This window comes from Centroberyx gerrardi, chromosome 9, assembly GCF_048128805.1.
Source record: "Centroberyx gerrardi isolate f3 chromosome 9, fCenGer3.hap1.cur.20231027, whole genome shotgun sequence".
Taxonomy (NCBI): Eukaryota; Metazoa; Chordata; class Actinopteri; order Beryciformes; family Berycidae; genus Centroberyx; species Centroberyx gerrardi.
In genome coordinates, this window is record NC_136005.1 from 22,542,938 (window position 1) to 22,614,783 (window position 71,846).

At 44.0% G+C, this 71,846-nt stretch overlaps 3 protein-coding genes across 6 annotated transcripts in view; 1 reads left to right on the forward strand and 2 right to left on the reverse strand.

Annotated features, from left to right (window-relative positions):
• Positions 1-14,460, reverse strand: part of myo1f (myosin IF) — a 21,108-nt gene extending 6,648 nt beyond the window's left edge. Inside the window, exons 1-21 of the mRNA XM_071913421.2 lie at positions 14,274-14,460; positions 10,404-10,532; positions 9,261-9,350; positions 8,687-8,781; positions 8,404-8,491; positions 8,131-8,220; positions 6,757-6,888; positions 6,122-6,256; positions 5,522-5,654; positions 4,746-4,942; positions 4,448-4,528; positions 4,242-4,328; positions 3,478-3,564; positions 2,952-3,119; positions 2,655-2,740; positions 2,463-2,544; positions 2,250-2,356; positions 2,000-2,098; positions 1,640-1,784; positions 1,418-1,532; positions 1,156-1,325 (exon numbers count right to left, since the gene is read on the reverse strand). Of these exons, the coding sequence (XP_071769522.1) occupies positions 1,156-1,325; positions 1,418-1,532; positions 1,640-1,784; positions 2,000-2,098; positions 2,250-2,356; positions 2,463-2,544; positions 2,655-2,740; positions 2,952-3,119; positions 3,478-3,564; positions 4,242-4,328; positions 4,448-4,528; positions 4,746-4,942; positions 5,522-5,654; positions 6,122-6,256; positions 6,757-6,888; positions 8,131-8,220; positions 8,404-8,491; positions 8,687-8,781; positions 9,261-9,350; positions 10,404-10,532; positions 14,274-14,276 (2,319 nt within the window). The 5' untranslated portion in view covers positions 14,277-14,460. The remainder of the gene's footprint in view (positions 1-1,155; positions 1,326-1,417; positions 1,533-1,639; positions 1,785-1,999; positions 2,099-2,249; positions 2,357-2,462; positions 2,545-2,654; positions 2,741-2,951; positions 3,120-3,477; positions 3,565-4,241; positions 4,329-4,447; positions 4,529-4,745; positions 4,943-5,521; positions 5,655-6,121; positions 6,257-6,756; positions 6,889-8,130; positions 8,221-8,403; positions 8,492-8,686; positions 8,782-9,260; positions 9,351-10,403; positions 10,533-14,273) is intronic.
• A 3,950-nt stretch (positions 14,461-18,410) lies between these two features.
• On the reverse strand, positions 18,411-56,320 carry adamts10 (ADAM metallopeptidase with thrombospondin type 1 motif, 10). Its single transcript, XM_071913461.1, has 25 exons — positions 56,215-56,320; positions 51,793-51,932; positions 51,475-51,684; positions 48,553-48,721; positions 47,883-48,085; positions 46,483-46,566; positions 44,211-44,356; positions 42,312-42,355; positions 41,290-41,395; positions 38,765-38,911; positions 38,120-38,261; positions 36,968-37,075; positions 36,150-36,295; positions 35,161-35,224; positions 34,862-34,964; positions 30,247-30,380; positions 27,326-27,449; positions 23,862-23,942; positions 23,270-23,433; positions 22,933-23,059; positions 21,822-21,951; positions 20,855-21,059; positions 19,863-20,039; positions 18,947-19,112; positions 18,411-18,520 (listed from the first exon to the last, which is right to left on the reverse strand). Exons 1-25 carry the CDS (start codon positions 56,318-56,320, stop codon positions 18,411-18,413), a joined length of 3,336 nt encoding a protein of 1,111 aa, XP_071769562.1.
• A 7,825-nt stretch (positions 56,321-64,145) lies between these two features.
• The window catches only part of zap70 (zeta chain of T cell receptor associated protein kinase 70), a 16,272-nt gene continuing 8,571 nt past the window's right edge, over positions 64,146-71,846 (forward strand). The window contains exons 1-2 of one of the 4 annotated variants that reach the window (XM_071913412.2): positions 64,146-64,256; positions 71,621-71,846. The exon at positions 71,621-71,846 is cut by the window's right edge and continues 281 nt beyond it. In XM_071913412.2, the coding sequence (XP_071769513.2) occupies positions 71,723-71,846 (124 nt within the window). In that variant the 5' untranslated portion in view covers positions 64,146-64,256; positions 71,621-71,722. Of the gene's footprint in view, positions 64,257-71,135; positions 71,239-71,284; positions 71,301-71,376; positions 71,471-71,620 lie in introns of those variants that run through there. The other 3 variants (XM_071913413.2, XM_078285504.1, XM_071913414.2) reach the window with 3 other exon arrangements.

Genomic DNA, 71,846 nt, shown 5'->3' on the forward strand with positions numbered 1-71,846 from the left:
AGGGATTTGGGACAATATGGCGTAAGAGGAAGAGCCTCAGACTTCGTCTAGTTCACTTTATAACCCGAAATTTGTCAATAATTTTAAATAGGGAGGAAAGAGAGCATTCAGGATCTGAGACAAACAAAAGAATGTCATCCGCATACAGCATCAGTTTATGACATTTGTCACCAATTTGAATACCTGGAAATGTAGGCTCTCTACGGATAGCCACTGCTAACGGTTCTAGTGCAACTGCAAAAAGCAGAGGGGAGAGAGGGTCCCCCTGTCTGGTGCCTCTTCCCAGTTCAAATGAAGGAGAGATGATGCCATTGGTAAGCACAGATGTCTTGGGATGGGTGTATATGAGACTAATCCAGTCTATGAACTTCTTGCTAAAACCAAAACATTCCAGGGTGGAGAGCAGATATTTCCACTCCACCCTGTCGAACGCTTTTTCGGCGTCCAACGAGATGGCAGCCATAGGAGAGGTATTATCCTGAGTGGCCCACATAATATCGACAAGTCTTCTAATGTTGTCTGCCGACGAGCGGGAGCGTATAAAGCCGACCTGGTCAGGATGGATCAAGGAGGTTATAACCCTGTCCAGATGGTTAGCTAAAATTTTAGATAATATCTTACTGTCACAGGAGGTCAAACTAATGGGTCTAAAATTTTTACAATCTAAAGGGTTCTTCCCTTCTTTCAGAATAAGGGTAATAATGGCCTCAGATAGAGGGAGGAAGTTTTCCCTTCTCTAGGGCTTCATTATAGGTGTCTAGGAGTAATGGTGCTAGTTCCTCAGCGTAAGCCTTGTAAAACTCGGCCGTGAAGCCGTCTAAACCTGACGCTTTACTTGAAGGTAGGTGCTTGATAACATCAGTTATCTCAATAGTAATGGGTGAGTCAAGACGTTCGAGCTGGTCCTCTGACATCTATAAGTCTATTTTAATGGGAACAGATGCATGATAAATCTGCGGTCTCACATCGTCACACAGTGTACAACCAAGCCAACTTCCCCTTGTCTCAAATTACATTAAGCAACTTAACAGAACTTTTTTCTTCATTCCTTTGAAGGACAATAACAGTGTTTTTTAGGGACGCATATTTCTCTTTACTTGATGGGAGTTACAGTAATCTTTTTTCCATTCAAATTAAACAGGAGATGAACCTCACCTTGAACCTGCGGTCAAACTTGTTGACGGAGTCAGCAAAGTCGACCCGCTCCCTCTTGGCCAGGAACTGCCGCAGCTCGGGCCGCTGCTCCAGACCGAGGTAGTCTCCAACGAAGTTCCTGTTGATGCTGTTCTTCCTCCGCTCCTTGGAGTTGTACAGGATGTCTGACGCTGAGCGTGGCAAGGATGGACACACATTATGAATCATGAAATAGATGTGACTCGAATAATGCGATTAGGGAAGAACAGGGTCGACAACTTACCCTCCTCTCTCATCTGCTCATACTTCCTCCTGGCGATGTATTTCCTCCAGGCCTTCTGGATGGTCCTGGCGAAAGTGTCAAACTTCCTCTCCCTCATCTCCTCCAGCAGGAACAGCTGTGGAGCACACAGACATTATTTTCAGTTGTGAATGATACCTCATATTGTTTTTTTACAGGATTTCATCAGTTTGCTATCCATCAAGTAAATGAACCGCTCTGTACCGATTCAGGGTTCTTGACGAAGACCTTGGTGCGTCCCATCTGATACTGGTCGTTGTCCATGTTGACGGACCTGAGGAGATGAAGGACCCCCTGCTGCTCCGGACCCCTCCAGTACGGCCATGTCTCAGCGGTCAGAATGGCATACCTGGACACAACACACACACACACACGCACACACACACCAGGAGGCACAAAGGCGTTCAGAACAGAGTGCTGCGTTCCTCTCTCAGGACGATCTTAGAGCAAACCACGCACACAAACACACAGAAATGGATGCATTCACATGTACACACACAACAATCACGTACTACACACACACACACACACACACACACACACACACACACATGTTTTACTTACCTCTGCAGGAACTTAGGGAAGGGTCTGCGATAGGCAAAGCCGGCCCTTCGTACACGAATGTTTTCCCGCAGCCCAAGGTATTCGACCTGATGCTTAACCCTGGAAACAGTTGGAATTGCCATCAGTGGTGTTTACTGTGTGGGTGTGAATATGTGGGTGTGAATATGTGGATGTGAATATGTGGGTGTGAATATGATGAAGAGGATGTTTGTGTGTGTGTGTGTGTGTGTGTGTGTGTGAGGATGCTAACCTGCTCTCCTCCCAGTCTTTGGGTCTCTTGGTCTCATTGGGCTTGATACAGCGGATATAGTGAGGAGTGCACTTCATCAAGGTGTTCACTAGGTCATTAGCTTGTTTCTGTGGGAAGAGTGTACAGTCCAAGCATTGTTACAAGGAAAAACCTCTTTCCTTCTTCTGTATTGTACAGACTGAGTCAGACAAACTGACTTGTTTCAGTTCTCACCTTGATCTTGGAGCTGGCTGTGGTCGGCCTGCTTTTCTTATCTGTGTTGAGGTTTTCAGGGAACAAGCTGCGGATGAAGTTACTGTAAAGACGAATTGAGAACAACGGTCAAAGCTCTTTTCACTGCATTTCCCATGGTTTTAACTGTACTACACATACTGTAAGTGGAAATGTTAGGTACGGGACACTCACTGTTCGCTGCTCTGCATGAGCTCAATGAGGTCAGGGAAAAGCACATCCCGGTTTCTCTCACAGAAGCCATTGATATCGTATGACACCTGAGACGACACCAACCATTATAACTGCTGCATGAATTTTTATCAACCATTATTAAGAAGGAAAAGAAAATAACCTTGTGAGGTTATTTGCCACAGAGCTTCAAATTCAAGTGTTAGTGGTTTAATGTGATTTTACAGCCGTCATTCATGCCAACAAGCACTACAGCTTCCTCTTGGTGTGAACTAATTTTTTCAAGTCCGTGGCTCCCACCTTGCCAGCGTAGTGGTGTATGACGAAGCCGGAGTTCCAGCTGTTGAAATGCTCATGCGTTCCCACAGCAGCCTGCAGCTTCTGCAGCAGGGTGCCATCTGCACCCTCTCCCTTGGCATGCATGGTGGCACACACGTCATCCAGCACGCTCATTATACCAGGAGGGTTCTGCAGGGAGAGGACGGCATGGATGAATCTTAGTGTAATATTGGGAACTGATGCTACGTATTTGAGTGTGGGAGATAAAAACAACTTGTATCACCAATTTGTCATTTGATTTTGTAAGAAATCTGTAACTCACACCTGTCACTGTTCCCCACATATAGAATATGTTACAGTAAATGATGAAAACCTATTGAAAATGCATTGTTTGATGCTATGTAGATAAAAGACTTCTGCAGCACAATATGTCATTTCAAGGAATGGAAGAAGCCATCAAGGCCAAGCACCACACTGACACAACTACTGATCTCTCTTATCTGTTTTTTTTGGTTTCTTGACTGAGATGATGCAACTTTGAGCTCACCAGTTTATTTTCAATGAGGTCACACACAATCTTGTTGTTGAAGTACTCGATGGCCGTCCACTTGATGCCCTCCTGAACATACTCTTCCTGGGAGAAAATTAGGAGAGACAGAAAGAAATGAGCCTACATGAAAACTGAAGCAAACGTGTTTGGATGATATTTGCAGCCCTACTCAGAGAGAATGGAACAGCAGCGCACTCTGCTGCTGATTCTACATAATGCAATGACCTCCTGTAACCAAATTCAATTCAATTTATTGTCATTATACCAGTCCAGTATAACAAAAAGTCTTGTTCGCCAGTCTCTCTGGTGCAACATAAAAACATAAAAATAATAATAATTAAAAAAAACATATTGCAGACACTGACACAGTAAGAGACACACTTTCAAGACAGTTTTTAGACATAAAATACAAAAACAAAATAAGTAAATAAGAATATGAATAGAAAAGAATTACAATTTAAGTCATGTATAAAGAGTGCAAGTCATCATTGGTAGCATTAAGTCATGGGTAATATTACATAGTCATCATGAAAAGTACTGCACAGTGCCATTAAAAATTCCCATTATTGCGCAATCCATGTCCATAGTCAGGCTTAGTAATCAGTGTGTGGGGTGGGTGGGGGTGGGGGTCACTAGCTTTACAGCTCTTGGGAAAAAGCTCTGCTTGCTTGGATTGGCAGTGAGGATTCAGAGAGGATTAAGACTTCAGATCGAGAGAAGTGTCAGAAGTTAAGACAGCAATTTAAATGGACTGTAGCTACCTGCTCGGCCTTGAGAGTCAGCTCGATAAAGATCTGCTGCAGCTTCTCGTTGACAAAGTTGATGCAGAACTGCTCAAAGCCATTTCTCTGCCGGGGAGAAGACAAGCCAGTCAGTCCAAGTCCAATTAAGCCATGCATTGAACATCTGTTACTATGGCGGTTGTCTATAAATATTAAGTAACTGTCACAGTTGTAAGAGGTCGAACCTGGAATATCTCAAAGCCATAAATGTCAAGTACTCCGATACTGTAATCTTCATGCGGTTTCTGGATGGCTTTATTTATGGCCTAGAGGAGAGAGAGAGAGAGAGAGAGAGATAGAGATAGAGCAGATTGATCTCCAGTTGTATAGGTATTTCAGTTGGATAGTTTGACCAAGAGACAGAGGAGGATATCATTTCACATTTCGTTTCATCTAAACCTGTTGGCACTGTGTAATTCAGACAAAGGAAAAACAGGCCTAAGAATGATCATCTATCTCTAGTGACAGCAGAGTTGCGCAGACCTCCACCAGGTAGTCAAAGAGTCGTGCGTAGAGGGCTTTGGCCAGGGCGTCACGCGTGTAGGTGGCCTGCTCCTGGTTCAGGGTCACGTTGATGGACTCAGACTTCCCTGCCCACTTTGAGTCCATCTTCCGGCTGGTCAGCTTTTCCTGCAGACGGTTGGGGTCGATGCCCAGCAGATAGGCAGGGAAAGCGAGCACTAGGGTGTCACAAGAGCAAACGAAGGCACAATTCAGTTTCAGTTTCAGATCAACAGCAGAAATGTCAAATGAGTCAAAATGTGGCTGAAAATGAGGTAAGGTGCAGATATACATCTTCTAACGTCTGGGAGCTAGAATGAAAGTGTATAGATCGCTTGAAAATTGATCTAGATTCAGCTGTAAACATTTTAATCTCCATTCCACTTCCCTTAGACCTGGTTCAAATTTGGGTAGTGAAGAAAATTCTGCAGTAGCCAGAACTGAAAAATACAAGACATGGGCTAGTGGGCTGGTAAAATTTCTACCCTGGATGTAAACATCAATTATCTGATAGGCAGGGAATCAGTAGGCAAGCAGTAAAGCAGAGGATAAACAGGAACGTATTCAAATTCTATCAATTAGCATGGCATCTATCATGGGACCGGTTTTGTCATGGTGAGTTTCCCCACAGCTCTAATTTACTCACATCCCTATGGGAGAAAATAAGCAAATTTATATTTAACGTGGGAGTGTGTGTGTGTGTGTGTGTGTGTGTGTGTGTGTGTGCGTGTGCATGCAGGCATGTGTGTCTCACTCACAGTCGGTGCTCTCCACCTGCCCATAGTTGCCTGCCTCTATGAAGGTGATGTTTCCCAGGTGGAGGATGCCCCCTACGATCTGCAGCACCTGAGCCTGGACGTCTCCTGGGATCCCGATCACCTGCATGGCTTCCTGGAGACGACAACACAAGGGCTGAGAGAGAAGGCCACGATACGCAGCAACAGTTTGAGGGCAGTTCTACCGACAAGCATGACCATCTGTGACTTTCATTTGAAATATCTGTTTGTTATCGCCTTTTTAGAGTTTGTGTTTGTTATACTTTATTCATTCCCCAAGTGAGAAATTCTCTTTTTGGTCTCTGATTGGGGTTCAGAGTGAGCCTTTATATTCAGGTGGAAATTTAAAAGGGGGATAAAAGAGTTTGAATTCCCCTTATAGATTTTGGGGACAATTAGGAAAGCAGTGGTTGATATTATCGTCCTTGTTGCATGTTAACAAAACACCCACTAATATTAGTTTGCAGTGTACAAGCTATGGCAGTGTGTTCATTCCCTTTATTTCATGGAACAGAGTGAGGTACAGTAAAGTAGGTTCCTGTGTGAAACCTACTTTATTTTCTCCAACACTAACATATGTACCATGGTCTCCTGGAAGTCTTTGCTGTCGTTGGTTCCGTCCACCTTGTAGGTGCCAGACTGGTTGAGGTAGTAGTAGTAGTCTGGGGTCATGATGCCCAGGCCCTCCTTCTGCTGGGTGGTGGCACCCTCAATCAGCTGACAGACAACAGTGCAGGTAGAAAAGCAGTTGAGCATGATCCACCAGAGCGGTGGTTCTCAAAGTGGGGTCTGGTGACCCCCCAGGGGTCAATGAGGGAGTCCCAGGGGGTCCCCAGCCAAATGAAGAAGATTTCACTTTCACTATAATGGAATAAACTATAAATAATCCTAATTATCCCAATTGAACATCAAATTAAGGGAGACTTCCTATAAATAAGGGAGAGGTGGCAGCCAGGAGTTATATAGCTAAAAATAATAATCAATGGCAAATTAAGTGTGTATCATAAAATCATCAAAATGGACAGCTAATAATGGAGGAATTCAGGAATATTTATTTTTAAGAAGGCATAAGGCATATTTTTCACGTTTCTGTGATATTTAAGGTGATATCTGCCAGTTGATACACTTTAATGGTTGATTTGATCAAGCCTGTTTCTGATGGCTGAGGTGGTGTGTGATAGCTGTTTCACTGTGCAGGTCTCAGATCAGCCTCTCACCTGATAGTAGATGTGGAAGTTCCTCTCGTTCTCATTCTGGCTCACCACCCTCGACTTCTCCAGCAGGAAGTTGGAGATTTTGCCTCCGTCCGGCTGTCCTCCTCTGCTAAACTGGATCTCGAAGTATTTACCCTGATAGATGCAAAATCACAGTAAAAACTCAGATGTGACCAACAGTCAGGCTGACCGCAGATCAATCGATCTAATCTGGTCCTTGGGCAACTGCAAAGTACAAGTGTAGAAATCCCCCATCATGCATCTGTCCTGAAACGCTACTATAGCCTATTCTTTCCCAAATATAACACACAATTCAATAGAAATATCATAACATAAAACCTGTGTCTCTTAAATGAGTGTCAGCTATCAGAGAGTGAGAATTTCCCTAACGAGTGCTTTCAAGGTGAAGCAAGGCAGAAGCAATGCAGCACCATTTTTCACATAAAAACAGTTACTTCCGTGTTTTCTCCATCTGTATCAGTTTGAAGATAATCCACATGTTACTAGATTGAATCTATCACTGCACAGTTGCCACCCTTAAGCCAGGGTCCCTACCTGATCTTTGGGGTTACAGATGAACAGGAAACATCAGAGATCGATGTCATGCACTCAAAAACTGCACAGTTGCATATGAATGTGGTTTACAGCTCTGAGGTTAAAGTGTTAGGACCACTGTGATGGGAAATGTGAAGGGGGGGGAAGTTGACTGCGCTGGTGTGAGTGAATCACATCAGAAGTGTTAATTTGATGGCAGATGAGTATGCTGCACTGGAAGAATTGGGTATACTGTAACCCCACTATTAGAGATAGATCAAAGGTTCTTACGCTTTAGGGTAAGTATTTTCCAAATGCTCTGTATATCTTCATATAGCCCTCGTCTACATTACAGTAAGGCAGTACATACTGTAAGAAACCCAAAGTCATTTGACTTTTTCTCATTTCTGTTGGATGAGTTTGTGCTGAGGGAGGGAGGCCAGCTGTGTGCCATCAGATATAAAGCTCTTCAAGTTGAATGATCATAAAAGCTTGCAGATCTCCAATAGATCAGAGTCTAGTACAGTGAGTCAATTTCAGGGGGGAACTAGGGGGTGATGGTGTCTAGTTTTTACAAAGTAGATGATGCATTTCACTTGTTGACTGTAAACTTATGGAGAAAATTAGGTAAATTTTAACCAATCACCTATTGGCGACAAGCAAACCTATCTCTTATATCCACTTTTCAAACCTGCTCTAGACCTGATTCCAAACTCCACTTAAAATTAAGCCTCTTGACTAATTGCTGACAGGAAGGAGATAACAGAGAGGAGCAAAGAAAAATAAGACAAGGGTGTCAAGAGAAGAGCATGTTGGTTGAAGAGTGATGGGGCTCTTACTCACAAAGCGACTAGAGTTGTTATTGCGGACAGTCTTGGCATTACCAAAGGCTTCCAGGAGAGGATTTGACTGGAGGATGATGTCTTTTACATGCTGGGACACACGCACGCACACACGCACGCACACACACACACACACACACACACACACACACACACACAGAGTAAGAGAGAAAGTAGAAATAGCTATTTCAGATTGTAGATTAAAGGAGTTTCAGCCATTTTGGGCCATCAGATAACTACCAGCATTGCATGCAACTTAAGCCACTACAGATACCTGCACTTTCGATCCTCCCCCAGATACTTTAGAGATGTAACCCATGATGTACTTAGCAGCCACCGTCTTCCCAGCTCCACTCTCACCGCTGTCAGAGCACCATGCAAAATATGACACAACTCAGTGCAACACAAAACAATGCAGTATTACACAACACACCAGCACATGGCATCACATGATACAACACAAAACACACGCACACACACCATCCATGTGAAACTGTGACATCAATGTGATGCTAAAAAACATTGTTAGATATTGAAAAAGGCATAGCGGCGGTCACCTAATGATAACACACTGATTCTCGCAATCGATCATCATGTTCCTGTACATATTATCAGTTAGGGCGTAGATATGGGGAGGGTTCTCATACTGGGCCTAGAGAGAGAGAGAGAGAGAGAGAGAGAGGGAGAGGGAGAGAGAGGGAGAGGGACAGAGAGAGAGAGAGAGAGAGGCAATCAGTTTAAGTGAATGGAATATAAAATGCAATGGAATAGAACAGCAGAATACACCACTATCACAGATACGAAGGAAATTAATGCAAATTTACAGGTGTGAATGATAAAATACAGTAACACTTTACAATGACCTTATTCCAGTGTATTAACCTGGGTATTAACCTATGGAAAAGCATTGTAAGTACACAATATTACTGTGTAGGTACTTGAAAATCACCTTAATACATAATGTAGTCTACTTGTAATGTAAGTACATATGTAGGCTATTAGGGAGATTTTCATCAAGTACCTACACAGTAATATTGTGTACTTACAATACATGTTTTCATAGGTTAATACACTGGAATAAGGCCATTGTAAAGTAAAGTGCTACCAAAAATACTGAACAATTTTACTCACAGCCCCTTGGTAGAGTTCAACTTCCCTGTCAGTGAAGTAGGGCATCTGTTTGAATGGGTTGACTGATATCAGCACAGGGCCGATGTAGGTCTGCACAGCACAGTCAAGGAGGAGAACTGAACAAGAAGCTCGGGAATTATCTCTAAAATATCCATATGTCTCTATGTTTTGTTATTTTCCCTAGTTAGTGCTTACTACTTAATAAATGCAACAAATGAAAAGAAAGCGAGAACACAACATCTTGGCCAACTGCAGTATTTACCGTAGATGTGATGTTGGTGGGTGATGTCAACTGTTTTTTTTGGGGTTTTTTTGACTGTGCACCAGTTGTGTGCAGATTTGATGGTAAGCTTTTTCTCACACTCTAAATATGGGTTTGAAGTTCAGCTGTGCTCTTAGAAGACGGAAGTGTGCTGTTGAGTCACACGGAGAATGCAGAAGAGGAAGAGTGAATTCCTTGTATGCCCATACGTATAGCCTATGTTTGTGTGTTTGTTTGAGTGCGTGGTTGCGTGTTTTGGGAATTTCTTATTACTTTGAAACGTGTGTGTTTGTTTGTGTGTGTGTGTGTGTGTGTGTGTGTGTGTGGGGGGGGGGGGGGTGTATGAGTATGGCAGTATACTAGTATAAATAGGACAGAATGGGAGTTTAGAGTTGTGTACTTAGTGCAACACACAGTCTATGAAAGGGAATGAATTTGATTTGAGTTTGAGTTGTGCGATAAGGACTGAAGGTAACAAAATATTCAAACATTCACCGGCCGCTTGTGTTATCTTACCAGCCATAAAGTGATGACCGGTTACCTGCCACAGTGGCTGGTAGACTTGAAAAATGACCTGCCACAGCCGAAGATTTACTGGCACTTACTGGATTTACTGCTCTCACCCTGATTAGGAAGGAGGCCAATGCCTGTTGACAGATAAAAACACTTCCTGTTCAGCGCTCATGATGACTTCCTGCACTCACAAATAAAATCACAAAATCCAGTAAACCAAAACCATTTTGTTGTGGGTTTCTGAGAGGAAAGAGAAACTCTAACTGTGCCACTCAACAGGACAGAGAGGTGGCGTGATGCTGAATTCAAACACCGCATCACACAATATATAACTGGAGCAATAATCTGGATCGCAGCCGCTAGGATACGAAGATGTAGTCGTCCATGTATCTCTTCTTGAGGTTTTCCACGATGGCGTCCTCGTTGATCTTGGACAGCAGCACCATGTCGTCCACGCCGCTCTGCTTCACATTCTGACTCTGCCAGTGGTACTTCGCCTGCGGGAGGGAGGGACGGAGGGAGGGAGGGAGGGAGGGAGGTGGAGGAGTGAGCAGAGGGATCAGGCTGAGAGAGCTACAGAGGTGAAGATCAGGTTGAGATGATGCAATTACTTACTACCTCTTTTCAGCTGAATAACCACATTGAATTATTATCATGGTTAAAGTTCAGTTGATAAGCTATATTTAGAGCATTCCCTTTATTGTCTATGGTTTGGTGTCTTTATACGTTTTATGTTTGCTGTGCTATGTTGTTGTATAACTGCTTTGGCAATGTAACAAAAATCTTACAGAGAGAGAGAGCGAAAGAAAGAGTGAAAGAAAGTAAGAAAGAAAGAAAGAAAGAAAGAGAGCAAAGCAGGAGATAACAGTTCTGTATTGATGGGAAGAGGGAAATTAGCTGTCTCTTATAGTCATCCACCTATTCATAGATAGATAGATAGATAGATAGATAGATAGACCACCAACATAATAAAGACATGTTTGACATCAGCATGGATGTGTTTTAAGAATGCAACCAATGTGGTTGCCATTACAGGAAGCTGGGGCCGGTTACTAAGCAACGGGTAGCAGATGAGGTGAGCTCATCTGCTAACTTGGGCAGTTTGGTGAAACATCAACTCCTCTTTGATCTGCCTGACCATGTACTTGGTCATGACATGGCGATGACTCCAGACACAAATGACTGATTTTCCATGTAATGGTTGTCCTGCTGTGGAATGACTTCAGTGCCAGTATGTGAGGGGGATCCAGCAGATCTAACAGGACAGTTCAGCCAGTTCCAGGCGTTGTTGTCAATATCACCTCTCAAGACTCTGAGGTGAACCTGTCTCCTGTTTCTTGGTTTTCCCTAAAAGGTGCTGGTCTTTTTGATGTGTGAAACCTGACAGGCTCCGTCACTGGCATGGCGGTTGGGTTGTGGTCTAGAGCTTCGACCTACATTACAATTTACAACGCATAAGGAGAAGCTTAGAGGTGCAGTTCACATGTCTCAGACTGACAGACAGACAGCCAACAGAAAAGGTCTGAAATGCAAATGTTGCTGATCACCACGATTATTGTCAGCATCTTCATCAATTCAACAACAGTGTCGTTATCATCATCATAACCACCTTAAGCGTCATCATCATGGTCATCATCACCATCACCATCACCATCATCACCATCGCTATCATCATCATCATCATCATCATCATCATCATCATCACCACCGTCATCACCATCATCACCATCATCATCATCATCATGAGAGGGCACCACTAAGTTAGTACTGATATACCGCAGATATAACAGGCTCAGAAGTTATCCTTCATTTATAATGCTATGCACTGTTCCTCATATTAAAGCTCTACAACAAGAGTTAAATGAAAACAATAGCCTCCATCGAATAGAATGACACTTATTTCTATATTTCTTGTAAAAAAAAAAGAAAAAAAAGAAATAGAACTGTAAGTCCACTGAACGGGAACAGGTCGGGAACAGGTCAGGAACAGGTCTCACTTCGTGGTGCAGAAAGGTGTGAGGTGCTTTGTCACACCTTTCTGCACCACAACGAAGTGAGACCTGTTCCTGTCTCTCTCTTGGTCTCTGTCTCATTTGTCATACATTAGTAGCATATACATGTCACTCCCTTTTCCTGCCTGCCTCCTAGCCTAGACCTCAGGACCGCAATGGAAATAAGTCATGTGACTTTATTGCGATATCCTGATGAATTTTAGTACTGTATTTTAATTTCTCGAATAAAGTCAATCAATCAATCAATACACTCTCTCGGCTAAATTACAGCAAATTTACCTCTTAGACTTCACTTATAAATAGTTGATCAACAACAAGAGACACTGTAGCTGCACATTTGGTCAGAGGAAGTGCTGCATGATGTGGACAGACTAATTCTGTCCTGTGAAGATATGCCTTTTGTTTCACATCTCGCTGCCTGCCACTCACACTGGATGTCAAGACAGAGTGGACTGCTAAAAACTAATACAGGCATAAGATAGAAATGAACTTTTGCTGCTATGTGAAACCACATCTGTTCTTTTTCCATGCCTTACCAAAGATAAGACAGGTTCAGTAATAAGGTAATGATAATAGGATTTTCTGCTGGTTATTGCAGTCTCTCTCTGTGTGTGTGTGTGTGTGTGTGTGTGTGTGTGCTCCTTCTCCTTTTATAGCTAAAATGTGTTGAACTTTGCCCCTCAGCTCTGCGTGACTGAAAATGAAACACTATTTTGGGACTGAACATCACAATAAGTGGGCAAAAATAAATCTGCCTGTCAAGCACAATCATTGTCTGCATCAAAATTGTTCTATTGCCCGTACAATAATACAATACATTTACATACATTTTAATTTCCCCAAATGCATTTTAGTACCTCCATCATACTTGCTTCTCTAACATACAAAGGATGATAGCTTACTGTAATGATATTATGGGTGAGGTATACTGTGAAGACCAAGCCATCTGAAAGTCCAGATGTTCTTGGGAGTGAGTGTGAGATCAGATCTTGCTATGAATGAGGATCTATCAATCTACAGGTATGATCAGTGTGAGGAGATATACAGTGTTAATAAGTGTTGATTTTTCAGTGACAGTCATCTGGAGTTGACAAATGTTGATTGGAGAGTTGTCTGCTCACTCATAGAGCTGACATGGTTCTGGGATGGCTGTTCAAAACCATATAGAAGTGTTAAATTCACTCTGATGTGTTACAGAAACTGGCTCATGGTTGAGTTAACACTACAATTGTGTCTGTGTACATTTGGGGGAACCTTAAATCTATCTGCAGCAAGGTGCACCTGGGAGAATGTAACACATGTATCTCACAGGATCTCTGCGTGCTGTGTATGTGCCTTCATGCTTGGAAGTGTGAAGGATCTGTCTGACTGTGAGGAGGAAGTGTTGTGACAGAAACTACAGGCCTCTCCTGTAGTCCACTTCCCCCTATCATGCCTCATGTCGCTGCCTCTTGTGAAACGCTCTTAACGTTGTAACTTACAACTGCTTCTCTTCCTGCAAACGTCTACATGTTGCTGCCTTAGCCCTTCTACACCCCAAAAAACTGTGCCGTGCCCAAGGCCTTCCAGCAAACTCAGGCTACTCTGCAGCTTGATCCTTTCAGTGATAAAAAAAGACACTGTGTATTTAAGACTGTGTATGTTTTTCCTGTAACTTAACATCAACACTGCATTTTATCTTGTTTTCCTCCTTTCTTCATCTACACCAATATTATACGAATTCCATCAATCCAAATGAACATTTTCATCTTAGTGTGTTTACAAATCAAAGTGTGCAGCGATGCAATCAATGCAATTTTTCTTTCTTGAAACCCTCTGAATGATAGGGCTTGTCTCTAAAAAGAGGAAGCTCACCATCTCCTGCTACTGTGAAGGAACAGAATTTCCCTGAAGTGATGGCCAGTGAAGACAAGCTATCACATCCTGTATCTTGTCATTACAAACATCAAAACATTAAAAAGTCTCATTATCCCTTTGGAAACTAATAAGCTGTCATCATTGGTTATCAATGAAAAAACTCTCATTACTGCCAGCAAAGCACTGAGTCAAACTTCAGGTCCCAAATCAGTTAAAATCTGTGTGTGACGCTGTGATGCCTTGCATGAAAACCTCAGAAGGTGCCCCGAAACAAGCCTGGCAGGCAGACAAGGACAAGCTTTAGGAGCGTACAGCCATCCTACAGCAGAGCCAAGGCATGAGAGATAGATAATGGAGGTGTTACTGTACCATTGTGGAGGTGGTGTGTGTGTGAGCCGGTGGCCCTCTCCTCCCACGGTCCTGCCTCAGGTGTCCAAAGTCCACAAAGTGAGAGTGTGTGTATGTGTATGTCCTTAAATCCACACACTGACCCCCTCAGACTACAGCCATCGCACAGCGGAAGTGTCCGGACGGCAGCACAGAGGGAGACACACACTGTCAACGGCAGCAGCAGCAGCAGCAGCAGCCTACAAGACATCCAGTGCAACATTCAAACCTACTTCCTCATACTCCCACAGACCTACTGCCTGAAACAAGAACTGCTCTCTCACACAGACTCAAGACAATGCACACACACACACATTCACACAGACGCATATCTGCACACACACACAAGGCTACATCCGTATTTCTGACATCAGTAGATAGATAGAGCATGAAGTCCAGATACTAGTGCCTTTTACGGTGCATTGTAGTAATAACAGCATTGTTTGTTGGTAACACAGAGTGACCTAACCAGCTGATTACAGTATCTGTCAGCAAATCCAAGGTAATGTCACAATTAGTCAATCCAATTCATCTTGTAAACAGTGGAGGAGAGCTGATGGCAATAACAACTCCAAGTGCTAATTATCTCAAATCTGCCTCCAAATGATGGTGTTTCAGTTGTGAGCTGCCGGCTCCACCCAGGCTGTGGTTACTTCACGTCTCATCTGTGTCATCAGAGAGCCTGCTGCTTCCTACGCCCATAACAACTGATGCAGGTTCACTGAGAGGTGGGGCTGACACGGTAGACTGGCAACAAAGTGCGTGGAGAAGTGTGTGTGTGTGGGTCTCTTTATCTGGTATTCACCATATTCAGTAGTCTTTGTCTATTTTTAAGTTGTGTTTCCGCCCATTTTGAGTGAGAATGCTTACAGCCACCTGGACAGAAAACTTAAATCAGCTGACTAGTTTGACTAATACAGGTCTGGCCTCTTGTACATCATGATGATACGTCATGATCACAAGTCATTTAAAAAAAGCACAAAAGCACTGAGGTCATTCTTGCATTCTTACAATGGAATTAAGGTAATTTTAGCACTAAGAGCCCTTTCTAAAAACAAGATAGCGCACTTAAGGAGGGTAACGCAGAACATGACCTTATAATCTGTCATCGTTAGGCTCAGGCTTGTATACATGAACACACACGCATACACACACATGGACACACACACACAAAAAGCGATGACGGTGCTGTTTCTGTAGAGTCACTGAGACTTTCGTCCAGTTCAGGTCTCTGTCAGGAAGATCCAAGCGAAGACTTGACGTCTCAACCTCATTCAAGCAGAAGTAAGATGTTCCATGACAGCTGTCCCATCCAGAAATAGACGGCCATCACTCATGATCTCATCTTCCGTCTGGAGGTTGCAATATGCTATTGTAGTGCTGACACAAACATACGTGTACCAAAAAGATGAAGGAGGAACACTGAGACAAGTTTGCAAATTGGAGGACAGAAACCTCAAATTACCAAATCCTATTTTTTAATCAACAATGCGCCATGTTTATTCAATTTAATATTTCCATTTAAAAAGTTGTACATGGGGGACAAATGGATTTATCTTCTATAGTATTTAACAACATACAGTACATGTCTGTTATAATTAGCATGTGAAAACAAAACAACAATTAACAGCACTGTCCCTCTTATTTGCTCAGATAAAATGGGCTCACTACTTAGTGTGAACCTTTACTATAAAGGTCCAGGCAGATACACATAGTTGACGATAGAAAAAAAAAATGCCTTACATGTTAAGACACTGAAATAGGATTATCTGGGGCAAATTGAAATCTCTTCAGAAACTTTGCGTGTCCTACTTCTAATTGAATCTATTTCAAATAGTAGAGGAGTTATCAGTACACTCTGATGGCATACTTTTTAATTGTACCATATTTTGCAACAAATATCCTTTATGTGTCTATGCCCCACATGGACTGACTAGTGTTGTTAGGGTAAAAGGGCTCAAATTTACCTTCCTTCCTAACTAGTTAAAGGCACAACTGTTACCTAACAACGACGGAGACAATGACGACAACAGTGAACTAATAGCACCATTCCATTAACCAAAGCACCACAAGAAAAAGAGGAATAACACTGCTGCTAATCCCCATAAAGACGTAGCTTCCTCTCTTTACAATGAAATTATGTGTCATTTAGTGTTACATAGAGCTGCTTTCAGCGGTGATCAGTGTGGACAAGTGTGAAGAGTCACGCCACAGTTAAGACAGAGCACAGCAAGTGGAGTCAGACTGGATGACCTCGCTCAGCGTCTCCCAGGACATTTTCTTGGCAGGATGGAAAGCATTTTAAACTGTGACACGAACGCTCTTCAATGAAACCGACGCTGCATGAATTGTTTTCACAGCCACTAGGTGAGGTGACCCGCCACCTAGTCAATAGCAGGGGAAACACCGACCTGAGGAAACACCGTCAGAGGCTGTATTCAGTCACAGGAGTGCTGATCTGCAATCGCTGCTCAGGTCACATGATCACATCACTATCTTTAAAAAAAAAGCGCTAATGTGGATTCACACAGGAAGCTTTAATTGGCTGTAATTTTGAACACTTTGTGGCGGGGATCAGATCTTTTCACAGCAGTCTGAAATATAACTAGATAGATACCATGTGGTTTCACCTTGTTCAGACAGTCATGAATAAATCAGATCTGTGCTGCAAAGAATAAAAAAAACAGCTATTTTATGGCTGTGTAAATCCAGCCTTAGATTAGCACTCCTACTATAAATTGCTTCTTGAATACAATACAGTCAGAGGTCTTCACTCCTCCTCAGTGGGTCTGTTCCTGCTGGCAGAGCTGACTCACTGTGTGACGCTGCTTACTGTGCTCTAAATTTCCACTCACAGTAAAAGTTACTAGCACTGTAGTGCATGACCATGAGTAGTAACATGTGGCATTTTAAACCAAGAAAATGAACAGCAAAGCCTGCGCTGAGGGGTTTCCAGGTAATGATACTGAGCCCGACTATTAAAGTTCCTTTTTTGGAAACTTAATGCAGGCAGCCACAGTCCACAGCCACAACACAACATCCTATAATCTGGAAACGTCCTAGCGAGCCCGCATTGGCTTTGCTTTCGTTACTAAGGCAGTGTCTTTGTGTTGCCTGTGCAGCATTAAGTACTGTTTTATTGTAGAGGTGATATGGTTTAAGTGAACTAACCACTGACCAGACACTGTCCAGCAAAATGGCAAGACTATGGCAGGTTCACTGCAGTGAGAATAGAGACAGACAGTCATAGTTTACACGGAGACATCAAGTCCAATCACATTGAAACAAATGTAGAAGACAGGAGTCCTTTGACTGCTCACACTTTGTGCAAATCAAACTCTGCTCATACTTTAGCTGAATAACAGTGAGGACTGTCGGAGACGTTGACATGAAACAAAGCAATAGCATAAAACAACGTGGTCAAGTAACAACTATCAGATAACATACAAACAGATCTCATTCATTTCATAATATAAGATATTCCTTTTCATGGGCAAAGATATCTGGAAAATCTTTTTTTTTTTTTTTTACAAAGTGGATTTTTGTATTCATAAACAAACAAATAGCGCCCGGTAACATACAGGCTTGATAACTCAGGCTGACCTTTGGGCCACTCAAGCAAAAAGACTACAAGTGGAACTCAAATGAACAGAGTACTGCGACCAGTCCTGCGGCCATAATAAAATGTAGTAGCACCAAAATATTACATCAGAGGGATAGTTTATGACAGAGAGAGAGGAGAAAGAGGGGGAGAGAGGCAGAGAGAGGGAGAGTGAGAGATGCCGGTTATCGGTTCACCCTAAAGGAAGATTAAAGGACATTACTCTCTCTCTCTCTCTTTCTTGCTCTGTCTCTCTCTCTCGCTCCAAGTGTCAGCAGCAGCCCTCCCTCCTGAGGAATGTGTATCTCAGCTCAGGCTGTTTTGACCCAGTGCAGCCTGGTTCTGGGCTTGGGAGAGACATCTGGGCTGGGCTGGGCTGGACGCTGGTGTGTCCCAGGTAGGTGTTACTCTGTTAGGAGTAGTGTAAGGGCTGCTGGTACGAGGCTCAGTGGGAGGGTTTTGGGGTGTTGTGGGTGCGGGACCCAGGCAGCGAGGCTGTGAGTTTCTGGGTCACCGGGTCAGTGTCCCTGGCAGGTCTTGCAGCACATCTGTCTGAAGTACGGCCGGCTGCAGAACTTGAACCTGAGCACCAGGGGGCAGTAGGCCACAGTGTTCACATCTTTACACTCTGCATGGGAGACAAACATGAAACAGGGCTGTTACAGCTCAGTCACAGCATTACTCCTTCATATCTGAGCAATCGTCTTTTGTTGACTTTTTAATCATTGTTTAATCGAAGTGTTTTGAAGTCCACTCCTCCTATGGAAAGAGATTTGATTAGTACCAGCAGAGATTGTATTTGAATTGCATAAATTTGAACTTGTCATGCTCATATTGAACTGTTGAATTCAAAATTGATTTTTTTGACAGATTCAGTTTTATTTGGTTTAATATGAGCATGACAATTTCAAATTCCTGCAATTCAAATACAATCTCTGCTGGAACTAACCTTTCTCCATACCACTCTTTGTATGAAACATGCTTAAAATATAATGGATAAATGAATGGATTAGGCCTAGAAGAGATTGCAAAGAAGTGAACTTTGACCTCCGACCTTCGGGGTTGTCTGTACTGACGGGCAGACTGAGGTCACATTTGCTCTTGCACTGCTGCATGGCTGCGGGCCGCTGATGCTCCATACACTCGTTGGACGGCTGGCTGGTGTGAGCCAGACACTGTACAGACCGCATCTCCTGGCCCAGGCCGCACCTGGCAGAGCACTGGGACACAACACACAGAGCGAGGCTGAAGAAACATACTGAACATTTTGCTAATACTTTAACCCTAGTGTACATGGATTAGATAGAATTACAGCTGCACTTGGCAAGATTTTTATGGAAAAATACACCTGTCTCATAATTCTAAATCATAGTAGGGCTGCCATAGAGAAGAGTGTCCCATCCTCCTTAACTGAGACCACATAGATTCTCCCTGTTGGCCCAAATTAAATTCAGGTGTCAGGTATGTACACAAGAAGCGAAAAAATCAAAAAACAAAACTGTCTCCTCAACAGCAGCAAGCGATTGCTACATCCAGAGAAGGATGTACTGGATTAAATAGGATTAAAGTGGTAATCTGCAAATTCCTCATTTTTTTATTATCATTTTGTCTCCATCTTTGGTGCTCAGTGCTCATTGCTGTGGTGTTTCTGCACCGCTCTTCCCAGAGATCACCTGTCAATCAAACAGTGTGTCCAGTACTGTGACGTCTTCTTCCTTGGATTTTCTGTTGATGCAGTTTGAGTTTCTGTAGGTGGCGCTCTTTTCTTTGTCTGTTCAGCCATGGTGGCTGTTGCTGCTCATGCTAACTACAGAGTAGCAAAATGCACATTTATTTCTATGAAAATGCTGCAGATTTATTACTTTAAGGAATAGGACCAAGAACAAATAGAAGAGAAAGATGTTAAAGGGAGTCAACAGTTCAGATGTTCACAGTTCACCAGTAACTAGCAGACAGCCTGTGGGTCTCACCTCTCCCCAGGGACCCGTCACCCAGTGAGGGGGTGGGCAGCGCTGCAGGTTACAGCGCACCCTGGAGGTGGGCCGGCCGTGCTTGGGGCACTCCGACTCCGCCAGCGTGTCGCCGCTCTCCCCGCTCTTACACAGGATCACACGGTGCCTGTAGCCGGGGCCGCAGCCGGGCGTGCACTGGAGACACAGCGGGAGACAGGAGCAGGGGATGAGGAAGGAGGGAGGAAGGGAGAACGTAGGGTGGGAGGGGAGGCGGTGAAATGGAGGGGTCACTGAGGTCACAGGCATGCACAAAGAAAAGTTCATATTCCGCTCAGCAGATGGCAGCAGTTGTGCAGGAAAAAACAGCAGAGAGCTTGCTTAGTTCCAGTAAGTCAGCTGGACATGATTCCTATCCTCTTGCTGCCATCTCTAGATTACACAAGCAGAAAGGCCAGAGAAAAACTGCATACTGCTTCATTCAGTGACACCACTACATTTGGTTCCACTGTTTCAATTCATGCTGAATTGTGAGAACAAAGTTTAGCACAAAGTGGGACATATGAGGAGGACGACTTATCAGCTTGTTGTAGTTAAGGAATTTGTACACAAGGAAAAGTCAACAAGACGTGCCTCAAAAGCACACTCTTTATAGAAGCACAGCTACACTGGAGGACTAACATATGTAGAAGAAATCTAACACCCTTCAAACAGCCATGGACCGCTTAAACTATGGGTCAGGATTAAAAATAGGTCAGGGCCTGTTCCCGGTACGTTCCCACATGAAAAGAACACTATTGTTCTGTCTAAGAGGAATTGTTCACAAACATCAAATTCTGGCTCATATTCAGCCACCAGTTGATTGAGTGAATTTTGCATTGTATTTTGTGTTGCTGCTTCCCAACATTTAAGGAAGAAGAGACCACAGTGGACGATGCAGCGATAATGTAGTAATGAGTAAATATGTAGGACAGATGCATGATAGTTAGCTACCAGCGGAAGACGTCCCCTACCTCTGACCAGTCCAGGGCCAGCCATTCGGGGGGGCAGGTGTGGTTACTGCAGGGCTCAGTGAGGGGGGGGTGTGGGGGGGTGCAGGCTGAGTCATCCTGGACCTTCTCCTCCGTGGCAGAGATCCTCCTTTTACATAACACCTCCCGCGTCCGCAGGCCGCCGTTACAGCTGCGGCTGCACTCCGACCAGTCGCCTGTCCACCAGCTGGGGGCAGAGAGGAGCCGGGCCGTTAGTTCATCTGACCTCTGCTTTCTTCTTCGCTGCATCTCATGATATATGGAACCACCAGAGTAGGAGATTATACTGTACACACAAGCGTTCACAGGTATGCAGTGGTCAAGAACATAAACACCAATGCATGCACACTCACACACAAACAAAATGCATGAGTGGGAGTTGGATGCCGTATGTGCATACATGGACACCATGGGGATTTAAACACATACAAACAGACAAACGCACATGCAACACAACAAGGTTACTACAATGAACAAAAACTAAGATGACAACTAGGAAACTGGAATAAAAATAAAAATATAAATTTGACATTAAATGCAATGTATAATGTCTGCTTTCAGACTTAATTGAAATAAAACAAAAATGAACCTCATAATCTTAGTCTTTTGACTATTGCCATACTGTGAGGAGAGATGTGTATGGAGAGAACCCTGTAGTAATGACTGGGCCCAGATGAACTGGCAACACATTGATGTATACTATGTCCATCCAAATATATTAACTTTTAGAGGTAAATGAAAGCTAAGCTAAATACAAACATTTCACCAAAACTTTAAAAAAAGTTTGCGCACACGCATGCACTCAGCAAACCATATGGACAAAAATGCACAAACATTGCATGCAAACACAGTTGCACACAAGCAGGAAAGCATCAAAACAAATATACATGAAACATACAACTGGACTGAATCTTATCTACCTGAGACTAATAAACCGACAGCTACTCACGTTGGGGAGCACGGCTCAGAATTGCAGGCTCTTCTCTTGTCTTTGGGTTTGTTCTTCTTGTCACAGAAGTGGTTGTAGACGACTGAATGGTCGGCTTGCTTCTTACACACCACCTGCTGGAGCTGCACACCTAGGGAGGGCAGAGAAAGGGACAAACACGAGGCAAACATACACGAAAATATCAAGATTATTTTCATTCTGCGCTTTGCTTTCCTGCTGTGTTAGATACTATTCAAAGGAAAATGACAGGAAAGATGAGAGTGACAGAGGGAATGACACGAAACAATGTAGGGAGCTGGACCTGAACACACAATGTTATGACTATATAAGAGGTGCCTCAAACTAGAGTGCTCTCTTCAAGTATAGAGCTGAGTGATAGACAAGCATCGGCAATTAAAAGAAACAAAATGCACTGCTTGTCATTCTCCAACGCTTTCATTTTGCACCACAGCCTAAATCTATAAATTCATCAGGTATGAAAGGAGACAACTGTTTGTCTTCTTTGTCTTTGCCTTCAATGCTTTTTTTGGAAACACTTTACTTGAAGTGGTGCTTATAAAAGCATTATAGGCACATTGCGAGTGCATGATAATTATTATAATCAGAGCATGAAATAATAAACACAAGGTGCAAAAAATTAGAGGTCTGAATATAATTTTCTGGTGTTTGTGTGCTGTTTGTGCCATGATTACATTGTAAGAAAAGTTTATCTGAGCTTCTAATGGGCCTCTAATCCGCTTGTAATGCCTCTCAATACACTTCAATTAAAGTGTTACCCTTTTTTCAGTCAGCATGCAGTTCACTCTAGCTGCACATGTACTAGCAGGCCCAGTCTCCAGTCAAAGTTTTTGCCAACATTATGCCTAGTGAGTGAATTTTTGTTTCAGAGAGGCAAATGAGTTCTTATCAGGCGCAGAAAGCTTCGGATCATTAATTCACAAAGCACAGAGAAGAAAGGGAGAGCGGTTATGTGTGATATCTTCAAATCAAGGCCTCACAGCCTCTGAACTGCTCTAACGCCTGTGGCTTCAACATGGAAGAACATTCCAGTCCCATGGCTACATTCTGTGTGTGTGTGTGTGTGTGTGTGTGTGTGTGTGAGTGTGTATACCTCCAGCACATAGAACTGAGCAGCGGGACCAAGAGGTGTAATGCCAGGCAAAGCCGCTCAGAGGATCCCTACTGACCGGGGGGTTGAAACGATAGTGGATTCCTAAGTTCTCATCCCTGACCAGCACCTACACACACACACACACACACACATTTAGGCTGAATTAGAATGCAACACAAAATCTAGAAAACTGTAATCATAATTCAATGTCATAGTGCTTTTTGGAAGACTTTTCCAGATCATTTCCAGATCAAAAAATGGTAAGGCCATTTTTGACCAAGAAGATTTTGGGGTTTCTTTAGCTCAAGAAACCTCAGTGTTGTGCATCCAGTCTTACCATGATGATGAGGGTCATGTTCGTGGGCCCCAGAGCCTCGAGGGTTTCTGGCCCGTCGGTGGGCCGCCGGTAGTGGAAGGTGGTCCCGGCGATATCGAACCTGCGGGGCGTGTCAATGGTCAGCTTCCCATTGATGAAGTACTGGTCACCTTTACTCTTCAGCACTGGGACACAGAAGAGGGGAAAAAAGACAGAAATGAAGTAAAGGAACAAATTAATGGACTGATTTCACTTAACCCATTTTTGCACCCTGCATGAATTAGGCCGTGACGTCAAATGAAAGCGAAGGATACACAGAGCGAAGGAACTCCAAATGCTGCAACATGCATATATACGACTACTGTTGTGCACCAAAAGCCACTGAAACTAATTTTTGTGAGTTTGGACATTGTTTTATTCCTAAGGAAGACATGAGAAATTCTAAAAAAAAAAGTCATAGGACACCTTTGACATTGCACCAGCCAGTATAGTTAACGATGATTTCCTGATGCTTCGTGGTATCTGCCGTACCCTAATAGATAGCATAGCCGTTTCTATTATCGTGCATATGAAAAGATCAGTGTACCAACAGTGAACTTGAATGAGATCCTACCAAGATAGTTGAGGGAGACGTTGAGCTCTTGTATGTGGATGAACACTGATCCTTTAGGAATTCTGACCACCTCTTCATAACCTGAGAGACACACACACACACACACACACACACACACACACACACACACACACAGTCAAAAAAGGGAGGCAAGGTGAAGGAGGTTTATTCACTGGGGAGCAGGGGAGTGATGCATAAGTAGTGTTTAGCTCTGTGGGACGCCAATGGAATAAGCAGAGGCTTCAGATTCCAGCTGCATTCCTGGGCAGCAGGCCTCAGCTGCTCCGCTCCGCTCTTTGCTAGAGAGCTCAAACCGCGCCAGCAGCCAGCGTCTCCTCTCTTCTTCTCTCCTTTCCCTCCATCGCTTTTGCTCTCTTGTCCCTTCTTCTTTTTAGACACCTCATCTCACCTCCACCTCGTCTCTCTCTCTCTCTCTCTCTCCTTCTCTCAGTTCTGCTCTGCTGTCCAGCCAGCCAGCCAGCCAGCCACTGCAGCCCTGTAAATAACTTCAGCCTCACTAGGAGGAAGAGGGAAAAAAAAGGAGGAATAAAATAATTCCTTCCAGTGCTGTGACCACAGAGGAAAGGAGAGGCTTGGCCCCTGACCTCTCCATGGAGCTGGAGAGGGTGGACTGACCCAGCTTTGGGCCTGAGGTTTCTAGATGTGGAGAGAGAGAGAGAGAGAGAGGGGTGGAAGAATAGAGGGACAGAGTCTGAGGTTTTTGGCCACCCGGCCTGGCCTCAGAGGTGGGAGACAGAGAGAGAGAGAGAGAGAGAGAGAGAGAGAGAGAGAGAGAGAGAGAAAGCAAAAGTGCGAGAAGGAGGGTGAGGTTCCTCTGTTAACAATCAGGGACCTGTGTGGTAAACAGAGAGCCAGAGAGCTGTAAACCCCCGGCCCTTGACACTTCAGTAACCCTCACCGCCTGCCAGAGCCACAGACTGGACAGATGGAGAGAGACTTGCAATGACACCATCGTATCTAAGCTGTGACCACAGAGCAAGAATTAACATAATTTATAATCACAGCGTCCTTTAGAAACCTTATCTTCCACTTTTCAGGAATTGAGGGAACCCTAGTTGATTTTCCAATAGACACACATGCCGTTTTTTTTCCCCATTTTACAGCGCAGTTTAAATGGTTTGGCTTAGTCTCAGGGTCGTAAAGCATTTTCTGCATGGCAAGGGCAATGTTATCAGTCAATTATAGTAACAGAATGTCAAAAGTGGAGATAAAAGGTTTCTTCAGGATGATATATATCAGTATGGTTGTGACTTGAGCTCCATAAGCTCCTATCCACTTTTGCCCCACTGCCTCGTCCATGCCAGCAGACAGACCGTATTTAAATCACTGAGGCAGAGAAAGGAGAAGGCTTGGCTAAAGGCTGAGTTCAGAGAAATAAAAGGCCTGCTGTAGATGATGACATGACTGAGTGATTCTGCCAGTCATAAATCTGCCTGTGCCCAGAATACACCTCCTGTCTCGGCCCTGGAGCCGGGGTTAGGGATGGGACAGGGGCTGGAGATGGGACAGGGGCTGGAGATGGGACAGGGGCTGGAGATGGGACAGGGGCTGGAGATGGGACAGGACTGAGTGGAGGTTGAAGTTGAGAGTTTGGACCTAGGACGTGAGAATGAGTCTGGGGTCTGGACTGGGGTTGGAAACAAAGATGTAGTGGTGTGTTTACTCACATTTTAATTTGCAAAATAGAGTTTACCCATCTTCTTAGCCTGACATGTCATTATGAGATAAATTCATACTATATACACTGTAGTAAGGAGTATCAAACTGATGCAAGTTTTATGACGATGCGGTCTCTTTATGTAAAAGAAGTATAAATTAATGCCTTAATGATTTTTGTTTATACTGGTGTTGACTGGCTGGAGGTCATACTTTATCCATCTTTTTATTTACCAACTCACAACACTTATTAATATGAGAGTATTGATCATGGATAACTTGCCAGAGCACCAATCACATGACTAAACACACTCCACTTTGACTTTAATAAGAGGTTTTCAGACCGGCGATAATGTCGCTGGATATTTTGGGGGTAGTTGAGACTTCAGCAGGAGGCTGGAGCTGACAGACCGGCCTGGTCACTGTGGTCCAAAGCGCGGCCGCCGGCCCTGCCTGCCTGCTCAGGGTGTGTCCCCTCTGAGGATTCTTGGAAGGGGGTGAGTGGTGTTGACAGTTGGGTGAGAGACTGTGGAGTCGGTGTTGTGGGGGGAACGTAGCCCAGAATAGATCCGACAGCAGCCGAACCTCAAGCCACACTGGTCGGACCTCACCTAAATCTGTCTGCCACGTGTCCCTGGGTGGCTGGCAGATACAGGACAAACCATACATATATATATATATATATGTACGCACATGCACACATTCTCTTGTTCTCATTTTCTCTCTCTCTCTCACACACACACGCACACACACACACACCGACTCACGTACACACACCGCCTAGACACGCCTCCTGGCCGGAAGTCAGACCTCATCCTCTAATTCTGACTGCGGTGTCTTGAGAAGCCATTAGGCTGAGAGCGGAGCGGAAGAGAGTATCAGGTACCTGCATGATGTTAGCCTACAGTGCAGCCTATAATGACAGACTGATGAACTTCCAAGGCCTTCCATTAGGACGCTGCAGGACCCAACAGGAATTCAATGAACTTTGAAAATAGAGACTCAAGCTTGTCCCTTGTCGTCATGCAAAAGACTTGCTTGATGTAGACACAATGATGGATAAGACTAAGTCGATGTGTTGCTGACTGTAATGCCATGTTTAAATCTGGGCTGTGTCAGCGCTCAACTGCTATGTCTACACACATTATTTGTTCATCAGAAACCACAAACACCATCAGAAATACAACAGGTACTGGAATAAAAGATTGTTCTGCAGCTACATGGAGTTTGGCTGGCTTGATCAAATAAATAACTGTAACAGTATGCTGCTGTGAACAGAGTTTGCATGTGAACAGACAATTATACAATATATTCTGAATGTCTAGGGTGTCCTAACTCACACTGCAAGGCAGCTTTCCAAGGCGCATTCAGAATCCAAAATGTCCAGAATCCAAATGCACAAGATACAGTACATGTGCACATTGCTGGGACAGCAGAACAATTACGTTGCATAACCTCTCAATGTAAATGCCTCGTATTAACCTAATCTGATTCTCAGAAGGCTGGAGACTGTTCCAGTGCTGAAGTCAAAAACCCCTAAACTCCTCTTCCCCCCGCCAACGAAATGAGGTCAGATCAACATCTTGATTTACATATCACCTTCATGTGCAAAAAGCACAGGGGCAGCGTCCTCCATATCCTCCATAATGAGAGGATTTTTTTTCCCACACTGTCATGAACCATTTTATTTATTTACCTGTTGGAATAGGAGAGAAACCTGCAGTGTTAGAGAGAGTTGAGCGGCTGACAGGACAGAGTGAGAGAGCAGCAGAGTTTCCGTGCTGTACCTCCTTCAGGCAGCGAGTCGTTGAAGACTCCCTCGATGGCCTCGCAGCTGCTCCCGTCACCCCCGCAGATCCGGCAGCGGTCCTCGCGCACGTCCGAGCCGAGGATGCGATCACAGCCCACGTGCTGCGGGAAGGGAGAGACGGCAGAGTCGGGGGTCACACTCGGGGTCAGGGGTCAAAGGGCAGAGTCAGAAAGGTGACAGGTGTGAGCGGTCAGGCTGAGGGATTGTCTGTAACGTCGTCCAGACGGCCTTTTCCAAAACAAAGAAACATCAGATGGTTAAGTCCAGATGTGTTTTCTGTTCCTCTTCAGACGCAACGCTCTCACGCTAAAAATCATTCCATTTTTATGCTGCTATGCTTCTATCTGTCGACCAAAAGGAGTTTCATGTTGAGCTGAGCAGGTGGTATTTCTCAATCTCTGTAACAGCGGAGCAAACCTAAACAAAAGTCTAGTGAATGAATGGCTGGTGCTCTCATTCTCATATATTTATATGGCAGTTGCTTATTGTATCTGAGGGGTAATGAGGCTTCAGTTTATTATTATCGCTTACCTTGGTTGGGTCACTTCACAGCTCAAAACTGAATCCAGTATTTAGAGAGTGATTCAGGTCGTGGGTGATCACCATGATCATCTGGCAGCCTCATAATCTGGGCAGTGGCAAGTTTCCACAGTTTCAAATGAGAAAGGCTCTAACCAGCAGGAGGCCCCTCATGTCTACATTTAGACACTGTTTCAGTGGGACCAAAGCACAATGAAGATTGCATATTATGCTGTTTGTGGTGCTGAAATTTCAGTTTTATGAGATGAGGTGAGGTGAGGGAGGGCTTCCACGTCACACAACTTCACCCTAAAGCAACTTTCTGTAGCAGACCACAGTTTATGTCAAAGGCTTACTGAGATCGACCGATCTTCATATTTGGAACATAGGAATCAGATCGATCCCAATGATGTGGGAGAAATGGCTATGGTATGCAACAAAGGTCATGTGCCTGATTGAATATGTACCTTGGTGAGCGACTGGCACACAAAAAAGTTTCAGATATCTGAAATAATTGTGCTTAAATTAAGGTGCTAGAAAGAAACTCCAACAACCTAGAGTGAGACTGAACACTTGCAAAAAATCTAAATAAACCACTCCTTCCTAATACTGAGTTCCTCTCTCTTTTAGACACGCTACATCTTAATTCTCTCAACTTCAAGCTTTCAGATTTCTCCTTCAAGTGGGTTAACAGGTGAAATCACTGCGAGTGCATAGCCTTCACCTGGATTTACCTGCTCCATTAATTTCATGAAAGAACAGGTGTTCTTAATGTTTTGTACACTCTATATTTTGCCCAACAGGTCTGGGAAGAAGGCTCTCTGGCAGCCATGCCTCGCCGCTGCAGCGGCATGTTGCTAACATGTGTTCAAACGGACCATCTGTTCCCAAGCCTTTTCTCTATCGCCCCCATTCCTCCTTCTCTCCTTCTGTTTCTCCCTCTTCCTCCATCCTCAAACCATAGCCGGCCCCTGGAACCAAAGCTACCACGAGGCTGCAAACAATAATTACAGATTTCTCCTCGATGTGTTTGAATTTTTACGCGTGCCATAAATATATGAGAGGCAATACGGCAGAGCAGAGGATGAGGAGAGGAGAGAAGTAAAAGAAGGAGAGGGAGGGAGGGAGGGAGAGGCGGTGGTTGGATTGCAAAACAGAAAAATCACGAGCAAGAGTAAGAGGAAAGAGCGAGGGGAAAGAGAAAAAAAAGAGGGACAAAGTGAGAGAATGCAAGGAATGGAGAGAAGCAGCGAGCCAGAGAGGGAGAGAGAGAGAGAGAGAGACAGAGAGCCACAGAGAGAGTGAGTAAGAGAGCAGTGGATGTGTATCAGCCAGCCTGCAGTGCAGACAGACTAACAGCTGAGCTGGAGGGTCACTGAGTTCCTACAGAGCAGAACAGAGCAGAGTGAAGGGAGAGGGAGAGAGGAGAAAGTCGGAGAAGGAGGAGGGAGAGAGAGAGAGAGAGAGAGAGAGAGAGAGAGAGGGGGGATGTTGATAAACAAAATCCTCTCTTCTTTGGATGAGCCCAGGAACTCCCACTAACCCTCCCCCTCCCCACCTCCCCCTCTGTGTACCCAAGCCCCGAGACACTCCAAACAAAGCAAGAGTGTGGGGGGTGAGGGGCGGGTGTGTGTGGGGGGGGGGGGGGTCGGGGGGTTGCTGCTTAATTGGAAAATGAAATCTTGTTGCACTCCACAAAACTGCGAGCAACCACAGAACAACAATTTGGATGTTTTGCGGGTTGGAGAATTTTTTTTTTTTTTTGTCCTCCCCGTCCAAAGCTTCTCTCTCTCAGTCGGAGTGGAACGACGTCCAAAATCAACAAGAGGGGGAACTATCAACATGTTGTGTTCATCAACAGCGACATTATAAACCATGCACCATTACCATCCGTTTTTTTACTGCGTAACCTCCCTCAACGCACGGGTCAAGTGGGTGTCAGAACGGGCTCGGGGGGGGGGGGCCTGTGGGCGCCCCAGGTGGTCTCCGCTCCAGCTGAATGAACAACAGTCAGATCTTGCTGTGTTTTCATTTACCAACCAGGATCGGGAGGGAACGAGTGTGTACTGATCAGTAACGGGAAGCTACAACTGCTGCCAAAATGAAGACGATCTTTCAGTTCAACAGCTGATCACCATGATGGTCCAGGAAACTGCGTAAACTAGACAGGTGGCAGGTTTCCAGAGTCTAGGGAGCGTGGATAAACAATATCATCTTCCAGAGTTCTGATGATCCTCCACTCAAGGCTCGCTGCAGCTTACACCGTCTGCTCACATGTACACATCTCCGCTCTCATGTTTCAGTCAAACTCACACATGCACGCACACACACACACACCCACACACACACACACACACAAAAAAGCCCTTCTCATCTCACCTTACACTCTCCGTTTACACACACGTCCAGAGAGTCGTCTCGGCAAGGCGTGCCATCCACCACAGCTGGAGCGCGCTCTGTGTAGAAGTTGTAGCCTTCTGCCAGGCAGTTGAGAGAGCAGGACTTCACCCCACCTGGACACACACGCACGCACGCACACACACACACACACACACACACACACACACACACAAGGAGAAGGACATACATCATCAATATACTAAATCTAGTCACATAATAGCACATCTAATAGCTGTGAGATTTGATTTACACACACACACAGACAACATATGCAAGCATGGCTGCACACACATACACATGCACAAACACACATACCGGTGCACATGTGTGTATGCACACACACCCACACACTTACATGTTCAAAAGACTCATGTTTTTCATCTTTTCACATACCAGATGGCACACACAAGTTCTCTCACATCCTTCTTTCATTCTATTCTTTGCTGCTGAGAGAAACACATTTGGTTTTATGCAACATCAATTTCTCTTCTTTGCTGACTTTACAAAATTGCAGTTTTAATTCAGCCAGGGAAAACGAATGGCTCCAATCGGATGCTTTTGACAAACTCCAGTGACAACTCATTGCGTGGCATTGGCAGAGTGAGGTGTGTGTGTATGTGTGCAACCATACACCTGGGGCAACCAACGACGACTGTTCCAATGTCCAGATACTATAAAACAACAGTATATGGGCTGTGTCTTCCCGCTTTACACTAGCTCAAAGATCATCTTTGCCCATCGCATGCCAAAAGAGGCTTTTGCGACATCCTGCCAGGAATGGAAATTTTACAAGCCTGCTAGCTTGTGGCTAGTATTCTTGGGCAAATGCAAAATTCCTTAACTTGGCAGAATATGAATGTGTCATTGAAATGGCAGCCAAACCTCCTGCAGGGCTAGTGACTAAAAGTAAGATTCCTGCATCGAGCCATGTGTTTCTCCAGCAGCTGTGACAGTCCTGCTGGGGGTTTTATTTGGCTGTTACGCTTTTGAGCACCTGACTACAGAGTGAAGGAGCAATGACACTAGACATGAAGACTGCTTTAAATGCTTATGTATGCGATTTCTGTTAATGTTAATGCGCACATGTGAACAATAAACATAGTCCAATGACATCTATTTAGGATAGTTGTTTTCTTGTGTGATCTTTTAGGTTGTTGATTTCAACACCGTTTGTTAACTCAGCCATTGGGATGTGAGATACATGCATGAATGTAGGCCAGGACAACACATGTTGTGATACTATTAAAAGAGGCATGTGTTAAAAAGTGACATATGTTGTATCAGCGCGTGGAGCTGGTTGCACATCTTTCACACATGTTGTGCTGAATGTATCACATCTTTTTTAAAGAGTGCAGAGAGAAAGGCAGAAGGAGGGAGAGGAGAGGAGAGTCTGCTGGGGAGTAGGGAATGTTTTGGAGCGCTGACAACCAGAGGACAAGCAGCTGAATGTGATTATGTTCCTGCTTCCCTCGAAAACACACACACACACACACACACACACACACACAAAACTACCCAGCTACCTCTACGAATGCACACACACACAAACAGCAACTATCCTCCAAACACACACCTCTCTCTCTCTCTCTCTCTCTCTCTCTCACACACACACACACACACACACACACACACACACACACACACACACACACACACATACACAGTAGCAGCCTAGGATCGTGCAGCTTAATGGGCAGAGCTTCACTCCGACACTAGCAGGGCATGTGGTTTGATTCCCACTAAAATGTATAGACTCGTACTGTAAGGCACTTTGGATAAAAGTGTTAACTAAATGTCAAAAGTTATCTACTGGTAGTACGACACTGCTCAAATATGACTAAAAATGATCATGTTTCTGTTTGTGTTCGTTTCTGTATGAAGCCTGGTTCATGCTTCATCCAGAAACGAACACGGAAGTGTGTGTGCGGTCAAAATAACATCATTGTGGCTGTAACGACTGGCTGTGTTGGCTGCGTTTGATAGTCGTGTGGGAGGTCATGATTACGCAAACGCACCTACGTCCAGGATTGGCGGCACCAAGAACCGGAAAACCCGGTGGGTTTATTTATTTTTTGCTTGTTGGGGGATTTAGACCGCAGAATTTTCCTACAGCAACATTAAAATAGGCTACTGGACTTTTCAGGCGCGCGGTCATCATGAATTGCCAAGATATGTAGACGGCACGTCTGCATTAATATAGAGCTCACACATGAACCAAGCATAAGAATCTACCAGGATAAAACAAAGTAAGAAAAGGAGAGGGATATAGAGAGAGTATTTGTTTATGTGTGTGATTGTGTGTAGGTTATTTTCTACTATAACGCATGATCTCGTTTACTCAACATTATTGGTCATGCCGACATTGAGATGTTAAAAAGGAAACACACACACACACACACACAAATGCAGACCTTTTACCCACTAGCCCGTGACTGTCTCAGTCTGTCTCTGTTTCCATGTCTGAGCTATGGCCAATCTCTGGTCATACAAGAGCAGCAAGAGGAGAGCGCTAATGGTCCCCTAATTCCTCCTTGGCTGAAGAGTCTTGCCGTTTCACAAGTGCATACAATGTTTAGTGTTAGTGGTTCCACTTGTGTAGTGCTGGGTAAGGAGTATAACACAAACACTCACGCATCTAAATGTATGCACGTATACTCTTTTCACTCTCATTTTCCCTCTATTCCATTTCTTGCCATGACACATACACACACCAACCTACACACACACACACACACACACACACACATACACATACACTGCTGCTACAGGTGTTCCCCAGCCAAGCATTCGATATATCCTTCATTCATCTGTGCAGCTAGCCAGCAGCTCCACTATTTGAGTGGCTGTTGAAATCACTCTGGGCTGTGTTTGTTTGTGCTGGCAGTGGGGAAGCAGGTACAGTATGTACTGGGAAGGCTTGAGAGAGAGAGAGAGAGAGAGAGAGAGAGAGAGGGAGAGAGAGAGGGAGAGAGAGAGAGAGTGTGTGTGTATGTACTGGCAGGGCTAGCAGACGATAAAGTGGTCAGACCATGGAAAACTACAATTCCCATGGTGCCGTGCTTTGGCAGGGCAGCCATTCGTAAGAGGGGGACTTGCAGCAGGGTGTGTGTGTGCGATTGTGTGTGTGTGTATGTCTGTGTGTGTGCGTGCGGACTATAACTTGTGGATGTGTGTTGCATGGAGTGCAAAGGCTGAATGCGAAGGCTGTTGGACTGAGCACAGCAATGTGGACCGGCTCATTCCAAAAAAAAGACTGCTAAAACGACAGACCTTTTTTTAATGAACTGTCCTTGGCTGTCTGAGCTGAGAGAGAAAGGCTGTCTGTTCTCAGTGTCTGAGTACAGAAATGAGAGGGAGGGAGGGAGAGAAAGAGAGAGAGAGAGAGAGAGAGAGAGAGAGAGAGAGAGAGAAATTGCATAATGGTGAAATAAATAAAGCGAGAGAAAGAGAGAGGCAAACAGAGACAGAGATAGAGATATCCAGAACGGAGAGGACAAAGCAAAACAGTGAGGGGAGGGAGGGGAAGCTGTCGTCTCTGAGTGAGAGTTAGAAAGTGAAAGGAAGAAAGCAGAAAAGAGAGTTTGAGGAGAGGGAGAGGGCTGGAGAGGACAGGGAGGGGGCTGGGCGGTGTGATCTGGCCTTAACGCAGGGCAGAGTCTGTGGCACGGCTCCTATTTTAACAGCTGCAAGGGATTTCCATTGTAAAATCAGCTGACTTGATGAAAGGAGCACTTGTTGCCTGAAGTTGGAATTGGCCGGCCGGCCATCTCTGTAAGCCATTATGTTATTGGAGGGCTAGATTAAAGGCAGTTATGTCGTCGAAACTATTTATCTTTCACGTCCAGTGTAGTGCTCATCAGGAGCAAGGAATTCTTGCAAGGCATTGTGGGATGCGTGGCTCTCTAGAGCCAGCATCTGCGGGCCAGACAGGAGAGAGTCTGCAGCTTTCATTCCCTCTCTCCTCCCCACCCCGCCCCCCTCTCCTCTCCTCTCCTCCCCACCCCGCCCCCCTCTCCTCTCCTCTCCTCTCCTCCCCACCCCGCCCCCCTCTCCTCTTCTCTCCTCTCCTCCCCACCCCGCCCCCCTCTCCTCTCCTCTCCTCTCCTCTCCTCTCTCCTCATGCTCTCAGTTCGTCTCCTACCATCAACTCTTTGCCTCTCTCCGTTCTGTCCTTCTCCCTCTTACACCTTTAATATTCGCTCCTTCCTTCCTGTTTTCACTCATCTACCTTTCTTGGCATCCTATACTTCTAGCCTCTCTTCTTTTCTTTCAACTGCATTGATACTGCATTGATAAGTGAAATGATCACACTTGTTTAATAAATATTTTTAACTTGCTGCATGTTCTGTAAACCTACAGGTGTGCTTGTGTGTTGATGAAGATGTTAAGGGGGGGGCAGAGGCCGCCTGCTGCAGGAATCACCATGGAGAAAACAAATACACATGCACGCACACACACACACACACACACTGTAATTACGTCTGCAGTGATGTAACAGCACGCAGTCTGTTCCTGGGTGCACACACACACATACATACACACATACACACACACACACACACACACCCCACACAGAGCAGGTTTACTTACTCACCCCCTCTGTACGGCTTCCAGGTGTAAAATTTTCCCCGGAAAGGAACGCTGTCAAAGTCGGAGCACTGAATCTCCCGGAAATCCTGTGAGCCTGTAGGGCACTCCTGTAACACACATACACACACACACACACACACACACACACACACACACAAGCACAGAGCCCCATGCAATGACCACACACAGTCACGCACATACAAAAAAAACAAATGAGATCAAATAATATTTAATAATATTTTGATAACGATGACGATTCTGATGAAGATGACGATGGTGATGATGATGCAGAGCGGAACTCACATCAATATTGCAGGATCTGAAGCGCTTTCTCTCCCCCAGACAATACTTTCCACCAATGGTTGGCCTACAACCAAACAGACAGAGAATCAGGCCAGTCAGTCACATCTGAGTGCAATTTAACAAGATCTAACCTCCATCACATCACCACACAGCTCTGGCTTCTGCTCTCTGCCTCGTCTGCCTTCATCAGCCTGTTTTCAATCTCGCTGTCTGTCTTTTTATTGCCTTATTGTCTATCGCAGACCATCACTACAACACCTTTGTTTAAAAAAAAAAAAAAACAGCAGAGAAGGCGGCCAGCCAGCCACTGTCAAAATGGCTGCCTCTGCTAAGGTTTCAACAGAATTAAGCCGAGAACATGGTTGGCATCAGAATTTGGATCAGTTCAATTCAATCAATTCAAACTGGGGAAATCATATAAGATATGAAGGTTTGTTACATTTTGAAAACTAGGAATTAGGAAAATTGATTTCCTGAATTGGCTGAATTTAAATTGAATTTAATCCAACTCAGGATTCCCACGGCGGCCATTTTTATATCACACTCAGGGTGAGAAACTCTACCCAGAAGACCAAGTGCAGCCCAGCTATTTCCTTCTGTTGTGTATCAAAATGCACATCATACAAACGTCGGGAACTGGACAAACGTTTATCATTTCACAGATTCCCAGCTGAAAAACAAAATGAACGGATCTCAAGAATCCTGAGGAATACAGATTAAAATTTTAGTTAGCTAGTAGCTAACTAGCTAGTAAGCTAGCTAACTTACCTGCTAACTGACCTAATTCAAGCAGTGGTTGAATCTAGTGCAATGGGCTGAGAGATGCTGTCTTTCTGCTATAAGTCCTCACTTATGTGTCGAAGTAACGCTAGTTTTACATACACATGCTAATCTTCTGGATGGAGTTTTCCACCCCGAGTGTGACGTCAGTTCAAATGGCCGCTGTGGGAATAAGGTCAATGCATGGAGCTGAGGGAGAGACAGCCTACCTGGGGCTGTCACAGTGTCGGACAGAAGAGGAGACGCCTCCTCCACAGGTCCTGCTGCACTCCTCCCAGGGCGACCACAGACCCCAGCCTCCGTCCACGCCCTCAGGACGCGTCCCGTACGCCACACACACCCTCTTGTAGCACCACTGCAACACATACACATATACGGATTTACAGATACACAGAAGAAATCATGCTCATACACAAACAATTCCACCCTTGGACACCCTTACACTGTTATCTATCACCAATCTGTGATGTTCAATGCATTTCAGGAGTTATTTTGTGATGAAGTGTTGTAATTTACTTTTCAGTGTTCAGTGTTCCCTCAACCTGCCTTGTCTACAGCTTCATCAGTTTCTGATTTCCTACATTTCCCAGAATGGCTTTCAACATCCTCCAGTGAATGGGCGTGAACTTGTTGTATTCAACTGTTTATACATGTAGGTGGAGAGAGCAATAGTGAAAGCGATAGCAATAGTCAGAGCAAGATAGAGTTTTTCCAGTCCAGAAAAAACGAGTCTAGTCCCTCACTCAAAACGCAACATGTCTTGTGGCTACATTGCATTCTGGTCTATTGAGTCTACTGTCGGTTGAGAAATTGGTCTCTCTGTCTCTTCTACAATAGATTTCTCTATGGTGAGTCTGGAAAGAAGCCCTTGCTCTTTGATTCTGATGGACTGAGACCAAAACCTGACATTTACCATTGATGTTTTAGACAGTTGAAAAATGTTCTGCTATTGAACACATCGTCTATGTTTGGCCACTGTGTTTTAAGGTGGATTTCTCCTTTAATAACAGTTCATCTCAGTATTTACCCCCTTCTCGATGGTGTTGGTCTGACAGATGGTTCCCTCCGCAGCGGGAATGCTGCTGGTGATGCAGCGGTTGCTCTTGCTCATGCACCACAGTTCACTGCAGACTTCCTGTGTGTGTGAGAGTGAGAGGGGCGTACAAAGATGGGAAGGAGACAGAGCGAGAGAGAGAGAGAGAGAGAGAGAGAGAGAGAGAGAGAGAGAGAGAGGAACAGAGGAACAGAGCAAAAGAGAGAGACAAGCTGTCAGAGTGTTTCTATATAAACTCATTATAGAGACACCAGCCCATGATGGATGCGCTGACCCATGGAGCAGAAGGCAGATGGATTCTTGTTCACCTCCTTCCCTGCTCCCTCTGGTGCTATGGCGATGGCTATAACATATGGGGGCTACATTTTATTGTATACATATGCTCTGACCATATAGTATCAATAATAATGAGTCTATAAAGCGGCACGCCGTTCCAGATGTCGCTTCGCTCTGCAGTTGGCCCCATAAAGTTGACCATCCAATAAAGTAGATGCTATTCAGTAAAGGTAGTGCAAGATTGTTCAAGTCTTCGCAGTGAGGCCAACTAGAATGAGGCGACCAGTGTAGAAGAAGAAATCCAGAGTCAGCAGTGGGACGAATAACTATCACTCAAGATTAAGTCAGCGAAAAGATTGAATCATATTGGTTCCATCAGAACAGACAGCCAAAGATACGTCAGAGGAGGGAGTAAAAGAGACAAGATTTTGAGGTGGAAGACGGACACAGCAAAAGAGAAAGAAGGAAAAAGAGAAATGAAAGAGAGAGGCAGACACACAGAAAGAAAGAGAGAGAGAAGCTGTCAGAGTATGTCAATATAAACTAATTATAGAGACACACTAGTTCACGATGAATCACCTGACCCATAGACCAGATGTCAGAAGGGCTGGTGTAGAGAGAAAAAGAAAAAGTGTCAATGTGCTAACTACACTCTAGAGCGAGGAAGTGTAATAATAGAGAGAGAGACAGATTTATGACGGCAAAAGACAAACTACAAAGTCAAGAAAAGAGGAGAATTTCCACCCTGAACAGAAAGGCACAGGTGAGGAAGAGATGGGATGAGAAGGAAAGAGAAAGGAAGGTGAAAGATGAATGAGAAGAGGGAAACAGACTTAAAAAAGCGCTCACCCCGTATTTACACTGTCGAGATTTGACGCCGTACTGGAAGCGGCACTGTTCGTCTGCGTCGTAGGCCTGTCCTGGGGCTGTGGTGGGGTACACAAACTCCTGCTTGGGGGGGATGTTGTTCAGACAGGAGCCCATACCTGAACTAAAGACACCAAACAGAAGGGAGACATTAAACTACAACTCCTGAGTTGTTTACAGGCAATATTTAGATGGTTCTTTGTCCTGAGAATAGTCCAGGTAAAGCAGAGCAGGTGAAACTGGTATGCATCCCACTGCGACTAGTTCTTAGACGACTTTTAAACCAAACCATCTGTGTGCCAAAATTAAAATTGCCGGATCATCTAAATGAAGATGGTTGAATGAATTAAATAAATACAACTAACCAATGTTGGAATATATACTCATTTTAAACAATGCAATGGTTAAGGATGATATGAAATTGTTAAAAATGAGAGTGCCAACTGTCTTGATCCGTCCACAACTGTAATTTCAACTGAACAAATCACTCCTTCAAGTCAAAACCACACTATTGTTATGACCTGCAAGCAGTTTATACCAACATGGTAATCCAAGTGAAGTTTCCTTTGCCAAACCTCTAATTACCGATTATTTGTTATTGTGCGGATATCTGATAGGCTGACTCACTCCAGGAAGTTGGTGATGTAATCCCGGCTGCAGGCGGACCAGACAAAGGGGTTGGTCTTCATGGTGATGTGGGCAGCCATCAGCTTGGCTGTCTCCTGGCTGCGGGAGCCGCAGGCATTCCCCACACCGTCATGGTTCATCCCAAACCTAAAGCCCATGATGACACAGGGACAACGTTTTGAGGCCATGTGGATGGGCAGCAGCATGCATGACAGGATGACAGGGAGAGTGGAACAAAAACACTGTGGATAAGAGAGTAGGATTTAAGGAACAAACGTATGAATTAAAGAAGAGTGTTGACCACAATTGTCAAAACTGCTTATCTACATTATAATCTATTGCCTACAAGCATGTATCATGGCTGTAAAAACAAAGACTTGAGGAATAGGGGTAGAAATATATGGCCAGATGTATCATTATTATCATCATTACTATTAGCCTACGACAGTAGCGTTAAATCCTGGTCCTTGGGACCCGGACACCTGCTGGTTTTCATTCTAGCCATCTAATTGTGGGACTATTTTACACCTGGGACACCAGGTGATCGCAATTAACTGCAATTAACTGCAATTAACTGCAATTATTGCAGTTAATTGCAATCACCTGGTGTCCCAGGTGCAAAATCGTCCCAGATGGGATAGAAAACCAGCAGTAGTGAGAACCACAGGCCTGGAATAAAGATATGCAAAGTTCTGGTTATTTGTTATTTGTTTTTATTATGTTTATTTGTTTTATTTCATGTGACTAAGAAATGATTCATCCGCAACTTGACATGGCAAAGGGATAAATGAATCATATCCTGGCAATTTATCATATTGTAGGACGATGCAGTTTTTTCTGGTCCATTCAGTGTTTCTCACAGAAAGTGATAATACTTACAGTAGCTGAGATTGAGGCGTGAAATAAGGTAGCGTGCTTAAATCTTTTCATCCCCCAGTGGAGTAATCTCTGTGTTGCCCTGGCTTGTTTAAACATGGCAGTAATCTTTTCATGTGGGCACCCACCAGAAACGGGCCTGCACCCAAACTGAATGTAATGCTACAAAAACAATTTATATGACAATTAAAAGGAACTGTTGATTGTGCTGGGGCTGGGGGATCTGATGGTGTACACACACACACACACACACACACACACACACACAATCACACATGAATCCACACACTATTAAAAACCCAGTTATGTTGTCTAGACAGCCTGGGGATCTAAGCACTCAGCAGCCCATGCAGTTCAAAAGCTACCTGCGCTAACCATTAGGGAGGCAGGACAGCGATGGATCCACCATCTGTCCAAATACCTCCCAGGCCTGCATGCACGCATCGCTAAATGGAACACTCAATTACTCTCAGAAAATACGCCACTTCCCAAAAATACACCGAGGAAGAAAGTGGAATCAAATCAGAATCCTCTTCCACTGGGGTGGACCCGAGGAGATGTGCATGTGATTTACAGTGTGCCTGACACAAGTAAAGCCTGCAGGCTGATAAATATGTATGAGTGAGTAACTGAGGCAGATCAGCTGGTCGCTGTGTGCCAGGCCAAGCCAGCGAGTAAAACACCGCTTCCTAGACAGAAAAGACAGACAGCCATGTCCAGGTGCTGAGGTTGGGCCCTAAGAGATATACTGTACCCGCCCCACACGTAACTTGTTCCACTGGCATATAAATAGCCCATGACTGAAAGAAAATATAAAGCTATTAACACATTCTCAATTGATGGAAATGACTCATAGATTACATAAACGCTCGAGATGTAATCTAAGGACAATCTCTCTGCGGAGGGTGGGGTCAGCGCTGACCAGACCTGGATAAAAGACACTCTAAATTACTAATGTGATATTTTATTGATCCCTGTAGAGACATTATCTTCTCGTTTGGCTACAGAACAGCAGCCCTGCAGCTGGTAGGGGTTCACTGTCAGCAGGGCAGATGCTTGAACTGTTTCTCTATCATTAAGTCATCTTGGTGGATCTTAAGCCCAACATGCATGATCTCTACTTGCAACGTTGTGGAGTTACTGTAAATCCAACCTTTTTCTAACATGTCATCCCCATCATTCCCACCTTTCCTGTTTCCAACTATTGTAGACTGTTTAAAAGAACAGAAATTCCAGGAAGAAGAGATCTGAAATCCTTTCGGCCGTCTGAAAACCTCAACTATCCACCCCTACTTCCTCAGGCGCTCTTTTGCCTTTTCCAAGAATCTAATAGTGAAGATCAATTTGTTCTTAAACAGCCTGTCTGGTTAACTGAAGGTACAAACTTATCAAGATGTTTTCATTTCACTTAGCTGGCCCTAACCCAGCCACAGAAATAGAACCATCCATTAAAAGTTATGCATATTTACAAGATTCGCTAGAAACCAAAAGGTCAAAGGGATTTGTGTTTAAAAAAAGAGTCAATGAGTAACAAAGAGAAAAATACCATCTATCATTCTTTCAAACTTCAGGCGAGGTTGTAGGTAGTTTACACAATGTGTGGTGTGTGTGTTTGTGTGTGTGTGTGTGTGTGTGTGTGTGTTACCCACGTGTGTCCTATCTCGTGGGCAATAGTGAAGGCTGTAGCCAGACCAATGTCCTCATTGATGCTGCAGCTCCTCTCTGGCTCACACATCCCTCCTACAGGAGCCAAACCTGTCACACACACACACACACACACATGCACACACACAAGCACACACACACACACACAAGCACACACACACACACACACACACACACACACACAAACAGAGTATGAATATCCTACATCCATAACGGCGTCAATGGTATGTATGTTTCTGGAAACGTTTTGATCGCTATGCAGCAGAACCCAGCTAATCTAACTCCTGGGTAATTGAGGTTAATTTGGGAGAATGAAATGTTTGGAAGACTGAAATGTGTTGACATTCCTAGCTGAAGCATATTCATCTATAAAACGTGAACGCCCCTTGGGTAGAGCAAGAACTGCAAGTCCCCCCATTCCACATGTATCACTGCATTATTATTACTATGGGATTTTCCAAACAATTCTTCTTGGGGTTGGAGCACAAGTGCAGCAGCAGGGCAGCAAGCAGGTACAAAGTGGAATTTGCGTTTTTAGTTTATTTGGCAATTATTAAATACAACATGCAAAAACACAATGCATTTGACAGTAAAATAATCAAGGATGAACTCAAGGATGCGCTCAAATCACACTTTTATTGTGGTCCTTTATTGGAAAAAACAGTATTGGCCCTATATTGATCCCATTCACGTCTACTGAGGGAGTTGAAATTCATGGTTCATGATGAAGGTTCATGAACCCTACAAACAGTCACAGTTCACACTCTGTAACAAGGGACCAGTGTTTGAGTTTTGCTTTCACCCTGAGTGTGTGTGTGCGTGTGTGTGTGTGTGTGCACGTACATACGTGCATGTGTGTGTGTGAGAGAGAGTGAGTTGTGGTGTCGCTGTTTGTCTGAGAGTGTGAGTGTGTATTGGTGTCGCTCAGTGGCGGTGCACCGTATGTGTGTGAGTGTCAGTGGGGCTCTGTGTGTGTGTGTGTGTGCGCTGCAGTCTGCAGTGTTACCTAGGGTTCCACAGGGCTTGTTCTTGTAGATGCAAATGTCGTACCTGCGAACAGGAAGGATAATAAACCAAGTTATTTACTACAGTTAATATTTAGGTACCCACACCCCGGCACACACACACACACACAAACACAAGCATTCAGCAGATGAAATCCAGCATGTAATCACGCTCACGTATACATGCGGACACACACACTTACGTACAAGAGACACACACAACCTGACACAGTAGACACAGACACATATTCACAGATTTTGGCACAGAGGGACAGACAGACACTCGCACACACACTCGCACGCGTACACACACACACACACACACACACACTGAGGCCTATGGACAGACAGTGGACAGGAGTGATAGCACACTGATACGTTTAAAAGAACAATAGCAGGAAATCAAGGATGGTCACTGCAGTGTCATCTGTCTGGACAGTTTCCATCCTCTGCTTGATAAAGGCCTTCGTAAAACCAAGCTGTTCTCACAAAGTCAGCACCAAAACCATATATATATATATATATATATATATATATATATCAAAAAGTTGTGACATTGAGTGGTCTATAACTTCTTTTTTTAAATTCCTGTATTTCATCGTTAACCAGCTCCTGCAAGAAAATAATACAGCTCAGCGGCCAGTTACTGCCTTGCAACATTTGCTTATTGCACATTGGGTCAGGAAGAATGGGAAACTATTTGTGGCCTTAGTGATTTCAGTGGCATAACTCTTATAGATAGACAGCTCTGCCCAGCCCCATCGCATTCACACAAAGCACAGAGGGGCAGGCAGCAGATGACTGTGAACAGACAGCGGTTCTGGTGTTTGCAGATGCACATTCCTCAGTCAATAGTATCACTGTTGTATGTTTGTTGCGTGTCTACCGCTGTTGTTTCTGTTTCCCACCCGCAGTAAAAGAAAGGGAGAGTGCAGCGAGAGAGATGGAGAGAGAGGAGAGAAAGAGGAGAGAGAGGAGAGAGAGAAAGTGAAAGAGAGAGAGAGAGATAGAGAGAGAGACATAGCTTACTACTGTCAGATTCAAGGCAGTTTCGCTCTGATTTCTGCTCTCTCTCTCTCTCTCTCTCTCTCTCTCTCATCCTCTCACGGTGTCTCTCCATTTTCTCTGGGCGGCTGCCTTTGAAAAAAAAATAAATCTGTCTTTGTCTTTCTCTCCCTCCTCATATCTCTCTTTTACTCTCGCTCTCCAGATGCTGAGCTGGGCAGAGCGGCCCCAGCTTTCGTCACCCCAGACAGGACAAGATACAGCCCAACTCACTTGGACTTGGCGTAAATGAGAGGCAATGAGGAGAGGGATTGGGAATGTAAGATTTCAGCTCAGAGTGAACACTACTTTTAACCCTTATTTGAACAGGCAAACAGGTTAAACACATTTTTATTGACAACAATCGCCTGGAGAGTAGGGGAGCAGTTGCAGGGAGAGCTGCCCGCTATAACCACACTCTTGTAACGTTTGCCAGTATAATATCAAATTATCATGATTAAGCCTAATGCTTCCCCTTGCTTTCCACATTTTTAACACTGTGAACCCTGGGAGTTATATATAGAGAGGATTTGATATGGTTTTAGCGCTGTTGAATTGGTGTGATTTGATGGGGTGCACTTTGGACATTTGCCATGGATGACAAGTAAGATATCCAGGACACTCCAAAAAAGATAAAAAGCTTTCTTGGCTTAAAGAAGAAAATCTTCATTCCAAAATATGTATTTTTACATATGAAGAAAGCTCCAGATCAGATAATTTCTATGATATTTGATTTTGCATTTAAAGTATACTGTATACTTGCATAGGCCAGCCTCTGATTCAAGCACTCGAGTGTCAGTATCGTGTCCTTCACTGCTTGTCTCCATGGGACAGTTTTGTCTGTTTGGCGCTCTGACCTGGTGATGAGCACGGCGGTGTCGTGGTGAGCGATCCCGTTGTCTGGTATGGCGTTCCCATAGCTGCTCCGGTGCTGGATGGTTTTCTGCCACTTACAGAAGCTGTCCAGAGACTTCCCAGCATGGTGGTTGATCTCTAGCGTTGGCTGGTAAAGACGCAGAGAGGAAACACAGACTCTAAAGGAAATGAGGCAACTAAAATATAGGGTCATTATTACGGATTTAAATCTTAAAGCACAACAGAAAGACTAAAGATTACAATTATAGCATTTCATTTTGGAACGCACGTTCCCAAAGACACTTAAATGAGCTAGTAATATGATAAGGTTATTCCAATATCAGAAAGGAGAATTCAACAATAGGAGACCAATAAAGTGTTAGAGACAAAAGCTATGATCACACAGTCCAGGTCTTCCTGTATTGCAGTGTTTCTTAAGCTATCAGGCTTGTTTTCCACATGACCTGAGTACTAGCATATGTTCATTAGATCGGCTGCCAAAGTGAGGATACATTCCTAAAATCTGGGTGCCAGGTTGAAAAAGCTCAAGAACCCCTGCTCCGCCGTGTCAAAGAGGCTACTGTCGAGGCAGAAGGATTAGAGGGAAGGCGCTTTCTAGTATTATAAGAGCGCTGGCGGAGCGGGGGGGAAGGGGAGGGAGGGCTCTGCTGGCCACAGCTGGCTAGAGCTCGTAACCCAGGAATGCATGCGGTGACATAACTAGTAATTGTCTCATCCCACAGTCCCTCATTTCTGGGCCCACTGCTGGCCTGGTTCTCTCTTCCAGGGGCAGTTTGCCGTTTTCAGACCTGGAAACCGACAACAGAACCGCTCGGCGAGACTACTTTCAGTAGTGTCCCGACCTCAACCTCAACGGTCCATGCAGTAAGAATAACAACACTAATACTGCCCACCGCTAATGATCCTAACATTTATTTATTCCTTTCTTTACTCGGTCAGATGACGACCAGATCCGAGGGGCAAATTATAGGGCTTATTTTTAGGCAGTATGAACAGTATGAATCACGAATGTTCCTTAATAAGACAGCTATGGAGGAAACCTCAAAGCTGCACTGTAATGCCCCTCTAATACAGTATGATTCATCTGTCAGAGCCCTATTAGGTCAACATTAGGATGCAGCGGGTAACCCCAACCTGCCGCCCTGTCTCACCACATACTGTTAATGGCAGGCTAATAAGGTCAGCGGCTGGCTGGCTGCGGAGCCAGATCGCTCGGTGATTTCATGCGCTATGCCGGTAAGGTCATGCACTCTTACTTGATGGGTTCAACTCCTGCCTTAAACTGCGGTGTGGATTCTCAATCTGTGCCATTTCTTAACCCCATTCACTGTCTCCTATCATACGTAATAAGAAAAAGAGGGTGGACGTTAAAAAAAGGCTGGCGACTGTAGAGGGCAGAGCTCAAGGAGGTTTGGTTCATTTGGGATGCCAATGGTGTGTTCTGCGGGTCAGTTGCCTAGGTTGCATGCTGTGTACTTGACACATTTGGGTTTGTGCACCCCCTGTATATCTGCCCTCTCCGCTGTACAGCATGCGGTCTGGTTAAGCGGGATGCCAGGATGCCATCAGCGGCCACCAAGGCAGCAGCTGCTCTTCCCGGAGAGGAGGATGTGACAACAGGTGGCGACTTCAGGTTGAAGTTAAACACCGAGGCTTCAGAGAACGCCTCACCCCACCGCATCGCTTCAGATTTAGGCGCTGATATTTTTGCATGGCCTAAACGTGCGTCACAGCAGCGGTCAGAGAGGTCACCGCCTGCGCCCGTAACAAGCAACGCACTCATAAAGCAGCTCCGTCTGGCAGGTACAACTCTCCCCTCATTCCCTGACTTTCCCACCTCTCACCTCACCCTTCCTCTCTCTTGCTCCTGTCTTCCTCCCCTCCGCCCCTTCCATCCCTTCCTTCCTCTCCTCTTCCACCTCCCCTCTGCTTTCATTACAGCCACCACTCACAGTTCCACTTACAAACTTTCGGTCTCCACTGGGAGTGGTGGAGGAAGGACACTTAAGCCAATAATTTGACATAAACAAGGAGCTCATAGACGCTGGCCAGGGAAGAGGTTCGTGCAGACTGGACAGAGAGAGAGAGAGGTAATGAGGACAAGCAGAGAGAGAGAGACAGGAGGGTTACAAAGCCTTTACTGAGAGGAGGAGAGGAGGAGAGGAGAGGACTACAGCGCTGTCCAGTGTGTTCCTGTCCGGTGTGTTCCTGTCCAGTGCAATACAAAACAGGCCAGTTGGAACTGTTAATTACCTGGTCTTCCATAAGCAGGATGAGCCGCGTCACCACAATGTTGACTGCATTCCCCAGGCTAGAATCCTGGAACAGTTTGGCAACCTGACCTCCAGGGAAACAAGAAAAGACCAGTCTTAAAAACAGCTGATACGCCAATAGTGCACATTAACAAGTAACATAAGAGATGAATCAGCCTCAGAAAGAACTGAAACACTGGCAACAGACAAAGAAAGAAACCAAGTAAAATAAATGTAATAAACCTCTACATGACAAGAATAGTCCAGGCTTGAAAAGAGATGAAACACCACCACTAGACACAAAATCATCAAAAAGCTGATGCATGATTTGACATGAAAAACAATCTTAAACAGATGACCAACCACTAGTTTATGAGAAAAGACACATCTTAAAAAGAGTTGTAAAACCAATAGTAATAAATGAAAAGACCAGACTTAAAAAGAGCCGACATTTTACCACTAGGCCTGACACTTATCACCACCACTAGCACTGAAGCTCCACTCAGACACTTGTCATTACTGGTGGCTGCTGTAATTTGGCCTGGTTTGCATCACACCACTAGAGAGTTTGTAACAGAGATTGTGTAACAGGCCGGATGCAACCTGCTTCGTAACAATAACAGGAGACCAACCATTCATTAAATACATTCCAGACACGTGTGTGTGTGAGCGTATAGGTTTAAGTGATTGACTGACTGTGTGTGAAGTGATCTCCAGTGACAGAAATAGTGCCTATGATGACATACAACCTAAGCCGTCTGCAAATGAGACAAAACCGCTTTACTTTGGGTCTGACCCTAAAACATTTATCAAAACACAGCCTCCATGAGGACAAATCAAAGAAGCCCTACAAATTTGTGTTTACATATCTTTAAACCTTATTCATGTCATTAAGTCAAAGAAAATTGTATTTTAAATACAATTACAAGCTAGTTCGTGACTAATTCTGTGCATTAAAGAAGCACTCAAACTTCTTTTTGTCGCAGCAGACATTCCTGCTCTTTCCAACAATATCCGTGAGTCTGCAGCCAGTCTCCTCTAAAATGTTTCCAAGTCGACCGCATGCCGTTCCTTTGTTTTGCACCACGCCAAGTAACCGCACCATAACTTGTTGGTGGATGATGTGCATCCTCTCACAGCCCTTTGAAAGCCTGGAGAAGCCACACTATACAAAAGCAATAGATTATCATCTTAAGCCGTCACCACGTCTTCTCTCCCAGTCTGACTCAGAAACCAAGAACACAACTGCTTTTGTCACACTAAAGCGAACATCTCTCAGGAGAGATCTGGGAAACTGATTCCATTATACTTTCATCTATGAATATGGACTCATATCATCTTCATCAGGTACCTTTTTTTTTATGGAATGTGCGTATACATCTTTTGTGTTGTGAAACTTACAATATTCATGACGGCCAGGATGTACTGCTCGATGTCTCTGCGGCCATGGTAGCCCACCATCATCTTGTCGGCGACCACCAGCGTCTCCACGTAGCGCTCCCGGCTCACTGAGCGCTTCAGAGGCAGCTGGCCGCGGCCGACGTGATGGGGAGGCGTCTTCAGAGTCCGCTGCCACCATGACGCGCCCTTCCCCGGCTTCTCATCTGACCAGGATCACACACACACACACACACACACACACACGCACACGTTTAGTACTAATGTAGTGAGGAGAATCATTCATTGTAATTTGCTTTAACTTGCCAGCAGTGTAATGATGATGCACTAAAACACGACATCTGGGCAACTTTGCCAAGCAAGCAGAGTGATGCCTCAACACACTTGCCTATAAAGCATGATAGAGGCACAACACTACAATGTTAGATGTTTTTTTTAACCTTTATTTGTCAAGGGATGGTTTTCTGAGAACATTTTTGCTCGTTTTCAGCAACGCCCTGTAAGACAGACTCAGTCACACCCATTCACAACTGGGATCAACCAGTCCAGTACAACCACAAACGTCTACTGCTGGCCACTAAGCAGATCAACTGGGGTGGTTGTTCCAGCCAGTCTGTAGAGAGAGAGAAACCAGTGAATCTAGTTAAAAAGACCTGAATTTATCCCTTCCTACCAATGACTCCACAGGACTGGTCCATGTACTGGTGGCGGAGCGATGACCGCTTGTAAACCACATGGGGGCGCCCCTCCGCCCTCTCCCCCCGCTCCATCTTGGTCTGGTTCTCTGGTGGGACCAGAGGCTCAATGAGGTACTCCTCTCCCCCTGCTACAATCACCCCCTGCTGCAGAGACAGAGGTGGAATAGAATAGAATAGAATAGAATAGAATAGAATAGAATAGAATAGAATAGAATAGGACCGATCATTGCCATTACCATACAAATATCACAAAAGACACCCAACATTGACATTGCCAAACATGCATAGTAAAATGCAGCAATACAGCCAGGCAACCTGGCTACACATTACCCACCAAGCAATAATCATGTCAATACATTTACATTTGAAGAGTTTCATTCTAAATGGTCCACCATTGAAAAGACCATTTACAAAAGTGGCATTTACTCTTAGAAAATGACTGACAGCACACACTATGGTTGTGATTTATAACATTGATAGTCCTTGGATGACAAAATTCTTTTACAGACATTTACAGACTAGATCCTCTATATTGTAAAGACACTGAATGATGAACTTCAGGTAATGTTTTTTTCCAACATATATATATATATATATATATATATATATATGTATAGAGAGAGAGAGAGAGAGAGAGAGAGAGAGAGAGAGAGAGAGAGAGAGAGAGAGAATTTTGGCATTAAACCCCACATTTACACTGTAGGCTTTTAGCTGCTGCTCTTCTCCAGAGTGCAGCAGCAGAAGGAGCAGCAGGGCAGCAGAGGTAAGGCAGAGGTGAAGCAGAGGCCCTGTGAGGGATAACCTGGTGCTGACGGCTCGGGAACTGACAGGTGCAGAAGACGAGACTTCATAACAACCTCTGAGCTTCCCACAAATCAGAGCTTCAACTCAATATTCAGTATTGCATTGGTTGCCCTCCATCTATGATATCTGTCTACCTTGTTTGTTTTAGAGGCAACATTATCAGTATTGATCATGAGCATTACATTCAGAAAAGCTCCATCTCTGAAGTCTGAAATCTTGAAATTTATAGGACAACTAAGCTTCTGGGGTAGGTGTTTTCAGTTTGAGGCTATACAATTAGCTCTCAATCAGTGAGCTAATATCGCAGTTTGTGTAACTTATACCTCCCTTGCAAGGCCTGTAGCAACTGATAATGTAATAGCTGCTGGATAAATTATTAACTGTCAAGATGTAATAAAATGTCCCTGTAAATGTTTTGAATATGTAATAAAAACTTTTATTGTAATAAATTTCCCAACAATGTAATACCATGATTTCATTAATATCCTGTAAGAATAAGAAGAATCCAACAACTTCACTTATTACATAATTGGTGAATGTTATGACATCATCATTTAAAAGTATGTTAAATCCCTTATGAAGTAACAATCACTGGTTAACAACAGGAAGGCCAAGGCTAAATTGAGCAGTTTTGAATTTTAAAATTTAAACATCCCACTTTACCAACCAGAGTTGTTAGACTTTAAAAATCACGTAAGGAAATACTAGTTACAGTAATACTAATACAGTGTTTATTTGCTTTAATTGATGGCTTTGGTTTTCTCTTAGGCCCCTAAAATCCGCTTGTTATTACATTATCCAGCAATTTAACACATTAACAGGTTTTATTACATTTTTGACCCATTTAGTGTGCCGTTTTTATTACATTTTGACAAGTTATTACATTATCTAGCAGTGAAGTACATCTCTCCACCATAAACATGGACATAAAGGCACTATAGCATTCCAGATGTGGTGATTTCATACACTCCTGAGCTCATTACTGCAGTACAAGTGGAGGTCTAAGTCCAACTCAAGTTATAAATCAACGGTTCAGTGAATAAATCATACTCTCACATCCTGACACTGTATCTGACATGATCATCATATCGCTCTGTGTTCAGACTGTCCCACCACAAACACTGTCCCACAGTGTCAATTAGGGTCCTCTGTGGGCGAACTCTGGACCTCTCTGAGAAGAGGTCCAGGACCCCACAACACACACATACACATACAGGCACACGTGAGAGCGTGAGAGACAGAAAGACAAAGAAAGAAAGAGAAAGAGAGAGAGTGAGAGAGTGAGACGGAGAGAGATACACTAACACTTCCTTTGATTCTGGTTAGCTCTGTTGGCCCCGGTCTCTGGGGTCAGGGTGAGTGTTTCCCCTCGACTCACCGCGGCGAGCTTTCAAAGTGCACCAAATCCCTTAATGAAGTTAGTGATGCTCCTCTGGACACACAGCCCATTCGCTGTTGAATTTACTCATGCTGGTCTGACCAACAGTAATTACGTGTGCGGCTTATTAACGCTTTGTGAACACATCTAATCCTCAACTGTATATACAAGTGTTATTCTGGGGCCTGCTATTTGTTATGAGATGAAGTGGGACACAGGGAACTATGATTATAAGAAAATGCTTTTCACCTGGCAAAATGAAAAGAATACTGTATCAAATGATTCAGAAATTAACTCACTTTGAGCTCTCAGCTCTGGGCGACAACAAACTGATGCCAGTCCTCTGCTGTGACGTGCTGAGGTGACAGTATGAGCTGTGACCAGTGCAGCAGGTAAATGGTGATGGAAATGGGCCTGGTAAGGCATTATTTAGATAAGTTTTAGATAGTTCAATATTTTCTGCCACCAAACAACAAAATGGACCCTGAAATGCAAGACACATCGGCAATTGTTGTTTTTTTTTTTACTTAACAGTGTTTCAGTGTTTTAGGGTGGATTTTTCCTTTAAGATAAGGCAAGGGTTAGGAGGATCTGAGACTTCAGTCAAGGCCATTACAATTGTTGAGGACCATGTTGCTGTTATAGGGATATACGGGTTGGTTTGGGCAAAAATGAAGGTGAGGCCGAGGATTAGAGAAGGAGGGTCCGGTCTTACCAGGCCGTTACAGTTGCTGAGGGCCACTTTGCTGGAGTGCGGCTGGTCTTGGAGGTGTCCTACATAGTGGCAGTGGGGGGAGTAGGGGTGACTCCAGGCTAGTCGGCCTCTCCTCCAGTACTCCACCCTGAACTGCCGGGACAGCAGGCCCCCTTGCAGCGTCAGGTTCAGCAGGAAGTTGGTGCGTGGCGTGGACAGCTGGTAGAAGAGCTGAGAGGCAGAGAAAGAGAGAGTTCAATGTAAGAAATGCAGAAGAATCACATCATTCAGCTGTTTGCCTATACAAAAGAAGCTAAATCAAAGCTCTAGAGTATATACAGTGTCTGGTGGCTTGTCCTCAGTGCTGCGTCGCCTTCGTCGGTGGTGTTGAGGGTTTTCTGTGTCCAGGGTTTCCCCCTCAGGTCCTACACGTACTGGGATGGCAATCTCATACTGGCCTAGGCTGGACAGGAACGCAGCTAGAGAGGGAGGCAGACAGGCAATAAGAGAGACATGAAACCAAAATCAGAGGCGGACTTTATAGAGCCAGAATTCACTTTAATCGACTTTGAGAGTTGCTTATTTTGAATGAGGTTATGAGGCTTTTTATAGAGAAAAGTAACCCAGTTGGCGAGAGAACCTTGAGGACGTTTTGGTCCATAGCTCACAAGCCCCCGCCACTCCGAACCCTCCTCCTCCGCCATGGTAACCCTGAAACTGTATACTTCCTGTCTCTCCCTGGCTGTGCCGGGGCCTGGTGGAGATTTATTGTCCAAACACACACAGCTCCAAACAGCCAGCGACAGCTAACTAACGGGGAAAGGTCACCAGCAAATGAGCCCAGTTTTCATCAAACCTTTGGCTGTGGTTGGTAGAGGAGCAGCCCCTTCCCACACAGAGTAAACAGCCAGAGATTAGAGTTCCTGAGACAGCCTTGGAGAGCTCCGCGCCGGGAAAAACCGCTCTGTATACGACGGGTAGGTCTGGTTTAAATAAACAGCGAGCACCGCTACAAACCCCCTCGCTGCTTTTCCCTATCTCTCACATCCTTCAGAAACATTGCTTTCATATGAGCTCTGATCTACTTCCCACAGCAGATTCATCCTGCTCTCGCAAACTGCAGCACATACAGTAAACAGGTGGTATTATCATAACCTGGGCAAGCGTTTGAAGCACAGGAAAAGCTCCTGGAGAGAGTGAAGGGAGGGCGCTCTCCTAATAACGTAGATATAACTCAACCCCTCAGAAGAAGTTAATGAAACCCCACACACATACAACTGTATTCTAATGAAAACAAAAAAAGAGTCTGCGATCTGAACAATTTTAACAAGATAATGAACATGTTAGTTGTTTTTACAACTACATTCCAGCTAAATGCTTCTTTCCCTCAATTATGTTTATGAATAATCCTGTGACATGTAATCCATTACTCTCTGACCCCGTCTGGAGCCTCACAGTAATCCAGCCAGACAGGGCCACCTGTTAAACCTGGTGGACTAATGAGTGTGGCCGCCTGGCACAGCAGGTGGGCATCACCACTGTTTTCATAAGGCCTCTATCCATCTATCCATCCATCCATCCATCTATCCATCCATCCATCCATCCTTCCCTCTTTAGTCAAGGTTATTTATAATAACATTGTCACAAAGTGCTTTACAGAAAACAAAGAACACACAACAGATATTATGACTTTACATCCCTCCCTCCCTCACTCCTTCCCATCCCAGCTTAAAAATCCTGCTCTAACTTGTCTGCTTCTCTTTACCTACATCTCCTCCTTTGTGATTGGTATAGATTGAATAAAGGAAATCACTAAGAGATCATTGCTGTTACCTGGATTCATCTCATCAGTGTGCTTCATGAAAAGAGTGGCCTTAATATTTTGAATAATGATGCACCCAACTGTAGCTAGCTAGCCATCCATCACGAATCCTCCCAAATACTGCAATGGTACCAATGGTACTACTATGTTCATCAAACCCACCTAGACAACTGAATCAGCATTTGAAGAAGCTGAATTGACATCAAAGCAAAGCAAATATAGAATGAGAGTGGAAAACACGCTGGCTAAATTTACCAGTAGGCCCTCCCAGTCTGGCCAGCAGGGTCACAGTACAGTGGCTTCTGTGCTGATAAATGCAATCCCATGCCCCCCAAGGGGGGTGAGGGCCCACCCATGTGCAGGGCATCACCCTGGTTTCTGCTATCACCAAGTGAAAACAGTGGAAATACTTTGGATGGAAAACTGTCCCTCCCTCCATCCCAGGCCCACCTCTAGATAGACAGAGAGTGGTGGAGGGAGAGCTCACCTTTAGAAAAAAACCACCATTACACTCTGCCCAGGACTCCACTTATTTTAGTGCTTTAGAAGAAATTAACCTTTTAAAAAACAATGGGAAACAAGAACAGCGGCCCTTTTCACTGTAGCTCTCTCAGATGGGCTGTTTCCTCCTTTACTCTCACTTTGTCTGTCTCTCTCTCTTCCCCTCTCTCTTACTCTGTCTTTCCCCCAGCTGTGCCACAGCTGTCTTCAGTCTGGGCAGCACAGAGGAGCAGTGGAGGTGGAGAGGAGCTGAAGGGGCTCATCCACCGCTGGCTCCCATAACGGCTCCATCTCTGCTGAGGGACGGCCTGACTGCCTGCCTGCAGCGCCACAGGGCCTGTCAGCAGCTCGCCTGCTCGTAAGTCTCCTCTGAGCACGTCTGCCCCTCATTACAGGGACAAGGAGAGACCCGTTCGCTCCTTCTTTCTCCCTGTCTGTCTCTCTTTCTCGTCTGCCCATCACAGCTGGGACAAATGACTGGCTGAGTTATGAGGCTGAGCTGCAAAGTGCTGAGTATGGGGGAAGGTTATATACATACTGTATATACTCAATGCTAATGACTTAATGCCATGGCCCTGATGGCTTACCTCATTATTGGGTTATTTCAAAGCAGAACAAGGGAAAGAAAGAAAGAGAGAGAAGCAAAATGCCAAAAAAGCTCAAACCTCTAACTGCAGCATGTCTGCATATTTGTCCTCTCACTCTTTTTAAATAAACATGCAGACACTAGCAAAATATACTTCACACAGCTGGACATGAAGGGGACCAGCAAACACAAGAGAAGCATTCTATGCGTTTAGCAATCTTCTCATTATTTCATGTGCTGTTTTGGAGTCTTTTAATCTAAAATGACTTAAAGGGGTTACCATTTCTGTTAAGATAACAGCCAAGGCCTGGATGGGAGTCAAGTCCAGAGAGGAAAGACAGACAGAGAAATATAAAGATAGAGAGAGGGAGAGAGATAGAGCATTGAATTGGGTCCCATTTGACACAGACTCAATATGTGCTTGTGCAATAAATCAGTTGTTAGTATCAAGTATTGAACAAAACATTTCATCCACAACTTGTTACATAACAGTTGAGTTAGAACTTGCAGTGACGTTGCATTTGAGTCATTTTTCTTACTGCAGAAGGTGAACACCGCCCATTCAACACACACTCACCCCAAACATAGTAATATTGTGCTGTTTATGGAAGACAAGTATACAAATTATACAGCGTACCGTGATGCCCTTGGGATGAGAAAACAAGATAAATCCAGTCCTGCATTGGATTTACACAAGAAATAGAAACTCTGATTTTTAACCTTTTGTGACACACAGCTGACCTTTTCATGGAAGGGACAAGGAAGGTCTAATTCGATGCGATTCCAGTCCTGAGATCAGATCTGAGTCACAAAGGGTTAAACACCAGACCATCTGTACCTGTGCAAACCCAGCCCTCTGTGGGGATTTGTGAGTTTGGATGGGAGGGATCCATGTCAGGGTGAGTGGTGGTTTTAAAGGAAGCGGTGTGGCAGACTATTGGAGACAGATGACTGGGAGGGGTCAGAGGTTAAGTTTAGGAAATACACAATCACAGCCTTGTTCTGGATGACAAGTCGCGGACACTCAGGGAATTTATGCCTCTGCCTTAGGGGGGTTTTCGGTCTGCCCAACTTTAGTGTGCACATGTGTGTGTGAGAGAGAGAGAGAGAGAGAGAGAGAGAGAGAGAGAGAGAAACTGCTGTGGTGAGAGGTGGGGGGGGGGGGGGGGGGGGGCACGTGTCTGTGCCACAGGACATGATTTGTGAAAGCAGAGTTCAAGTTCAGCAGCCCAGACCCACAGGCCTGGAGTGTGCCTCAGTCAGTCAGACAGCCGGGTCAGACCTGTAACGTATGGCACGGTTAATTTAACTCAACATGTCTCGGCTGAAAGCTGCGTGTGGATAATAGATAAAAACAATTACAGCGGCTATGGTACATATTTAGATCCTTAAATTACGACGAAGCAAATCAAATACGCACTTACCCAAATGAATGATAAATAAAAAAGATGCAGCATTTCTTCTGAACTTCCAAACATGGGCAGCATAGAGTAGAGGTCTTTAAAATGTTTTCAGCCCAAATGAAAAACACAGCGCTCACCCTGGGAACCTGGCTCGTTAAAATATATTAAAGTACTCTCGTCAAGTAGACCCATTTCTAATTTACATTCCCAACCAATGACTGAAAATAATCAAAACAACACAGAATATAAATCATAGAAAATAAACCAATGACTTTTTGCCACTATTCAGATCATGGACCTAAGATATTAGGTCTGTGACTTTATTGTGTGTGTTTAATTCAAATCCAGGTCTCTGAGTCAGCCTGAGGATTACGTATACCCTCCTTTGCCTTGCTGGGGCAGATGTTTTGGCTTACAGGGTCTCAGGCAGCAGCAGCGCGTCCTCTCACCTTGTGACGACTGAGAGAGCTCCTCATCTCTGTGACCTCCTGCGACCTCGGTGGCAACCATGGCGACGATGACAGTGCAGGCCAGGGTCCTCCATAGCGTTTCCATGGTTACTACAGTAGTTGCTATAGTAACGAGATTCAGTGCAGTGGTCCCCGGGCCTCTGTCCCAACATGTCTCCAGCCCTCTCGGACGCCCCCCTCGCCTAGCAGTGGGACAGCTCAGCGCTCTCTGGGGCCATGGCTGCTGGAAGAGACAGTCTGGGCGCTCTCTCTCTCTCTCTCTCTCTGTCTCTCTCTGTCTGTCTATCACTCTGTCTTAGTCTCTCTCGCTCTCTTACTCTGTGTCTTTTGGGGGGGATTTTGCAGGAAGAGTGGTTCGTTCAGCAAGACATAGCAGCCTCTACAGTCTGTCGGCCAGTCAGTCTGTCCTGTTGGCCTGATGATGATGATGATTCCTGGAGAAGTCCTGAGAGAGAAGAGCAGGGAGTGGGAGGTGTGTGTGGGGGGGAGGGGGGAGAGGGGGCTTCCAGTGGGCTCAGCAGCGTCGGTGGGTTCAGACTCCTCTCTGTCGCCCTGCAGAAGAGAAATAGTTTAGTGAGGAAGAGAGGGAAGGCACACACAAAAAGAGAGGGAGAAATAGTAGGAGAGAGGAAGAGAGAGTTTTGGGTTGCATCTCAAAGAGGAGGGAGAGAACAAGAGAGAGAGCATGAGATCCCACTGACCCGTGCAGCCTCTCTCTGACCAGACAAATCTACCCAGTTCACAGTCGGCGTCCAGTGAAGGGCCGCCCACCTCCGCATCGTTCTCTTAGCTAATCAATCACGGCTTCTGTGAGGGACAAACAGCGCGCCTTTCACTCCGATGAGCCGGGACAACAGAGCAGGTCCCAACCTGGGGCCCCTCCGCCCCCTCCGGCCCCTCTCTCTTTAAGCTGTCTGCCCACCGGAAAAAGAGTTCAAACACAAAGGAAGGCATTGATCTTGTAAAAAGCTGTGCTTAATGCCCAAACAGGGCTTGAAGTGGGTATTATGTCAGAGGCTTTGGGGGTAAAATGAGCCAATTTGAGAGAAGCAGCAGGTTGCCACCGCTGCTACGCTGGCTGACTGTGTTGGTTGGTTGTATGGCTGAGTGACTTGCTGGCTGGCTGCCTGACTGTACGGCTTACTAATTGGCTGGCTTCCTGGCTAGCTGACTGATGGTATGAGTGACTATATGCAGCTTGTTTACATCTCCGGCAAAGATGAGGGTGAATTTCAGCTTTGAAATACGCTCTCTCTATCCCTCAAGAGAGTTTTTTTCTCTGTTAGCAAACATTCATTACTGTTTCCCAAAGCCAGAACTGACAGAGAAAAGTTTGTTCCTCCCTCGAGCCGCTTCATAGAAAGCGAAGTGGCTGTGACAGTACCCAGGATGATGATCATTTGGAGACGACAGTTCAGTTCCAGGCTAAAAGTCAGCCTGACATCACAGGTTAACATGTCGGTTCTCTGGTTTCAAACTTAAGGAGAAACTTAAGGAGAAACATATCCCAAGCTACTAATTTGCCTGTCCTGTGCTATACGTAAACCGCAAGTTACTTTTTAATTGAGCGGTATTCCGCTTTAAGTTCGTTTTTACTTAGAGACCAACATAGTGCTAGTCTGCTTTATAATAACAACGGATAATGACTTCCTCAGACCCACACTACCCATTACAAAAACAGACCCGAGCCAGGATGAGGAGTCACAGTTTCATCGGTGCCCTTCTCTTTGACTTGTTTCTCTCAGTTTCCTGGCTATGGACTGCAGTGTCAGCTAAACCCAACCCTTGATATCCTCACTCCCAGCAAGTCTGCCCACCCAGCTCATTCTGTCCCTGCCTTTATCCCTCTCTCTCTCTCTCTCTCTCTCTCTCCCTCCCTCCCTCGCTCTATCCCTCCCTCAGCGCTGTCTGGGGAGAGAAGAGCGAGCGGAGACGCCACACTGGCCCAGATGGCTGGCGGCTAACCAACTGCAGCCAAAGGTAATCGGAAGCAGATGGGAAACCTTTTGGTGACGAGAGCAGGGGAACAAGTTGCCTCCTGAAAAGAAAAAAAAAATGAGTGCAAAAGCCCAAGGGGAATGAAAGAGAGACAGCGGAGTGTAAGCTGTTCGGGCCAGCTGGGAGAGCCATTCTTGAATGTTAACACACCGACTGAGTGTGGAGGAATGGTTGTGTCTGTGTCTGTGTGTGTGTGTGTGAATGAAAGTAGATGTGAAAGGAGGCCTTAATGTGCCTCTCATTTCCCTGAGTTGCAAGCGGCATTGGGAAGGTACAGTGAAGGGAGAGCGAGCTTAAAAACACTGAGGGGTCTTTGTACTGTTGCTGCTTCCCTCATACGTGGAACAACTGTAAGTCTCTCTTTCTCTCTCTCTCTCTCTCTCTCTTTCTCCCCTCCCTCAGGCTTTCTCCCAGTCATTTCCTGCTCAGCCAAAAACCTCCCTCTCTATTTTCATTACTTCTGCTCCCAGTCTCAATTTATCGTGGGGTTATTAAACTCGCAGCTCGATATCAAATGCTTTTCATTACGCTCTCGCTCTCATCTTGTTTATTTAGACAAGACCCAGATGATTGGACCCCCTACGCCGGCCCTAAACAAGGCTGCTTAAAAAGATTTGCGGACTGCCTTCAAAGATCCCCTCCGACACTGCGCCGCCCCGCACAGCCTTCTGGGTAACGGACTGCTCCGTTACAGTGAAAACACGGCTAAACGAAGAGCGAGCCGTCTCGCAGAGGTGATTGTGTCATACATCTTCCGCGGGCTGTTGTGCAAAACTTTCCCTCTGGGCTATATCACTTTTCTAAATAAAAAAGTCATGTTTGTCAGCGGGCCAAGCGAGCCCATATGCTACGACTGACTCCCTAGTTAGTGTTTTGCTTGGAGGAGAACCCCTGACAGCTAGAGGAATATCTACCGTATAGCTGCGCTCACGGCCAAGGAGGAAAGTGGAGGGAGCTGCGGACAGGCCACACAATCACAACGCAATCATCGTTTTTTTGCAAAAAGACAGAGGAGGAGAAGAAAGGGGTCGTTGTTAACAAGCGCGAGAGAGAGAGAGAGAAGTTGGAGCGCTCGGGATAATTAGGTGGGAATCGAAGGGTGGGCCAAAGTTGCGATGTAATCAAGCCAGTGGACCCAGAAGCGTTTTGACACGTCGTTTTTTTTTTTGTTTTTTTTGTTGTTTTTTTAAGCATGTCATCTTGCCATAGTGACTGCTGCTTTTCATGTGGCGTGTGGGATGTACAGCGCAGTGCGTTTGTGCAGACTGGAGCTATCTATACTGTCCTTGTCTTCAACTGTTGCCAAGGAGAGTCTAGCTAGCCGAAAACTAGCACACTAATCAAAGCCATATGACCGGCTCAAAGTAAAGTCTGTGTGGAGCGAACAGATGCTAAGTGTCCCTTGCTTTGCTTCAAACACCATACAAAGTCTAGCACTCCCCCACTCACTCTCTCTCTCTCTCTCTCTCTCTCTCTCTCTCTCTCTCTCTCCCTCTCTCTCTCTCTCTCTCTCTCACACACACACACACACACATACACATATATATACACTGTCTCCACTTTGATCAGAGAATAGCTCATGAATCAGGTTTAGGCTCAGTTTATTATTTCATTACGCTCGAGGGAATGTGGCAGTGTGGCCTCTCTTTTTTTTTTTCTACCAAGACTATGAGGCTGTGGGATCAAATGGCCCGTAAGATGAATGTCACAAGTTGGATGCGGTGTTTCAGTCGCTCCGGCAGCAATCACTCCCTCAAAACTGCCTTGCAAACGCCGTCCGGATTCACACGGACCTCCACATCAAACCCCGCGCGCCCAACAACAGATGAGGTGATAGAAATAATACCAGGAATGGAGGGAAACATCTCAGTCTAAACTCTCTTTCTCTCTGTCTGTCTCTTTCCCTGGTGGAGAGAGAGAGAGAGAGAGAGAGAGAGGGGCAGGCATTCCTCTCTCAATTTCCCCAAATAAACAGTGGGCAGATGAAAAGTGGGAACATAAACAGGCCGGGCCTTGCGGAGAGCCTAGGATGCGCTCCCCTCACTCTGAAAATGAGCCTCTCAAGTCTGAAACAATATTTTGTGAGAGAGCTGACTCGACATGAAGTGAATTGGTCAGCAGCATTGAGAACACAGTACAGATGGTTGTGTCTTGTTATATCATATCCTCCTCTATGCAGACACTCTCACTCACACTTTTTAACCAAAAGGTATGCATGCTCCATGCTTTGTACCACATATATTAAAGGGATTCTTACATATTTACAAGCTCATTTATTTGGTCATATGGTGTAAATCCAAAGACCTGAGAGACCCAACCGATGGTGGTATGTGTGCCGGTAGCCGATGCCAACTACAAATACATGACCGCAGTTGATATGAACCATTAGAATCTGGTATCTCCCTTTGAGATGCCAGACATGAATTATAAACAGGGTTACATGATAAAAGCAGGCATGCAGGAATCTGCAGGATCCTGCAAAGTAGACAAATTTATCAAACTATCCCATCATCTATCATTTCTACTGTTCTGCAGAGGCACCACAGATAGATCATTTGTGCATAAATATGAATCTTGTGAATGTGTACATTACTGTACTTGTGATACAATAGGCTACTACTAATGAAAAATCACTATAATATTCCTATAGGGACTTATAGTGTACAGTTTACTTATAGTGGTACTCAGCAATGAGTTTATAGTGACCTTATCATACTTTATGATATTCTTTATCTCCTTTGGTATCCATCTGATTCCTATAGGATATTATATAGTTTATATAGAGTTTTGGTATCACTACAATATACCTATAATATTATTATAGGCTAGGCTACTTACAGTATGTCTGTGGTACTCAATAGTGAGCTTATAATGATCTTATCATACTTGAAAGTATTCTTTATCTCCTTTGGTATCCCTATCATTCCTGTAGGATATTATATAGAGTTTACAGTTTTATCCTCTAAACTTTATTATAGGATTACTTTTACTTTTTTGTAAGGGAGAACCTGCCAATCTTTGCTGCCATTCCTGGTTGTGTTTAGTTGCTCCCCCAGCCGGTGGAGGGCACAATGCCACCCTTCACTTCTGTACCTGAGCCTGTCGGCCACATCATCCCCTCATCAGGCTGCACACTGTCCTGTGATCAGCCAATGAGGGGATCCCAGACATATTACACAATTAAAGTCGCATAATTTCTTAAAATAAGTAACCCCACTTAAAAGACCGCCCTTAAGAAAAAGAGCTACAGTAATTCTATGATAAATGTTATAAGGATACTATACAAAAATCACAACAAAACAGTAAGTCCCTAGAGGAATATTAAAGGAATAGTATGATACCATAGGAAATGAAAAGTACCATAAAATACTACAAAGTGCGATAAACTCGCTATAAACTCACTACCAAGCACCACACTCACACTGAGTCCCTGCAGGAGGATTATAGGAGAAATGAGCCTACAAGAGCAGAGGATAGCACACAGCGCTCCATGCCAGCATCATGTCATGACCATTTTCTTCATGAGTTGTGCATAAAAAGGAGAAATTCACGTTGGGATCTCTGTCCTACCTTCCCTGTAGCGAAATCCACTCCGTTTCCCCCTTGCAGAAGTGTCCGGTGTGTGTGTGTCTCGTGCGGCTCGTCCTCTGTCGGCAGTCCGTCCTCAGCAGCGGTCTGCAGGCTGGAGGAGCGGAGAGGAGGCGGCGGGTGACTGAGGAGACTCAACTTCTTCTCCCCGGACCCAGGAGCCGCACCACTGTCAAGACACCTCAAATTAAACACGAGCAAACTTCCGGTTACAACCTTCAAAATAAAAGCCTTATTTGCAAAATTGCAATATAGGCGTGTAGGCGGAGTCGACATTTTGTATGCCATACTTTAGCATCTGGTGTGTAGGCTAGTCCAAAATCCCAATGGAAAATGTGAACAGGGTTTTAAAAAAAAAAATCAAAAACTAAGGGCTGTGTTGAACGGATTTCCATGAGATATGACTAGGCCAAATTTTGTTCCATGGATTAAAGGACATCCACCTGCATCACCTTTGTGAATTTTTTGTCTTTATATGGCTACTTTTAAAATCTGTTGTTGCTAACCAAATGCTAATGATTGGGGAAAGCAGACTACAATAGCAGTGATGAGACACTTCCTTTGGTTTATACTTGTTTTTCAATGCCAGAGTTCAATCTTTGGACTGCATGATACATTCAAATTATTATGATTTTCAGCGTGTTTTATTGAACAGTTATAGTTGTTATTGTTCATATATATTTAGTTTATCATGTCAGACTGCCAGATAGCTAGCTGATTGTTGCAGTCTTCTTTCTCGTTTAGAATTTCGCTAAGAATGTAAAAAGTAATTGAAGGATGAAAATTCAAAAGTTCTCAATGTTTTTTTATTAATACAAAGTACCAAATTTTGCCTTTATTTGATGGTAGACAGTGGAGAGAGACAGAAAAGATGAAGAGAGAGACATTGCAGTTACATGGTACAACATGCCTCAGCCAACTGAGCCACCAGGGCATCCAGAAACTCACGTCATCAAAAAAATCCAAGGAAAAAGACGTCACAGGCTACTTAGTAACACTATTTGTCAAGTGATCTCTGGGGAGTGCAGTGCAAAAACACCACAGCAATGATCGTTAAGCACCAAACATGCAGTTAAAATTAGAAAAAACATGAATCTCGCAGATTACCACTTTAAGAAGGAATGTGCAGTAAATTAAAAAAATGAAAATACGATCTTTTTCCCTACCAATCCTTTTCACACCATATATTCATGGCCATAAAGGCATATGCAAGATGTCATTGTACATATGGCTGTACCACTTGAAAAAACCCATAGCGGTTCTGTAATTGTTCCTTAAGGCTGTAGAATTGGAGCTCAGCACCTCAAGCCAGCCAGCCACCACTGAAAATAATGTCCTGTGCAAACACAAAACATATACCTGACAACTTGGAAGCATCATGTCTACCGCCTTGAGAAAGTCAATTTTACTGTTTGTCGTTCTGTACACCCGATACTAAGGTAGGCCTATTCTTTTTCCCCCCCAAAAATGACAAAGTTTAGACTTTTATTTTGAAGGCAAAATCTCTTAATTTCCGGTATTACTTCGGCAATCTTTGGCTGACTTGATGGAACAGGATCCCGCAGCTGTTGTGGGGAGGGGAGGGGGGGCAGTACTGCTATAATTTGGGTACTGCATGTGGGTGCTCTAACAAAAAGAACTATAGTAACCTTATAATAAAGTTTATTACATATATCACATCAAAAGTAGAAGTCCCTACAGGAACATTACAGTGATGACATAGGAGATAAAAACAAAGTGCGTTAAGGTCACTATAAACTCACTACTGAGTGCCACTACACACACTACACACACTAAGTCCCTATGAGGAATATTAAAGAAAGTGATATCATAGGAGGTAAAAAAAACAAATCTTACAAATGATGATAAGGTTGCTATAAACCATCACAGTGAGACTATAAGTCCATAGGAATATTATAGTTTACTTTATTTTTATGTTGGTGATGTGCTATCTTGTGTCTATCCTGAGCACGCAGCAACCTGAAATAAACTATTGAATCTTACATCTTGAATGTTGAGTCCATCAGTCCTGTATATTTGGAAACGGGCGTCACAAGCACCCTGCGTTTTACAGACGGAAGGATCTTGGTTTGGTTTGTAAAGGGTCTCTCAGGATTTTGGAGAGTGCTGGTTTTGTTGAATGACTCAGTAAAATCTAGTGATAATGTGAGCTGCATTATCAGTGATCAGAGATGTTTCCATGCCACCACAGAACAGTTGAATTGTGAGACTAGATTAGAGTCAATGTGATTCACATGTGCCTGTGTGTGTGTGTGTGTGTGTGTGTGTGTGTGTGTGTGTGTGTGGGTATACGTGTGTGTGCGTCAGTCACAGCCAACCAACAGTTTTTTCTTGCACCTTTAGCTCTCAGATCAGCAGATACCTTCGTCTCTTAAGCTACAACATTGCTCCTCTATGAGCTGAAGCAGTGAACCGTAAGTACATCTAAGATTTTGTAGTGCATCTAATAAAACAGAAGACATGCTTGATATTAATAGATTTGCTTAACTCTAACGTCAAATACTAAACAGGATGTCGCATGTGATGATATGAGAAAAATAGGTCTGTTGGAAATTAGGTCTGTCTCCAACCTATGACCCAAAAACTTATAGTACAGCTCTATATTCTGGATCCCCCCCCATGTTATCTTTATTTCTGTTTTGTTATGCAGTGTTGTCTTTCGTATTACCTTGTCTATTGCGTGTTTTGTATAATGATGAAAATGAACAATAAAACTCTTAATATAAAAAAAATATATATTCTGGATTCACACACAAAGAGGGCGATTTGTTGAGTTCAACTGGTTAACTGTCTACTTTCCTCTCCCAACTGCCACATGCATGAGGGGCCTACACATGGTTTGGTTTACAAGTGCTTCAATTTGGTCATAAAGGGCGTCACTCAAACCGTACTTTAACATTTCATCTTAGTAAATTAAGAGTAAATGTGAACACCCACAGCCTCCAGGGCCAAACTAGAATTCCACCAGAGAGTTTTATTTTATTTTATATGACTCACTGTTGTGGAGATTTACATCTGAATTCAGTTTGTGAATAGAATTTTGTGATATTTATACTCTCACTGATCTGTTTAATCTCAACAACAAGAATGTCCATTTAAAAATGGGGTTTTGTGTTTCCATTAGCTGAAACAAAGACTGAGTGTGTCCACCACAGTGAGGCCGAGGCATTGTTGCTGTGGCTTCAAAAGTAGAGATTACATTTATATAAATAACTGCTTTCATTGTGCCTCGGAATAGAAAACCAAAAATGGGTAGGTTTTGACACACCCAAGAGGTCTATGTGTGTCATTTATCGCTTGTAACTTTTCTTAAAATTACTGGATGTATTTTAGTCCTCGAGTGAGGCATATCTGCAAAATGTTCAAGCCGCAGCCAGACAATGCTGGCCTGGACAGGAGAATAAGGATTTCATGTAACAAATGTTTGTGTTGGTTTATGGCTCTGACTGTTAAGGTTGAGTCCAGAATATTTTAACATTGAAGTTTATTTCAGTGGATTGACAGGGACTTTACTAAGGATGAGGATTAAACCGTGTCTGTAAATTCATTACAATCATTGCAATTGTACACAGCAGCAGCGGAGGCTGTTAGTCGTGTTATCATAGGTACGCTCAGGGTTTATGGCATTTAAAATGCAAATGAAAACGCCTACTTTTGAACTTAATTGTTGTGGGTCAATCTGAAATTCAGATTGAATTCTCAACAGGCTGATTTTAGTTGGGAGGAACACAAAGTATGAATAAGAACAGATGAAGATATACAGGCTGTTAAATAAATGCTTAACCGTTTCCATCGATGCAGGAAATGGTATTTGAGGTTGAGACAGTTTAGGTCCCTAATCTGACATACAGATGGCCACTTATTAAAAACCTCGCACCTGTTTAGTTATTGTTATTAAATCAACACTCACACAGTAGGACCTTGCCCTAGTTAAGTGCTAATTTTGTCATCATGGCCTACATGAATTTACACAAACACGTTATTTGAGAAAGCTCCTGCAAATGTCTCTAAAGTGGGTTTTTCCACAAAGACCAATTTGGGGCAAAAATCATTAAATGTGGGCCGTGCATGAGCAGACACAAGAAGGATACATTATCTCTTGGTAGATGCCTACACAGTCCCAAAGCATTTGAAAGACAACATTTCAGCCACACAAACATGTTGATGTATGTATCTAGGAATGTTTTGATTAACATAACCCAGGCGGCATTCTCCTGATAAAGTTTAGCACAGCCAAAATAACCATCACCTAAAATAACTGAGCTAAGTAGTTATCACTGGAATGTTCTTGAATTGATGTCAATTGCATAATCGACAGAGAACACAGGTTATGTTAAACAGTAGTGGGCCGCTGTAGTTAGAAACGCTGTTTGATTCCCAGTAACAAACAGTGTCCGTTCCCGCTTAAGTGTCTTTGAGCAACATCATTTGCACATGACCGACCTCATGCTGTGATCTCTCTGGTGTTTGATTCAAAAGAATAAAAAATCATAATGTCCCTGCGCCATATAGTTGCTTAAAAGAGAAAAACTAAGTTCTGAATCTGTACGCTGTGTTAATCACTCAGACAGATATGGACTGGTCAATATATCTATTTACACAATGCAAATATTTGATCCTATGCCACTCTGACTGTAGTTAACATTAGCTGCTTGGGTTGAGAATTACTGAGATGTATGAATCTCATGTCACAGTGAACAGGAATAGTATTCCTCTTTTCACCCCAGTTTCAGCCGAGCTTCACCACGTTAAAATCCAAAATTAGGCTATTAATATAGTTTTTAAAGTATGTGTTACAACTACTGTGAGTCATGTCTGAGCTGTTCTGTCAGCTGTAAGTAGCTCTTGTTCTAAAGAGCAATCAAAGAGATTGCACAGCTCGTCTTTGGGTGCTCAAGAGGAAGGGACAGTTTGGTTTCACTTGCTTCTGCTTGCTTGAGAAAAGCTGTATATAGTGTAAGAGGTTTACTGCTAATAGCTCTGCTCTACTTGTCACTACCAATATTGGGCTGGTTGAAAATGTACAGGTAGCTGACAAATGAAATGAAAAACCAACAAAAAGTGACTTCATAGTGCTTTGGGCCACACAAAGCATCTTGGTATTCTACAAGAGTCTGGATTTCTTAAGGAGGGACGCAACACTATTCTTCAATAAGTTGATTTCATAAGATGATAGTGGAAAACCCAGTCTGAGGTGCGTTTCCAGAATCCATGGCTCAAACTGGGCTGAGATCTGGTGATGACGAAGGCCATGGTGTAGAGTTTACGTCGTTTTCACGCTCGTCAAACCATTTAGCGGCCGCTCGCCCTGTGGAAGCGGGCATTGACATCCTGGAACATTCAACTCTCTTCAGGATAGAAATGCTTGACCGCTCACAGTTGCTTTGTATTTAATTGCATTCCCCTCGCCCTCAGAGGGGTTCGGAGGCCCTAAATCATGCCAGGAAAATGTACCCGACTCTTCACTGTGGGAAACAACACTCGGGCCCATCGACATGCACTCCTCCACTTGTAGAGAACAGGGTGAATGATGACTCATACGACTTTCTTTCCACTGCTCTGTAAACCGCTACCTGCGTACTTAATTCGCAAAAGTATATTTTTATGCGTAATAAAGGATTTATGCACTGTATGCACTCTCTGTGAAGGATCAGCCCTCTGAGGCTCTTGGTGCATATACCATCCCAGGCTTAGTATTGAATTGAATCGAAGGATATCGCAGAGCCACGACATTATGGGTTCAAAGCTCCTGACCTTTGTCACATGGCTCTCCCTTCTTTTCTGTTCCTGTCCATGATGTACTGGTAAAGCAGAAAAGCCTTAGAAATTATATTAAAAAAAAAAAAAAAAAAAACTGCACTGAGCCAAGACTGGGCAGCTGGCGTTGCTGAAATGGTGTTAATGTCTTGTAGGGAAACTGTCATTAGTTTGGTATGAACTGTAGTTAATGTAATAAATTCTAGCAGCAGGGCTAATGCACTTCTCACTGTGTGTTAGAGGGGTCGCAATTAAATATCACTTTCTCTTTCAGTTTATGTCACATCAAGTAACATCTGGGGCTGTATATGATTTGGAATATATGAATCTGCTTCCCATGAATCTGGAATAGATGGTAAAGTAGAGAATCAATGATCTACATGTATTTTTATTCTCTCTGCTGAAGTAGATCTTAGTACAAGTTTGCTAATCTTGTCAGAAAAATCCCTGCAATAGTGGAGAATTAGGCAGGTCAAAAGCAAGATGTTATATTTATGTTAAACTTTAATGCCCATGTGGTGACACATTTATGGTTTTGTTGATATCTTGGCCATTCAAACTGGAGAATGAAAAATTACAAACATCCCTCTATCAACAATTTTTAATATGTATTCTACTTGATAGATTGTGTTAGATTATATTAGTACATCTGAATTACAGACACAGACGTGATACAAAAACAATTTGCCAAACTTATGCATAACATAGCATAACTTGAAAGGTTGCGTACTTTACATCATATCATGCTAACAAAAATCCTAAAACTATCCCAAAACTGGCCTTTACATTACCTAATGCAGAGGTTGTTGGTTGCGGAGGATATATTGAAATTCAATATATCGCAATACAAAAATGTGACAATATGCATCATGGGGCAGAAAAATGAATCTCGATATTAGCTACATTTTATTCTGCTGTGGTAATCACAAATGTATGGAAGCCCGTTTCCGCCACCTGTTAAAAAAAATCTGGCGCATTTTTTTTTTTTTTTCATCATCAAGTGAAATTTTTTCTCAATAGTATGACTTTGTATCTCATAATTATGAGATGCTAAGTCATAATTATGAGATGCTAAGTCATATTTTTGAGATACTATCTCATAATTATGAGATGCTAAGTCATTATTATGAGATAGTATCTCATTATTATGAGATAATATCTCATAATTATGAGATACTAAGTCATTATGAGATGCTATCTCATAATTATGAGATACTAAGTCATAATTATGAGATGCTAAGTCATTATTATGAGATACTATCTCATAATTCTGAGATGCTAAGTCATAATTATGAGATGCTATCTCATAATAAATCATAATAAATCTCATATTTCTGACCTACACCAGCCACTTTATTAGGTACACCTATGTAGTAGTGGCTGGTCATCTGTTGCTGTAGCCCATTTATCATAAGAGCCACAACTTGTGTGTTCAGATGCCCTTCTGCACTGTTGTAAAGACTTTTATTGGAGTGGATTGGATTTGTGGCCTTTCTGTTAGCTTGAACCAGTCTGTCCATTCTCCTCTGACCTCTGGCCTCTTTCATTAACAAGCTGTTTTTGGAACTGCTGTTCACTGGATGTTTTTGTTTATCACACCATTCTCTGTAAACTCTAGAGACTGTAGTTCATGAAAATCCCAGGAGGGCAACTGTTTCTGAGAGGCTGAACTACCACGTCTGGCACCAACAATCGTATCAATCAATCAAACTCGCTTAGATCACGCATCTTGCCCATTCTAATGTTTGGTCAAACAACTTCACCATGTCTGCATGCTTTATATATTGAGTTGCAGCCACATGATTCACTGTTTGGATGAGCAGGCTATTTGTGTTAACAAGCAGGTGCTCCTAATAAAGTGGCCTTGAGTGTCATATTTATAAGATACTATCTCATAATTATGACTTAGCATCTCATAATTATGAGAAGCTTTCTCATAATTTGAGATAGTATGACTTAGTATCTCATAATTATGAAATAGTATCTCATAATTATGAGGAAACGGGCTTCCATACAAATGAGACGGCTTGACCATCACAATTTCACAAGCTCTCCATCCAAATTATATTATTTGCATTTTGTAATCACATTTTTTAAATTGTTGTTTACATTCTAGAAAGCCAATGATATTGCTAGAAAGGTTTGTGGCTCAGAAATAAACATAATTCTGCACAGTCATACTTTGTTGTCATTGAACTTTCATTTATTACATCATATCGTGGTTGTATCAAATCCTGAATCCCATATCGCGTATCGAGTGAGATAAGCATATCGTCCCATCCCTAAACCAAATAGAGTAAATGTAGTCTCACCGCGGGGTCCATGCTCACTGACATATCCCAGAAACACAGCTGCAAACAGCTTTCTAACACTGACACAAAGCCTTGGCCCTACTGTATCTTAGCAGGTCTGTAGCACCGCTGTACTGTACAGTGTGTCCTGCTGTGATGTGTGAGGTCTGGCTGCCTTTGGTGTGGTGAGATGGGGTTCGAGACCCTCAGGCCATGCTGGGGTCTTCATGACTTGTGGCATCTTGCTGTCTGTCTGTGTGACTCTCCACTGTGGATGTGGGCAACATCACACGGCGTGTAGCCAGGAAGCTGAGGTTTCTACGCTTTGAAATATTTCCCATCATAGATGATTATACGTCTGAGGTGAGAAATAAAAAACCTACATGACCCCAAAATGGCATGTAGACACTGAATTCCTAATCTTAATATCAAATAGTACATTTCATTGAGCAGAAATAGCCCTTCTGTTCCCATGGTAACCGGAAACTGATCAGAAATCTAACAGCAAGACAAAGGCAAGGCTGGCAAGATGACTGATTAGTTCCAAACACACTGGAAAAAATTGGTGTTAATTAGATTGATGTTGATGAAGATGTGAAGGTCATCCACACATAGCCTACAATCTAGCTAATCGCTGATATTTTTCCACTTCATTCTCAGCTTCCTCATTTGCATTGATAGACTTTCTGTCTCATCATGTTCTCATAGTTCGATACGATTATTTTAAAATCTCTTCTGGCCCTATTGAGAGTTCTCTTCCAGACTCCACACAATGAATGATCTCAGCTGTGCATGTTGTAAGCTGAAGCGTGCTTAAAAGTTATGATGAATGTCTATTTCTGTTTTGACCTCTAACGGGCATTTTCCACTTGTTATCACGCAAACGTCTCACACTGTAGACACAGACTCCTTGATTCCAATCTGATCTTCATGCTGTCTCTCCATCTCAGACATCTCTACCAAAGTCTCACGTCAGACTCCTTACGCCCACATCCTACCTGCTTTAAAGATATAGTAGGATAAATTCTCCTAATCCAAAGGAAAACTAACATACTTGTGCTTGTGAAGCAGAGGGAATAATCTAGAACCAAAAAGCACCTGTTCAACGGAAGAGTGAGATGCTGGAGAAAGGAGGGTGCGAGGGCGGAGCGCGACTTCCTGTTGTGGCTTTGAGAAACACCAGCCTGTTTTTCTGCAAGCACACGCAGTCTCAAAGTGTGGGTGCTTGCTAAATACTTAATCCACACGTATGGCACCTCACATCATGCTCTCTACAAAGCTGTGACAGTCCTGTTAGCTGAACACACTGTTCTGTGCCCTCATAGCGTAGTTGGGAGAAGACGAGGAGGTGAGCTTCTCGGGACGATGCATTTTTACTTATCTAAGTTGTGTATTATTGAATACCGCATTGTAAGTTTTCACATTGTATTCTGGTAAATGCTTTGTAATTTGGTCGACAAGACATGACGCTGAATTTCTAAGGTGCTTCTGCTTTATATGGTAATCAGTGGAGAGTGACAGGACAATGGGGGTTTGACAGCAAAAGGTCAAAGGTCATGGGCTGGATTCAAATCTATGTTGTGAGTGTACTGTTTACACCTTAGCCCACTGAACCAACAGCATTCCTCTAATTTTGATGTCAAACTTTCAACCTCATTTAAATTGTATTATTGTTTAAATGGCGATAATTTCCTTCACCTATTTCTATTTCTGCCTCTATCCACCTTTAGGTCCATTTCATCAAGGATCCTTCATAATTTTCCAATCCCATCCACCAAACTACCGCCTACATCAGACAGGACTCTGTCAGCTTGACTCTCCCACATCTCGCCATGTCTGTCGACCCTGCGGCCGAGCTGCCGTTCTTCTACGGCAGCATCAGCCGCTCGGACGCCGAGGAGCAGCTGAAGCTGGCCGGGATGGCCGACGGGCTCTTCCTGTTGCGACAGTGTCTTC

What these genes read in the sequence shown, in the direction of transcription:
- adamts10 (XM_071913461.1), bottom strand. Translation starts at nt 56,320, where the DNA reads ATGGAAACGCTATGGAGGACCCTGGCCTGCACTGTCATCGTCGCCATG. An exon ending in CTGGAAGCCGTACAGAGGGG is followed by an intron (nt 30,381 to 34,861) that starts GTGAGTAAGTAA and finishes GTGTGTGTCCAG; the next exon opens with GTGGGGTGAAGTCCTGCTCT. An exon ending in ACATGACCCTCATCATCATG is followed by an intron (nt 23,060 to 23,269) that starts GTAAGACTGGAT and finishes GTGTGTGTGTAG; the next exon opens with GTGCTGGTCAGGGATGAGAA.